This window comes from Phyllobates terribilis, unplaced genomic scaffold (assembly GCF_046119375.1).
Source record: "Phyllobates terribilis strain yellow unplaced genomic scaffold, ASM4611937v1 Scaffold_9__5_contigs__length_417890890, whole genome shotgun sequence".
Classification (NCBI taxonomy): domain Eukaryota; kingdom Metazoa; phylum Chordata; class Amphibia; order Anura; family Dendrobatidae; genus Phyllobates; species Phyllobates terribilis.
In genome coordinates this window covers 411,677,450-411,745,052 of record NW_027362769.1, presented here as the reverse complement: position 1 = coordinate 411,745,052, position 67,603 = coordinate 411,677,450, and the positions used below count along the sequence as shown (strand labels likewise).

Here is a 67,603-nt window from a genome sequence, read left to right as displayed (position 1 = left end):
TCACGAATGTCAATGAGGTCCTGACACGTAAATAGATGCAAAAAAAGAAAATCTGACCTGCACCTCCTAACAAAAAGAAGCAAGTGTGAACAGGTGCCAGCTGCTGCCGGATAAGCACAGCAGAGCGCGACCGCCCCCTGTGCGCACCAGGACGTGTGCACCGACTGTAGGAACTGCAATCCTGCCATGAGGCACCGCAGCACACACCGCTGGCCAATCAGACGCCGGCACGGCCCATCCCGGGTGGCACATGGCAGAGACGTCATGCACCACCGGCCAATCAGAGGCCAGCACGGCCCATCCCGGGTGGCACATGGCAGAGACGTCATACACCACTGGCCAATCAGAGGCCGGCATGGCCCATCCCGGGTGGCACATGGCAGAGACGTCATACAACGCCGGCTAATCAGAGGCCGGCATGGCCCATCCTGGGTGGCACATGGCAGAGACGTCATGCATCGCCCGTCGCTTTCAAGGTGAAGTCAGCTGCCGTCCTCTGCGCCAGCAATACAAGAAGGCGCTGCGTGTCATGGGAGTGGGGAAAGGTAAAAATAGCTTTGGTTTTAAATGTGTTGGAAAAGAGCAACAGGACAGGGGACGTTAACACGGAAACGGGCCAGGGACGGGGACGTTACTATGGGAAGGGGCCCGGGATGGGAATGTTACTATGGAAAGGGGCCCAGGACAGGTGACATTACCACAGGAAGGGGCCCAAGACGAGGGACGTTAACACAGGAAGGGGCCCAGGATGGGGATGTTATTACAGGAAGGGGCCCGAGACGGGGGACATTACCACAGGAAGGGGCCCAGGACGGGGATGTTACTACAGGAAGGGGCCCGGTACAGGGGAAATTACCACAGGAAGGGGCCCGGAACGGGAATGTTAACACTGAAAGGGGCCCAGGACAGTGACATTACTACAGGAAGGGGTCCAGGAAGGGGGACGTTACCACGGGAAGGGGCCCGGGATGGAAGACGTTACTACGGGAAGAGTCCTGAGATGGGGGATGTTACCACGGGAAGGGGCCCGAGACGGGGGACGTTACCACAGAAAGAGGCTCGGGACGTAGGACATTACCGCAGGAAGGGGCCTGAGGGCATTACCATGGGAAGAGGCCTGGGACAGGGGACATTACCAAAGCAAGGGGCTCAGGACGGTGAAGGGGGACGTTACCGCGGGAGGGGGCCTGGGACGGGGACATTACTATGGGAAGGGGCCTGGGATGGGGGACATTACCACAGGAAGGGGCCCAGCATGTAGGACATTACCGCGGGAAGGGGCATGGGACGGGGGACTTTAGCACAGCAAAGGGCCCAGGATGGTTACGGCGAGAAGGGGTACAGGAAGGGGGACTTTACCGCGGGAGGGGGCCCTGGAAGGGTATGTTACAATGGGAAGGGGCCCGACATGGGGGACATTACCACAGGAAGAGGCACGGGATAGGGACGTTACTACGGGAAGGGGCCTGGGATGGGGGACATCACCACATGAAGGGGTCCGGGATGGGGGACGTTACCATAGGAAGGGGCCCGGTACGCAGGACGTTACCGCGGGAAGGAGCCTGGGATGGGGGACGTTCATGCGGGAAGGGGTCTAGGACGCAGGACATAATACAGGAAGGGGCTCAGGACACAGGACATTATTACTGGATGGGGGACATTATATCAAGAAGGGGCACATTATTAATAGAAGGGGCCTATGATCAGGAAAATTATTTCATGGGGGGGTGGTGAATACATATGTCTTTATAGAATCTAGAATGTGATAAGGGTCCATACATCTGACTAACATGGAGGTGGGAGCCCAGATCCAAATCTTGCTCCGGGGTCCATTGCACTCTAGTTCCATCACTGCTAAGAATCTTCATTATAGAAGGCTGATCTATATGGCGGGAACTCAGATATTTCATATAGTCGGTGTTTATATATTGTATATAATGGTGCACAACACGGCTGCTACAAAGATAGATGATAGATAGATGAATGATACATAGATAATAGATAGATGATAGATAATAGATAGATAGATGATAGATAGATAGATGATAGATAGATAGATAATAGATAGATACATAGATAGATACATAGATAGATACATAGATAGATACATACAGTTATATGAAAAAGTTTGGGCACCCCTATTAATCTTAAGCTTAATGTTTTATAAAAATTGGTGTTTTTGCAACAGCTATTTCAGTTTGATATATGTAATAACTGTTGGACACAGTAATGTTTCTGCCTTGAAATGAGGTTTATTGTACTAACAGAAAATGTGCAATCTGCAGTCAAACAAAATTTGACAGGTGCATAAGTATGGGCACCCTTATCATTTTCTTGTTTTAAATACTCCTACCTACTTTTTACTGACTTACTAAAGCACTTTTTTTGGTTTTGTAACCTCATTGAGCTTTGAACTTCATAGCCAGGTGTATGCAATCATGAGAAAAGCTACTTAAAGTGGCCACTTGCAAGTTGTTCTCCTGTTTGAATCTCCTCTGAAGAGTGGCATCATGAGCTCCTCAAAACAACTGTCAAATGATCTGAAAACAAAGATTATTCAACATAGTTGTTCAGGGGAAGGATACAAAAAGCTGTCTCAGAGATTTAACCTGTCAGTTTCCACTGTGAGGAACATAGTAAGGAAATGGAAGAGCACAGGGACAGTTCTTGTTAAGGCCAGAAGTGGCAGGTGAAGAAAAACATCAGAAAGGCAGAGAAGAAGAATGGTGAGATCAATCAAGGACAATCCTCAGACCATCTCCAGAGAGCTGCAGTATCAACTTGCTGCAGATGGTGTCACTGTGCATCGGTCAACTATACAACGCACTTTGCACAAGGAGAAGCTGTATGGGAGAGTGATGCGAAAGAAGCCGTTTCTGCAAGCACGCCACAAACAGAGTCGGCTGAGGTATGCAAAAGCACATTTGGAGAAGCCAATTTCTTTTTGGAAGAAGGTCCTGTGGACTGATGAAACCAAGATTGAGTTGTTTGGTCATGCAAAAAGGCGTTATGCATGGCGGCAAAAAAACACAGCATTCCAAGAAAAACACTTGCTACCCACAGTAAAATTTGGTGGAGGTTCCATCATGTTTTGTGGCTGTGTGGCCAATGCCGGCACCGGGAATCTTGCTAAAGTTGAGGGATGCATGGATTCCACTCAGTATCAGCAGATTCTTGACAATAATGTTCAAGAATCAGTGATAAAGTTGAAGTTACGCAGGGGATGGATCTTTCAGCAAGACAATGATCCAAAACACCGCTCCAAATCTACTCAGGCATTCATGCAGAGGAACAATTACAATGTTCTGGAATGGCCATCCCTGTCCCCAGACCTGAATATCATTGAACATCTGTGGGATCATTTGAAGAGGGCTGTCCATGCTCGGCGACCATCAAACTTAACTGAACTGGAATTGTTTTGTAAAGAGGAATGGTCAAAAATACCTTCATCCAGGATCCAGGAACTCATTAAAAGCTACAGGAAGCGACTAGAGGCTGTTATTTTTGCAAAAGGAGGATCTACTAAATATTAATGTCACTTTTCTGGTGAGGTGCCCATACTTATGCACCTGTCAAATTTTGTTTGAAAGCAGATTGCACATTTTCTGTTAGTACAATAAACCTCATTTCAAGGCAGAAACATTACTGTGTCCAACAGTTATTACATAGATCAAACTGAAATAGCTGCTGCAAAAACACCAATTTTTATAAAACATTAAGCTTAAGATTAATAGGGGTGCCCAAAGTTTTTCATATAACTGTAGATAGATACATAGATAGATGATAGATAGATAGATGATAGATAGATAGATAGATAATAGATAGATGATAGATAGATATATAATAGATAGATGATAGATAGATAATAGATAGATGATAGATAATAGATGATAGATAGCTGATAGATAATAGATAGATACATAGATAGATGATAGATAGATAGATAATAGATAGATGATAGATAGATAAATAGATAGATGATAGATAGATGATAGATAATAGATAGATGATAGATAATAGATAGATGATAGATAGATAGATAATAGATAGATGATAGATAGATAATAGATAGATGATAGATAATAGATGATAGATAATAGATGATAGATAATAGATAGATACATAGATAGATGATAGATGATAGATAAATAGATAGATGATAGATAGATGATAGATAATAGATAGATGATAGATAGATAGATGATAGATAGATGATAGATAGATAATAGATGATAGATAGATAATAGATAGATGATAGATAATAGATAGATAGATGATAGATAGATAATAGATAGATGATAGATAGATAATAGATAGATAGATGATAGATAATAGATAGATGATAGATAGATGATAGATAATAGATAGATGATAGATAGATGATAGATACATAGATAGATGATAGATAGATGATAGATAGATAATAGATAGATAGATGATAGATAGATAATAGATAGATGATAGATAGATGATAGATAATAGATAGATGATAGATAGATGATAGATACATAGATAGATGATAGATAATAGATAGATGATAGATAATAGATAGATGATAGATAGATAATAGATAGATGATAGATAGATGATAGATAATAGATGATAGATAATAGATAGATAGATAATAGATAGATGATAGATAATAGATAGATGATAGATAATAGATAGATGATCGATAGATGATAGATAGATGATCGATAGATAATAGATGATAGATAGATAGATAATAGATAATAGATAGATAATAGATAGATAATAGATGATAGATAATAGATAGATAATAGATAGATGATAGATAGATAATAGATGATAGATAGATAGATAATAGATGATAGATAATAGATAGATAATAGATAGATAATAGATGATAGATAATAGATAGATAATAGATAGATGATAGATAATAGATAGATGATCGATAGATAATAGATGATAGATAATAGATGATAGATAATAGATAGATGATAGATAATAGATGATAGATAATAGATGATAGATAGGTGATAGATAATAGATAATAGATAGATGATAGATAGATGATAGATAATAGATAGATAATAGATAGATGATAGATAGATGATAGATAGATGATAGATAGATGATAGATGAATGATAGATAGATGATAGATAGATGATAGATGATCGATAGATAATAGATAGATAATAGATAGATAATAGATAGATAATAGATAGATGATAGATAGATAGATGATAGATAGATGATAGATAGATGATAGATAGATGATAGATGATCGATAGATAATAGATAGATAATAGATAGATGATAGATAGATGATAGATAGATAGATGATAGATAGATGATAGATAGATGATAGATGATAGATAATAGATAGATGATAGATAATAGCTAGTATAATACAGATGCCGGAGCTTGGTCGGTTGCACTTGGTTCCGTTTCTCGGGATTTCCTAACGGCTTCTTACTTCATTATTTCTTCAGGACTCGGAGGAGGAAACAGATGACAGAAGTTCACACAATGTTGTCACCTTGTTATCTGCGGCGCACAGCGGTCAGTAATGAGCCCCCCGCTGGATGGGTCCGCTGCTCTCACCAATAGGACTTGTATCCGACAACACACACTGGAAGTGCGCTACCCTCCCTCCGATATGACCAGCGCAATCCCACCATGCATTTTATTGAATTGTGACAACTAAGTATGGAGTCCTGGACGTGGTAGTATAAGGTCTATGGACTGTGTTATCACAGGTTGGAGCCTCGGTCTTGGTAGTATACGGTCCGTGTGGTCCCAGTATGGAGCTCTGGTCTTGGTAGTATACGGTCTGTGTAGACCCAGTATGGAGCTCTGGTCTCGGTAGTATACGGTCTGTGTAGTCCCAGTATGGAGCTCTGGTCTTGGTAGTATACGGTCTGTGTAGTCCCAGTATGGAGCTCTGGTCTTGGTAGTATACGGTCCGTGTAGTCCCAGTATGGAGCTCTGCTCTTGGTAGTATACGGTCCGTGTAGTCCCAGTATACAGCTCTGGTCTTGGTAGTATACGGTCTGTGTGATCCCAGTATGGAGCTCTGCTCTTGGTAGTATACGGTCTGTGTAGTCCCAGTATGGAGCTCTGGTCTCGGTAGTATACGGTCTGTGTGGTCCCAGTATGGAGCTCTGGTCTTGGTAGAATACGGTCCGTGTTGTCCCAGTATGGAGCTCTGGTCTCGGTAGTATACGGTCCGTGTAGTCCCAGTATGGAGCTCTGGTCTTGGTAGTATACGGTCTGTGTGGTCCCAGTATGGAGCTCTGCTCTTGGTAGTATACGGTCCGTGTAGTCCCAGTATACAGCTCTGGTCTTGGTAGTATACGGTCTGTGTAGTCCCAGTATGGAGCTCTGGTCTCGGTAGTATACGGTCTGTGTAGTCCCAGTATGGAGCTCTGGTCTCGGTAGTATACGGTCTGTGTGGTCCCAGTATGGAGCTCTGGTCTCGGTAGAATACGGTCCGTGTTGTCCCAGTATGGAGCTCTGGTCTCGGTAGTATACGGTCCGTGTAGTCCCAGTATGGAGCTCTGGTCTTGGTAGTATACGGTCTGTGTGGTCCCAGTATGGAGCTCAGGTCTCGGTAGCATACGGTCCGTGTTGTCCTAGTATGGAGCTCTGGTCTCAGTAGCATACAGTCTGTGTGGTCCCAGTATGGAGCTCTGGTCTCAGTAGCATACAGTCTGTGTGGTCCCAGTATGGAGCTCTGGTCTCGGTAGCATACGGTCTGTGTGGTCCCAGTATGGAGCTCTGGTCTCGGTAGTATACGGTCTGTGTAGTCCCAGTATGGAGCTCTGGTCTTGGTAGTATACAGTCTGTGTAGTCCCAGTATGGAGCTCTGGTCTTGGTAGTATACGGTCTGTGTAGTCCCAGTATGGAGCTCTGGTCTTGGTAGTATACAGTCCGTGTAGTCCCAGTATGGAGCTCTGGTCTTGGTAGTATACGGTCTGTGTAGTCCCAGTATGGAGCTCTGGTCTTGGTAGTATACGGTCTGTGTGGTCCCAGTATGGAGCTCAGGTCTCGGTAGCATACGGTCCGTGTTGTCCTAGTATGGAGCTCTGGTCTCAGTAGCATACAGTCTGTGTGGTCCCAGTATGGAGCTCTGGTCTCGGTAGCATACGGTCTGTGTAGTCCCAGTATGGAGCTCTGGTCTCGGTAGTATACGGTCTGTGTAGTCCCAGTATGGAGCTCTGGTCTTGGTAGTATACGGTCCGTGTAGTCCCAGTATGGAGCTCTGGTCTTGGTAGTATACGGTCTGTGTAGTCCCAGTATGGAGCTCTGGTCTTGGTAGTATACAGTCCGTGTAGTCCCAGTATGGAGCTCTGGTCTCGGTAGTATACGGTCTGTGTAGTCCCAGTATGGAGCTCTGGTCTTGGTAGTATACGGTCTGTGTAGTCCCAGTATGGAGCTCTGGTCTCGGTAGTATACAGTCTGTGTAGTCCAAGTATGGAGCACTGCTTTTGGTAGTATACGGTCTGTGTAGTCCCAGTATGGAGCTCTGGTCATGGTAGTATACGGTCTGTGTAGTCCCAGTATGGAGCTCTGGTCTTGGTAGTATACGGTCTGTGTGGTCCCAGTATGGAGCTCTGGTCATGGTAGTATACGGTCTGTGTGGTCCCAGTATGGAGCTCTGGTCTCGGTAGTATACGGTCTGTGTAGTCCCAGTATGGAGCTCTGGTCTCGGTAGTATACGGCCAGTGTAGTCCCAGTATGGAGCTCTGGTCTCGGTAGTATACGGTCTGTGTAGTCCCAGTATGGAGCTCTGGTCACGGTAGTATACGGTCTGTGTGGTCCCAGTATAGAGCTCTGGTCTTGGTAGTATACAGTCTGTGTGGTCCCAGTATGGAGCTCTGGTCTTGGTAGTATACGGTCTGTGTGGTCCCAGTATGGAGCTCTGGTCTCGGTAGTATACGGTCTGTGTAGTCCCAGTATGGAGCTCTGGTCTCGGTAGTATACGGTCCGTGTAGTCCCAGTATGGAGCACTGCTCTTGGTAGTATACGGCCCGTGTAGTCCCAGTATGGAGCACTGCTCTTGGTAGTATACGGCCCGTGTAGTCCCAGTATGGAGCACTGCTCTTGGTAGTATACGGCCCGTGTAGTCCCAGTATGGAGCACTGCTCTTGGTAGTATACAGTCTGTGTACGCTGTAGTCCCAGTATGAAATATAAATGGGCAGAGCAGACCATCGTGGTCCAGACGTGTTTGGTGACGTCTCATTCAGGACTGGTCACATCTACATGGAGAGTTCTCTATGGACCACAGTATCTCCATAGGGTCTGGACTCCCCCCATCTCGCTGCCCACCCGGGACATCCCACAGCCTCATAGTAGGATAATGGGGACGAGCGTGAGAGAAACTAGAAGCTTTATATTTAGGAAGATCTGAGACAGCACAATGTAGTGAGAGGAGGCTGGTCAGGCGGGCAGTCAGAGCGTGATCTGCAGGCAGGAGCCCAGGGCCGACACATCCGGGAGAGGCGCAGAGATGCCCGCCACGCTGCGACCACCCGACACATGGAACATCTGCAGCTGAACTCCGGCGACAGCAAGAACGTCTGCAATAGAAGAGAAGAGGGTGAGGAGGGAAACCAGGAGCAGGCGGGGCCCAGAGCCGAAGTCCCACCAGGGCCCAGAGCCGAAGTCCCACCAGGGCCCAGAGCCGAAATCCCACCAGGGCCCAGAGCCGAAATCCCACCAGGGCCCAGAGCCAAAGTCCCACCAGGGCCGACGTCAGCTGGAGGTTGTATGTTCTCCCCGGGCTTCCTCACACAATCCAGAGACCGACTGAGGTGTAGACCGTGTAATGACTCTATATAATAGATCCCTCTGCGTGTAATGACTCTATATAATAGATCCCTCTGCGTGTAATGACTCTATATAATAGATCCCTCTGCGTGTAATGACTCTATATAATAGATCCCTCTGCGTGTAATGACTCTATATAATAGATCCCTCTGCGTGTAATGACTCTATATAATAGATCCCTCTGCGTGTAATGACTCTATATAATAGATCCCTCTGCGTGTAATGACTCTATATAATAGATCCCGCTGCGTGTAATGACTCTATATAATAGATCCCGCTGCGTGTAATGACTCTATATAATAGATCCCTCTGCGTGTAATGACTCTATATAATAGATCCCTCTGTGTGTAATGACTCTATATAATAGATCCCTGTGTGTAATGACTCTATATAATAGATCCCTCTGTGTGTAATGACTCTATATAATAGATCCCTCTGTGTGTAATGACTCTATATAATAGATCCCTCTGTGTGTAATGACTCTATATAATAGATCCCTCTGCGTGTAATGACTCTATATAATAGATCCCTCTGCGTGTAATGACTCTATATAATAGATCCCTCTGCGTGTAATGACTCTATATAATAGATCCCTCTGCGTGTAATGACTCTATATAATAGATCCCGCTGCGTGTAATGACTCTATATAATAGATCCCTCTGCGTGTAATGACTCTATATAATAGATCCCTCTGCGTGTAATGACTCTATATAATAGATCCCTCTGCGTGTAATGACTCTATATAATAGATCCCTCTGTGTGTAATGACTCTATATAATAGATCCCTCTGCGTGTAATGACTCTATATAATAGATCCCTCTGCGTGTAATGACTCTATATAATAGATCCCTCTGTGTATAATGACTCTATATAATAGATCCCTGTGTGTAATGACTCTATATAATAGATCCCTCTGTGTGTAATGACTCTATATAATAGAGATAGACTGATCACAGCCAAACACTCTGAGAATATTCGACTTATAAGTTGGCGCACCAGTTACCATACTGACGATCTTCCAGAACTGCTGGTGGAGACAGTCAGTATGACGAGGGGATAGGCCAGGTGGCACACATGCCGGGGGGCTACTCACCTAGAAGGTTTGGGAGCTTCGTCTCGCCCGTCCACACCAGCAGTGTTCCATCCAGTGACACCGGACTTCTGAAGCGAGAAGATCCCACCTGAATCAGGCAGGGGGTCTGACCTGCCAGCCCCCCCACTAAACGCAGTCCTGCTCCCGACACTTCCAAAGTCGGGTCTGCCGAGTCCTCGGAATATCGAGAAGTCACCTGAAAGAGAATGGAGGGGGATGATGGCGGCTGAGCGGCCATGGGGGGGGGGGGGGGGGGCATCGAGGTTATTCTGGAGTCTGGGCCAGATATCCTGAGAAGACGATGCCACCCGACCCAACAACCTGACGATGCCACCCGACCCAAAAACCTGACGATGGCACCCGACCCAACAACCTGACGATGGCACCCGACCCAACAACCTGACGATGGCACCCGACCCAACAACCTGACGATGGCACCCGACCCAACAACCTGACGATGGCACCCGACCCAACAACCTGACGATGCCACCCGACCCAACAACCTGACGATGGTGCCCTACAGTGAGACATCACCTGGATTCCGACTTCTTTGGCGAAGAGACAGGCGTTCACCAGATTAACTTTCTTGTCTGGGTGTTGGAGAAGTCCGATTGCAACGGCCGAGCAGAGGAATGAGCCAGAGTTCTTCAGAGCGCCCCCTAGTGGTAGAAGAAGTGGGATAAGCTGAGCGACTGATTGTCCAGTTCCCAGAGATCTCTGGATGACAGATCTGATGACAGCGAGCCTCAATCCCTCCCTCCGCGCCTTCTGTGGTCTATTCAGCAGATACGAGGCGAGGTCTGGCCACCATGGAGGCCACTCACCTGTAGTGATCACCTGGATCTCTCCTCGGACCTCTGGTGACAGGGAGCGAAGAAGACGACCCAGCGCTTCCCCCAACCTCAGCCAGGGTTTGGTCTCTGGGGAGAAGGCCTTAGTGAGGGCCGGGGCGTTCACCTGAGAAGACACAAACATGTCAGTATTAACTGAGGGTCACTCCTCCGATGTGCCGGTACCCCCCCCATTCCCGATGTGCCAGTACACCCCCCCATTCCCGATGTGCCAGTACCGCCCCATCTCCAATGTACCAGTACCCCCCCACCTCCGATGTGCTTTTAACTCTCACCCCCGATGTGCCAGTACCCCCCACCTCTGATGTGCTAGTACCCCCCCATCCCCGATGTGCCAGTATAGCCCCATCTCCAATGTACCAGTACCCCCCCACCTCCGATGTGCTATTAACTCTCACCCCCGATGTGCCAGTACCCCCCTCACCCCCAATGTACAAGTACCCCCCACCTCCGATGTGCCAGTACCCCCCCATTCCTGATGTGCAAGCACCCCCACAACCCCAATGTGCCAGTATCGCCCCATCTCCATTGTGCCAGTAACCCCCCCAACCCCAATGTGCCAGTAACCCCCCCTCACCCCTGTTGTGCCAGTAACCCCCCCACTTCTAATGTGCCAGTACCCCCCCACCCTCACCCCTGATGTGCCAGTAACCCCCTACACCCGATGTGCCAGTAACCCCCCACCTCCGATGTGCCAGTACCCCCCCCATTCCCGATGTGCCAGTACCCTCTCCCACCTCCGATGTCCAGTAACCCTCCCTCCCTTACCCCTGATGTGCCAGTACCCCCCCACCCTTGATGTGCCAGTACCCCTCCACCTCCGATGTGCCAGTACTCCCCCACCTCCGATGTGCCAGTACCCCCCCGGGCACACACAGGCACTCGCCTGCTTGCACTAGGTATGATCAGATGCACACTGTTCGCAGCCTCGGACTGAGGAGAATCATTATTACCAGAGAGGAGAAAAAGCAGAAGACAATTAGCTCATCACTGCCGAAATAATGAGCAAGAGGTCAGGTCCATCAGAGGAGGCCAAAAATATCAAGGCAGGAGGCGAAGCACTTCCTCTTACTAAAGTCTACAGGAAACGTCGCGGCCCCTCCTAAACTGGAATGACAGACGCTACAGTGCGCCCCACAGGTCCCCCCCCACCCAGACGCTACAGTCCGCCACACAGGTCCCCCCCGCGGATGCTACAGTCCTCCACACAGGTCCCGCCCGCGAACGCTACAGTCCGCAACACAGGTCCCCCCCCCCCACGGACGCTACAGTCCGCCACACAGGTCCCCCCCGCGAACGCTACAGTCCGCAACACAGGTCCCCCCCCCACGGACGCTACAGTCCGCCACACAGGTCCCCCCCGTGGACGCTACAGTCCGCCACACAGGTCCCCCCTTCGGATGCTACAGTCCGCCACACAGGTCCCCCCTTCGGACGCTACAGTCCGCCACACAGGTCCCCCCTTCGGATGCTACAGTCCGCCAAACAGGTCCCCCCTTCGGACGCTACAGTGCGCCCCACAGGTCCCCCCCGCGGACGCTACAGTCCGCCACACAGGTACCCCCCGCGGACGCTACAGTCCGCCACACAGGTCCCCCCAGCGGACGCTACAGTCCGCCCCACAGGTGCCCCGCCCACACAGACGATACAGTCCGCCCCACAGGTCCCCCCCACCTGGACGCTACAGTCCGCCCCACAGGTCCACCCCCACCTGGACGCTACAGTCCGCCCCACAGGTCCCCCCCACCTGGACGCTACAGTCCGCCCCACAGGTCCCCCCCCCCGCAGACGCTACAGTCCGCCCCACAGGTCCCCCCCGCGGAAACTACAGTCCGCCCCACAGGTCCCCCCCCGCGGACGCTACAGTCCGCCCCACAGGTCCCCCCCGCGGACGCTACAGTCCGCCACACAGGTCCCCCCCCGCGGACGCTACAGTCCGCCACACTGGTTCCCCCCGCGGACGCTACAGTCCGCCCCACAGCTTCCCCCCCCCCCCCCCGAGGACGCTACAGTCCGCCCCACAGCTCCCCCCCGCGGACGCTACACTCCGCCACACAGGTTCCCCCCGCGGACGCTACAGTCCGCCCCACAGCTCCCCCCCCGCAGACGCTACAGTCCGCCCCACAGCTCCCCCCCCGCGGAAGCTACAGTCCGCCACACAGGTCCCCCCCGCGGACGCTACAGTCCGCAAAACAGGTCCCCCCCGCGGACAATACAGTCCGCCACACAGGTCACCGCCGCGGACGCTACAGTCCGCCCCACAGGTGCCCCGCCCACACAGACGCTACAGTGCGCCCCACAGGTCCCCCCCACCCGGACGCTACAGTCCGCCACACAGGTCCCCCCCCGCGGATGCTACAGTCCTCCACACAGGTCCCCCCCGCGAACGCTACAGTCCGCAACACAGGTCCCCCCCCCCCCCCCCACGGACGCTACAGTCCGCCACACAGGTCCCCCCCGTGGACGCTACAGTCCGCCACACAGGTCCCCCCCGCGAACGCTACAGTCCGCAACACAGGTCCCCCCCACGGACGCTACAATCCGCCACACAGGTCCCCCCCCCACGGACGCTACAGTCTGCCACACAGGTCCCCCCCGTGGACGCTACAGTCCGCCACACAGGTCCCCCCTTCGGACGCTACAGTCCGCCACACAGGTCCCCCCTTCGGACGCTACAGTCCGCCAAACAGGTCCCCCCTTCGGATGCTACAGTCCGCCAAACAGGTCCCCCCTTCGGACGCTACAGTCCGTCAAACAGGTACCCCCCGCGGACGCTACAGTCCGTCAAACAGGTACCCCCCGCGGACGCTACAGTCCGCCACACAGGTCCCCCCAGCGGACGCTACAGTCCGCCCCACAGGTGCCCCGCCCACACAGACGATACAGTCCGCCCCACAGGTCCCCCCACGGACGCTACAGTCCGCCCCACAGGTCCCCCCCACCTGGACGCTACAGTCCGCCCCACAGGTCCCCCCCACCTGGACGCTACAGTCCGCCCCACAGGTCCCCCCCACCTGGACGCTACAGTCCGCCCCACAGGTCCCCCCCCACCTGGACGCTACAGTCCGCCCCACAGGTCCCCCCCACCTGGACGCTACAGTCCGCCCCACAGGTCCCCCCCACCTGGACGCTACAGTCCGCCCCACAGGTCCCCCCCACCTGGACGCTACAGTCCGCCCCACAGGTCCCCCCCACCTGGACGCTACAGTCCGCCCCACAGCTCCCCCCCCGCAGACGCTACAGTCCGCCCCACAGCTCCCACCCCGCAGACGCTACAGTCCGCCCCACAGGTCCCCCCCCCCCACGGACGCTACAGTCCGCCACACAGGTCCCCCCCGCGGACGCTACAGTCCGCCACACAGGTCCCCCCCGCGGACGCTACAGTCCGCCACACAGGTCCCCCCGCGGATGGTACAGTCCGCCACACTGGTTCCCCCCGCGGACGCTACAGTCCGCCACACTGGTTCCCCCCGCGGACGCTACAGTCTGCCCCACAGGTCCTCCCCACCCGGACGCTACAGTCCGCCCCACAACTCCCCCCCCCCCCCCCCCCCCCGAGGACGCTACAGTCCGCCCCACAGGTCCCCCCACCCGGACGCTACAGTCCGCCACACAGGTCCCACCCGAGGACGCTACAGTCCGCCACACAGGTCCCACCCGAGGACGCTACAGTCCGCCACACAGGTCCCACCCGAGGACGCTACGGTCCGCCACACAGGTCCCACCCGAGGACGCTACGGTCCGCCACACAAGTCCCACCCGAGGACGCTACAGTCCGCCACACAAGTCCCACCCGAGGACGCTACAGTCCGCCACACAGGTCCCCCCCGAGGACGCTACAGTCCGCCACACAGGTCCCCCCCGAGGACGCTACAGTCCGCCACACAGGTCCCACCCGAGGACGCTACAGTCCGCCACACAAGTCCCACCCGAGGACGCTACAGTCCGCCACACAAGTCCCACCCGAGGACGCTACAGTCCGCCACACAAGTCCCCCCCGAGGACGCTACAGTCCGCCACACAGGTCCCCCCCGAGGACGCTACAGTCCGTCACACAGGTCCCCCCCGAGGACGCTACAGTCCGCCACACAGGTCCCTCCCCGAGGACGCTACAGTCCGCCACACAGGTCCCTCCCCGCGGACCTTGCAGTCCGCCACACAGGTCCCCCCCGCGGACGCTACAGTCTGCCACACAGGTTCCCCCCGCGGAAGCTACAGTCTGCCACACAGGTTCCCCCCGCGGAAGCTACAGTCTGCCACACAGGTTCCCCCCGCGGAAGCTACAGTCTGCCACACAGGTTCCCCCCGCGGAAGCTACAGTCTGCCACACAGGTTCCCCCCGCGGAAGCTACAGTCCGCCACACAGGTCCCCCCCGCGGACGCTACAGTCCGCCACACAGGTCCCCACCGCGGACGCTACAGTCCGCCACACAGGTCCCCCCCGCGGACAATACAGTCCGCCACACAGGTGCCCCGCCCACACAGACGATACAGTCCGCCACACAGGTCCCCCCACGGACGCTACAGTCCGCCCCACAGGTACCCCCCACCCGGACGCTACAGTCCGCACCACAAGTTTCAACCCACAGACGCTACAGTCCGCCACACAGGCCCCCCCACGGACGCAAGAATCTGCTCTACAGGCATCACACTCCTTCTTATCTTATTGGGGGGCTAGCGCTGGGGTCACACAAGTCAGTGACCACCTGTGGGATTTCCTGTAAGAGACCTCAGAAGATCTGATAACAAAAACAAAAGGCTGAAATGTGAGATTCTGGGGTCTGCTGCAGCTTCTTGTGGGGGGATACAAAAGTCTCATTGTGTGGCCGCCCACATGTGATCACAAGCAGGGGGATGGAGGGGACGTCCAGAGTCCGGGGGGCGCAGCTCATCTACAGCTGCTCGATGCTACAAAAAGTGTGGATCCTCCACAGTCAGAGGCTGAGCCGTAACATTGTTACTACCTACAGGGGGCACTAGAGACCCCGCTCTCTCCTCTGTGAGGAGGGATCTGCAGGACTGATACTGCCTATAGGGGGCACTAGAGACCCCGCTCTCTCCTCTGTGAGGGGGATCTGCAGGACTGATACTGCCTATAGGGGGCACTAGAGACCCAGCTCTCTCCTCTGTGAGGGGGATCTGCAGGACTGATACTGCCTATAGGGGGCACTAGAGACCCCGCTCTCTCCTCTGTGAGGGAGATCTGCAGGACTGATACTGCCTATAGGGGGCACTAGAGACCCCGCTCTCTCCTCTGTGAGGGGGATCTGCAGGACTGATACTGTCTATAGGGGGCACTAGAGACCCCGCTCTCTCCTCTGTGAGGAGGATCTGCAGGACTGATACTGCCTATAGGGGGCACTAGAGACCCCGCTCTCTCCTCTGTGAGGGGGATCTGCAGGACTGATACTGCCTATAGGGGGCACTAGAGACCCCGCTCTCTCCTCTGTGAGGGGGATCTGCAGGACTGATACTGTCTATAGGGGGCACTAGAGACCCCGCTCTCTCCTCTGTGAGGGGGATCTGCAGGACTGATACTGACTATAGGGGGCACTAGAGACCCCGCTCTCTCCTCTGTGAGGAGGGATCTGCAGGACCGATACTGCCTATAGGGGGGACTAGAGACCCCGCTCTCTCCTCTGTGAGGGGGATCTGCAGGACTGATACTGTCTATAGGGGGCACTAGAGACCCCGCTCTCTCCTCTGTGAGGAGGATCTGCAGGACTGATACTGCCTATAGGGGGCACTAGAGACCCCGCTCTCTCCTCTGTGAGGGGGATCTGCAGGACTGATACTGTCTATAGGGGGCACTAGAGACCCCGCTCTCTCCTCTGTGAGGGGGATCTGCAGGACTGATACTGTCTATAGGGGGCACTAGAGACCCCGCTCTCTCCTGTGTGAGGGGATCTGCAGGACTAATACTACCTATAGGGGGCACTAGAGACACCGCTCTCTCCTCTGTGAGGGGGATCTGCAGGACTTATACTGCCTATAGGGGGCACTAGAGACCCCGCTCTCTCCTCTGTGAGGGGGGGGATCTGCAGGACTGATACTGCCTATAGGGGGCACTAGAGACCCCGCTCTCTCCTCTGTGAGGGGGGGATCTGCAGGACTGATACTGCCTATAGGGGGCACTAGAGACCCCGCTCTCTCCTCTGTGAGGGGATCTGCAGGACTGACACTGTCTATAGGGGGCACTAGAGACCCCGCTCTCTCCTCTGTGAGGGGGGGCTGCAGGACTGATACTGTCTATAGGGGGCACTAGAGACCCCGCTCTCTCCCCTGTAAGGAGGGATCTGCAGGACTGATACTGACTATAGGGGGCACTAGAGACCCCGCTCTCTCCTCTGTGAGGAGGATCTGCAGGACTGATACTGTCTATAGGGGGCACTAGAGACCCCGCTCTCTCCTCTGTGAGGTGGATCTGCAGGACTGATACTGTCTATAGGGGGCACTAGAGACCCCGCTCTCTCCTCTGTGAGGTGGATCTGCAGGACTGATACTGCCTATAGGGGGCACTAGAGACCCCGCTCTCTCCTCTGTGAGGAGGGATCTGCAGGACTGATACTTTCTATAGGGGGCACTAGAGACCCCGCTCTCTCCTCTGTGAGGAGGATCTGCAGGACTGATACTCTCTATAGGGGGCACTAGAGACCCCGCTCTCTCCTCTGTGAGGGGGGATCTGCAGGACTGATACTGTCTATAGGGGGCACTAGAGACCCCGCTCTCTCCTCTGTGAGGGGGATCTGCAGGACTGATACTGCCTATAGGGGGCACTAGAGACCCCGCTCTCTCCTCTGTGAGGAGAATCTGCAGGACTGATACTTTCTATAGGGGGCACTAGAGACCCCGCTCTCTCCTCTGTGAGGAGGATCTGCAGGACTGATACTTTCTATAGGGGGCACTAGAGACCCCGCTCTCTCCTCTGTGAGGAGGATCTGCAGGACTGATACTCTCTATAGGGGGCACTAGAGACCCCGCTCTCTCCTCTGTGAGGGGGGATCTGCAGGACTGATACTGTCTATAGGGGGCACTAGAGACCCCGCTCTCTCCTCTGTGAGGGGGATCTGCAGGACTGATACTTTCTATAGGGGGCACTAGAGACCCCGCTCTCTCCTCTGTGAGGGGGATCTGCAGGACTGATACTGCCTATAGGGGGCACTAGAGACCCCGCTCTCTCCTCTGTGAGGGGGATCTGCAGGACTGTTAATGTCTATAGGGGGCACTAGAGACCCCGCTCTCTCCTCTGTGAGGAGGATCTGCAGGACTGATACTGTCTATAGGGGGCACTAGAGACCCCGCTCTCTCCTCTGTTATGGGGATCTGCAGGACTGATACTTTCTATAGGGGGCACTAGAGACCCCGCTCTCTCCTCTGTGAGGGGGATCTGCAGGACTGATACTTTCTATAGGGGGCACTAGAGACCCCACTCTCTCCTCTGTGAGGGGGATCTGCAGGACTGATACTTTCTATAGGGGGCACTAGAGACCCCGCTCTCTCCTCTGTGAGGGGGGGGATCTGCAGGACTGATACTGCCTATAGGGGGCACTAGAGACCCCGCTCTCTCCTCTGTGAGGGGGGGATCTGCAGGACTGATACTGCCTATAGGGGGCACTAGAGACCCCGCTCTCTCCTCTGTGAGGGGATCTGCAGGACTGACACTGTCTATAGGGGGCACTAGAGACCCCGCTCTCTCCTCTGTGAGGGGGGGCTGCAGGACTGATACTGTCTATAGGGGGCACTAGAGACCCCGCTCTCTCCCCTGTAAGGAGGGATCTGCAGGACTGATACTGACTATAGGGGGCACTAGAGACCCCGCTCTCTCCTCTGTGAGGAGGATCTGCAGGACTGATACTGTCTATAGGGGGCACTAGAGACCCCGCTCTCTCCTCTGTGAGGTGGATCTGCAGGACTGATACTGTCTATAGGGGGCACTAGAGACCCCGCTCTCTCCTCTGTGAGGTGGATCTGCAGGACTGATACTGCCTATAGGGGGCACTAGAGACCCCGCTCTCTCCTCTGTGAGGAGGGATCTGCAGGACTGATACTTTCTATAGGGGGCACTAGAGACCCCGCTCTCTCCTCTGTGAGGAGGATCTGCAGGACTGATACTCTCTATAGGGGGCACTAGAGACCCCGCTCTCTCCTCTGTGAGGGGGGATCTGCAGGACTGATACTGTCTATAGGGGGCACTAGAGACCCCGCTCTCTCCTCTGTGAGGGGGATCTGCAGGACTGATACTGCCTATAGGGGGCACTAGAGACCCCGCTCTCTCCTCTGTGAGGAGAATCTGCAGGACTGATACTTTCTATAGGGGGCACTAGAGACCCCGCTCTCTCCTCTGTGAGGAGGATCTGCAGGACTGATACTTTCTATAGGGGGCACTAGAGACCCCGCTCTCTCCTCTGTGAGGAGGATCTGCAGGACTGATACTCTCTATAGGGGGCACTAGAGACCCCGCTCTCTCCTCTGTGAGGGGGGATCTGCAGGACTGATACTGTCTATAGGGGGCACTAGAGACCCCGCTCTCTCCTCTGTGAGGGGGATCTGCAGGACTGATACTTTCTATAGGGGGCACTAGAGACCCCGCTCTCTCCTCTGTGAGGGGGATCTGCAGGACTGATACTGCCTATAGGGGGCACTAGAGACCCCGCTCTCTCCTCTGTGAGGGGGATCTGCAGGACTGTTAATGTCTATAGGGGGCACTAGAGACCCCGCTCTCTCCTCTGTGAGGAGGATCTGCAGGACTGATACTGTCTATAGGGGGCACTAGAGACCCCGCTCTCTCCTCTGTTATGGGGATCTGCAGGACTGATACTTTCTATAGGGGGCACTAGAGACCCCGCTCTCTCCTCTGTGAGGGGGATCTGCAGGACTGATACTTTCTATAGGGGGCACTAGAGACCCCACTCTCTCCTCTGTGAGGGGGATCTGCAGGACTGATACTTTCTATAGGGGGCACTAGAGACCCCGCTCTCTCCTCTGTGAGGGGGATCTGCAGGACTGATACTGTCTATAGGGGGCACTAGAGACCCCGCTCTCTCCTCTGTGAGGGGGATCTGCAGGAGTGATACTTTCTATAGGGGGCACTAGAGACCCCACTCTCTCCTCTGTGAGGGGGATCTGCAGGACTGATACTGTCTATAGGGGGCACTAGAGACCCCGCTCTCTCCTCTGTGAGGGGGATCTGCAGGAGTGATACTTTCTATAGGGGGCACTAGAGACCCCACTCTCTCCTCTGTGAGGGGGATCTGCAGGACTGATACTGCCTATAGGGGGCACTAGAGACCCCGCTATCTCCTCTGTGAGGGGGATCTGCAGGACTGATACTGCCTATAGGGGGCACTAGAGACCTCGCTCTCTCCTCTGTGAGGGGGTTCTGCAGGACTGATACCGTCTATAGGGGGCACTAGAGACCCCGCTCTCTCCTCTGTGAGGGGGATCTGCAGGACTGATACTGTCTATAGGGGGCACTAGAGACCCCGCTCTCTCCTCTGTGAGGGGGATCTGCAGGACTGATACTGTCTATAGGGGGCACTAGAGACCCCGCTCTCTCCTCTGTGAGGAGGATCTGCAGGACTGATACTGCCTATAGGGGGCACTAGAGACCCCCCTCTCTCCTCTGTGAGGGGGATCTGCAGGACTGATACTGCCTATAGGGGGCACTAGAGACCCCGCTCTCTCCTCTGTGAGGGGGATCTGCAGGACTGATACTGCCTATAGGGGGCACTAGAGACCCCGCTATCTCCTCTGTGAGGGGGTTCTGCAGGACTGATACTGTCTATAGGGGGCACTAGAGACCCCGCTCTCTCCTCTGTGAGGGGGATCTGCAGGACTGATACTGTCTATAGGGGGCACTAGAGACCCCGCTCTCTCCTCTGTGAGGGGGATCTGCAGGACTGATACGGTCTATAGGGGGCACTAGAGACCCCGTTCTCTCCTCTGTGAGGGGGATCTGCAGGACTGATTCTGTCTATAGGGGGCACTAGAGACCCCGCTCTCTCCTCTGTGAGGGGGATCTGCAGGACTGATACTGCCTATAGGGGGCACTAGAGACCCCGCTCTCTCCTCTGTGAGGGGGATCTGCAGGACTGATACTACCTATAGTGGGCACTAGAGACCCCGCTCTCTCCTCTGTGAGGGGATCTGCAGGACTGATACTGCCTATAGGGGGCACTAGAGACCCCCACTCTTTCCTCTATGAGGGGGATCTGCAGGACTGATATTGGTTACAGGGGGCACTAGAGACCCCGTTCTCTCCTCTGTGAGGGGGATTTGCAGGACTGATACTTTCTATAGGGGGCACTAGAGACCCCGCTCTCTCCTCTGTGAGGGGATCTGCAGGACTGATACTGTCTATAGGGGGCACTAGAGACCCCGCTCTCTCCTCTGTGAGGGGATCTGCAGGACTGATACTGCCTATAGGGGGCACTAGAGACCCCGCTCTCTCCTCTGTGAGGGGGATCTGCTGGACTGATACTGCCTATAGGGGGCACTAGAGACCCCCACTCTTTCCTCTATGAGGGGGGATCTGCAGGACTGATATTGGTTACAGGGGGCACTAGAGACCCCGCTCTTTCCTCTGTGAGGGGGGGATCTGCAGGACTGATACTGTCTATAGGGGGCACTAGAGACCCCGCTCTCTCCTCTGTGAGGGGGATCTGCAGGACTGATACTGTCTATAGGGGGCACTAGAGACCCCGCTCTCTCCTCTGTGAGGGGGATCTGCAGGACTGATACTGTCTATAGGGGGCACTAGAGACCCCGCTCTCTCCTCTCTGAGGGGGGGGATCTGCAGGACTGATACTGTCTATAGGGGCACTAGAGACCCCGCTCTCTCTCCTCTCTGAGGGGGGGATCTGCAGGACTGATACTGCCTATAGGGGGCACTAGAGACCCCGCTCTGTCCTCTGTGAGGGGGGATCTGCAGGACTGATACTGCCTATAGGGGGCACTAGAGACCCCGCTCTCTCCTCTGTGAGGGGGGATCTGCAGGACTGACACTGTCTATAGGGGGCACTAGAGACCCCGCTCTCTCCTCTGTGAGGGGGATCTGCAGGACTGATACTGTCTATAGGGGGCACTAGAGACCCCGCTCTCTCCTCTGTGAGGGGGATCTGCAGGACTGATACTGTCTATAGGGGGCACTAGAGGCCCCGCTCTCTCCTCTATGAGGGGGATCTGCAGGACTGATACTGTCTATAGGGGGCACTAGAGACCCCGCTCTCTCCTCTGTGAGGGGATCTGCAGGACTGATACCATCTATAGGGGGCACTAGAGACCCCGCTCTCTCCTCTGTGAGGGGATCTGCAGGACTGATACTGCCTATAGGGGGCACTAGAGACCCCGCTCTCTCCTCTGTGAGGAGAATCTGCAGGACTGATACTACCTATAGGGGGCACTAGAGACCCCGCTATGTCTTCTGTGAGGGGGGATCTGCAGGACTGATACTGTCTATAGGGGGCACTAGAGACCCCGCCATGTCTTCTGTGAGGGGGGATCTGCAGGACTGATACTGTCTATAGGGGGCACTAGAGACCCCGCTCTCTCCTCTGTGAGGGGGGATCCGCAGGACTGATACTGTCTGTAGGGGGCACTAGAGACCCCGCTATGTCTTCTGTGAGGGGGGATCTGCAGGACTGATACTGTCTATAGGGGGCACTAGAGACCCCGCCATGTCTTCTGTGAGGGGGGATCTGCAGGACTGATACTGTCTATAGGGGGCACTAGAGACCCCGCTCTCTCCTCTGTGAGGGGGGATCCGCAGGACTGATACTGTCTGTAGGGGGCACTAGAGACCCCGCTCTGTCCTCTGTGAGGGGATCTGCAGGACTGATACTGCCTATAGGGGGCACTAGAGAAACCGCTCTCTTTCACTGTGAGGGGGATCTGCAGGACTGATACTGTCTATAGGGGGCACTAGAGACCCCGCTCTCTCCTCTGTGAGGGGGATTTGCAGGACTGATACTGCCCATAGGGGGCACGAGACCCCGCTCTCTCCTCTGTGAGGGGATCTGCAGGACTGATACTTTCTATAGGGGGCACTAGAGACCCCGCTCTCTCCTCTGTGAGGGGGATCTGCAGGACTGATACTGTCTATAGGGGGCACTAGAGGCCCCGCTCTCTCCTCTGTGAGGAGGATCTGCAGGACTGATACTACCTATAGGGGGCACTAGAGACCCCGCTCTCTCCTCTGTGAGGTGGATCTGCAGGACTGATACTGTCTATAGGGGGCACTAGAGACCCCGCTCTCTCCTCTGTGAGGGGGATCTGCAGGACTGATACTGTCTATAGGGGGCACTAGAGACCCCGCTCTCCTCTGTGAGGAGAATCTGCAGGACTGATACTACCTATAGGGGGCACTAGAGACCCCGCTATGTCTTCTGTGAGGGGGGATCTGCAGGACTGATACTGTCTATAGGGGGCACTAGAGACCCCGCCATGTCTTCTGTGAGGGGGGATCTGCAGGACTGATACTGTCTATAGGGGGCACTAGAGACCCCGCTCTCTCCTCTGTGAGGGGGGATCCGCAGGACTGATACTGTCTGTAGGGGGCACTAGAGACCCCGCTCTGTCCTCTGTGAGGGGATCTGCAGGACTGATACTGCCTATAGGGGGCACTAGAGACCCCGCTCTGTCCTCTGTGAGGGGATCTGCAGGACTGATACTGTCTATAGGGGGCACTAGAGACCCCGCTCTCTCCTCTGTGAGGGGGGATCCGCAGGACTGATACTGTCTGTAGGGGGCACTAGAGACCCCGCTCTGTCCTCTGTGAGGGGATCTGCAGGACTGACACTGTCTATAGGGGGCACTAGAGACCCCGCTCTCTCCTCTGTGAGGGGGATTTGCAGGACTGATACTGCCCATAGGGGGCACGAGACCCCGCTCTCTCCTCTGTGAGGGGGGCTCTGTAGGACTAATACTGTCTATAGGGGGCACTAGAGACCCCGCTATGTCTTCTGTGAGGGGGGATCTGCAGGACTGATACTGTCTATAGGGCGCACTAGAGACCCCGCTCTCTCCTCTGTGAGGGGGGATCCGCAGGACTGATACTGTCTATAGGGGGCACTAGAGACCCCGCCATGTCTTCTGTGAGGGGGGATCTGCAGGACTGATACTGCCTATAGGGGGCACGAGACCCCGCTCTCTCCTCTGTGAGGGGGGCTCTGTAGGACTAATACTGTCTATAGGGGGCACTAGAGACCCCGTTCTCTCCTCTGTGAAGGGATCTGCAGGACTGATACTACCTATAGGGGGCACTAGAGACCCCGCTGTGAGGGGGATCTGCCGGCTCAGTCCGGTGACCTTAGATTCAGCAGGGGGGCTGCGTACCTCCTGCTCTGCCCTCTGCTGGTCATGTTGAGATCGCACATGCAGGACAGATTCTTTGTGTTATTTCCTCACTGATTGTATAACTGGATGAGCGAGAAATCCCGGGACCCCAGATACTCACGGCCCCCACAAGAGCGCGCTCCTTCACCAGGTCCACAATCTGTGCAGCAATCTCCTCTCCGCAGCGGTTCTGCGCCTCGTGTGTGCTGGCCCCAAGGTGGGGGAGGCTGATCACTAGTGGGTGGTCTACAAGGGCCCGATCCCGAGGAGGCTCCTGAAAGAGGGGCAGCAATGTCATATACGCCGACATCAGGGGCGCCTCAGCCGACCGGCATCAGGGGCGCCTCGGCCGACCGGCATCAGGGGCGCCTCGGCCGACCGGCATCAGGGGCGCCTCGGCCGACCGGCATCAGGGGCGCCTCGGCTCTCCCTGATGTCAGGCGTCCTGGTTGTCAGACTTATGTCAAGGTGTCACTCTTCTCACTGACCTCGGTGAAGACGTCCAGCCCGGCGCCCCCACAGCGCCCGCTCTCCAGGGCGCGCAGTAACGCCGCCTCATCGATGATTCCCCCTCGGGCGCAGTTAATGACCTGGACCCCGCGCCGACACATGGAGAACGCGGCGTCATTAATGAGACCTGGAGAAACAGAGAAGACAACTGTAGAGCGCTGTGCATACCTCCCACCTTTCTCTGCAGTCTTTTGGAGTCTGTCTCTCCAACCTCTTGCTGCAGTCTTTTGGGGTCTGTCTCTCCCACCTTTCTCTGCAGTCTTTTGGGGTCTGTCTCTCCCACCTTTCTCTGCAGTCTTTTGGGGTCTGTCTCTCCAACCTCTTGCTGCAGTCTTTTGGGGTCTGTCTCTCCCACCTTACGCTGCAGTCTTTTGGGGTCTGTCTATCCCACCTTACGCTGCAGTCTTTTGGGGTCTCTCTCCTGCTTTCCCTGCTGTCTTTTGGGGTCTGTCTCTCCAGCTTTGCCCCCTCGCTCTCGCTCAGTGATTGGATGGAGGAGACATCTGTGATCAGTGATTTTCGCGTCTTGTCACAGATTCTCTGGGATTTGGGTCTGCACTGTGACTGCGCCGTTCACACACAGGAATCTGCTCTGATCTAAACCCTCATTGTAGCTCTGCAGGATGTTTAGTGTCGTTGTCCTGCTGGAAGGTGAACCTACGCCCCGGTCTCAAGGCTCCTGCAGACTCTAACAGGTTTTCCTCCAGGATTGCCTTGTATTTAGCTCCATCCATCTTCCCATCACCTCTGACCAGCTTCCCTGCCCCTGCTGAAGAAAAGCCTCCCCACAGCAGGATGCTGCCTCCACCATGTGTGACGGTGGGGATGGTGTTTTCAGGGTAATGTGCAGTGTTCGTTTTCCCCCACACATGGGGTTAAATACAAAACGCTAAGAGTTCTTCTTTGATGTCATTGACCAGAATCTCTTCTTCCACATGCTCGCTGGATCTTATGGCTTTCAAAAATGACTATCTTCTTCCTGCTCTTCCATAAAAGGCGAAATTTGTGGAGTATATGACTAATAGTTGTCCTATGGACAGATTCTCCCTCCTGAGCTGTGGATCTCTGCAGCTCCAGCATGGGTCTCTTCACTGCTTCTCTCATTAGTGCTTTCCTTCGCTTGAGATGTCAGGTTAGATGGTGGCCAAGTGTCGGTAGGTTTGCAGTTGTGCCATACTCCTTTCATTTCTGGATGATGGATTGATGCTCCATGAGATGTTCAGAGGTTGAGCTATTTTCTATAACCTAACCCTGCTTTACTCTTCACAGCTTTATCCCTGACCTGTCTGGTGGGCTCCTTGGCTTTCAGCTTTATCCTTGACCTATCTGGTGGGCTCCTTGGTTTTCATGATGCTGTTTGACCACTAATGTTCTCACACAAACCTCTGCGGTCTTCACAGAACAGATGTAGTTATACTGTGAAGAATCACACCCAGGAGGACGCAATGTGCTCATTATGGGACTTCTGGGGACGATTGATCACTCGGGATTTTATTTAGGGAAATCAGACTACAGGGGGCTGAATACTAATGCACAGAACAATGTTCAGATATATTTTTTTACAATAAACAGAAAACCTTGTATCATTTCCTTCACAAGTCACTAATCCTTGTAACTTTGTGTTTAATCACATAAAATACATCTCAGTTTGTGGCTGGAATGACAAAAATGTGGAAAAGTTCACGGGGTATGAAGACATTTTCAAGGCAGTGCATATACCTGTGGTGGAGGGCAGTAGAGGAGTGTGCACAGTGATGTAGTCGCACTGTCCCCAGATTTCTTCTAGAGGAAACTGTTGAACCCCAAACTCCGCTGTGACTTCTGGGGGGATTATGGGATCGTATCCAATAGTCTGCGGAAGAAAGAAGAAAATAAGGGACAGGAAGAAGGAACCGGAGACAAAACCGAGAAGGCAGGGGGAGACAAAACCGGGAAGGCAGGGGGAGACAAAACCGGGAAGGCAGGGGGAGACAAAACCGGGAAGGCAGGGGGAGACAAAACCGGGAAGGCAGGGGGAGACAAAACCGGGAAGGCAGACGGGAGGGACTGATGATGAGGTCCGAGAGCATTGCTTGCAGGCGGTATGGAATAAGCAGGGACTGGCAAAACCTTAGGTGGGGAGACATGGAAGTGACTTCAAAGGGTGGCTCCTCCGATTTGAAGACGCCGTGGAGCTCGGGGCCGTGGAGCTCGGGGAGGCGGAGCACAGGGCCATGGAGCTCGGGGCCGTGGAGCTCGGGGCCGTGGAGCTCGGGGCCGTGGAGCTCGGGGCGGCGGAGCACAGGGCCGTGGAGCTCGGGGCGGCAGAGCACGGAGGCGCCATCAGACAGTTACGCACCTTCATCTGGAATGACTGCATCCTTGTTGCCACTTCTTTCCCGATCCGTCCGAGCCCCAGGATTCCCAGCGTCTTCCCGTGCAACTCGGAGCCCATGTACTGGGGATGGGGACAGAAGATGGTTAGTGCGGGTTCTTACTGGTTTCGCTCACCCTCGTGTGTCTGCCTGGTGACCCCCCACCACTACACTATTTTCTGACCCTTCAGCTCCTCCTCACCCTCATTACCCAGAACGCTCCTGAAACCTTGTGGTCCGTACCTTCTTCCGGTCCCATTTCCCCTGCTTCATTGATGATGCGGCCTGAGGAACCTGCCTGAAAACAGACGATAAGTGAAGACCCGATCACACCACTAATCCCAGCATAAGTAAGTACACCCACCTGGAGAGGCTGAGGATGAGGCCGCACGTCAGCTCCGCCGCACTGAGGCTGTTTCCGGTGGGTGTGCTGCACAGAGAGAGGGGGACAAATGATTGTCACACAGCAGACGAGTGGTCAGACCCCAACAGATGAGCCCCCCTAATGAAGGAGCACCGGAGAAGAGCGGCCGGCGCGGGGGGGGGGGGGGGGGGGAGAGATGTAGAAGAGACGCGTCTAGAGTGCTGCACCCATAATGTGCTGGCCGAAACTAACCGTAACACATCAAAAGTAAGAAAAGTGAGTAAAGCTCTGGAGTATAATACAGGATGTAACTCAGGATCAGTAATGTAATGTATGTACATAGTGAGTGCACCAGCAGAATAGTGAGTGCAGCTCTGGAGTATAATACAGGATGTAACTCAGGATCAGTAATGTAATGTATGTACACAGTGACTGCACCAGCAGAATAGTGAGTGCAGCTCTGGAGTATAATACAGGATGTAACTCAGGATCAGTAATGTAATGTATGTACACAGAGACTGCACCAGCAGAATAGTGAGTGCAGCTCTGGAGTATAATACAGGATATAACTCAGGATCAGTAATGTAATATATGTACACAGTGACTGCACCAGCAGAATAGTGAGTGCAGCTCTGGAGTATAATACAGGAGGTAACTCAGGATCAGTAATGTAATGTATGTACACAGTGACTGCACCAGCAGAATAGTGAGTGCAGCTCTGGAGTATAATACAGGAGGTAACTCAGGATCAGTAATGTAATGTATGTACACAGTGACTGCACCAGCAGAATAGTGAGTGCAGCTCTGGAGGATAATACAGGATGTAACTCAGGATCAGTAATGTAATGTATGTACACAGTGACTGCACCAGCAGAATAGTGAGTGCAGCTCTGGAGTATAATACAGGATGTAACTCAGGATCAGTAATGTAATGTATGTACACAGTGACTGTACCAGCAGAATAGTGAGTGCAGCTCTGGAGTATAATACAGGATGTAACTCAGGATCAGTAATGTAATGTATGTACACAGTGACTGCACCAGCAGAATAGTGAGTGCAGCTCTGGAGTATAATACAGGATGTAACTCAGGATCAGTAATGTAATGTATGTACACAGTGACTGCACCAGTAGAATAGTGAGTGCAGCTCTGGAGTATAATACAGGATGTAACTCAGGATCAGTAATGTAATGTATGTACACAGTGACTGCACCAGCAGAATAGTGAGTGCAGCTCTGGAGTATAATACAGGATGTAACTCAGGATCAGTAATGTAATGTATGTACACAGTGACTGCACCAGCAGAATAGTGAGTGCAGCTCTGGAGTATAATACAGGATGTAACTCAGGATCAGTAATGTAATGTATGTACACAGTGACTGCACCAGCAGAATAGTGAGTGCAGCTCTGGAGTATAATACAGGAGGTAACTCAGGATCAGTAATGTAATGTATGTACACAGTGACTGCACCAGCAGAATAGTGAGTGCAGCTCTGGGGTATAATACAGGACGTAACTCAGGATCAGTAATGTAATGTATGTACACAGTGACTGCACCAGCAGAATAGTGAGTGCAGCTCTGGAGTATAATACAGGAGGTAACTCAGGATCAGTAATGTAATGTATGTACACAGTGACTGCACCAGCAGAATAGTGAGTGCAGCTCTGGAGTATAATACAGGAGGTAACTCAGGATCAGTAATGTAATGTATGTACACAGTGACTGCACCAGTAGAATAGCGAGTGCAGCTCTGGAGTATAATACAGGATGTAACTCAGGATCAGTAATGTAATGTATGTACACAGTGACTGCACCAGCAGAATAGTGAGTGCAGCTCTGGAGAATAATACAGGATTAGTACAGGGGTCAGCGCCTTCTACGACAACCTCTCATCGGTTTGACATCATACATGAGGCTCTTACTTCATTACAATGATCCCGTTCATGGTCGCAGCTTCCACATCCACATTGTCCACTCCCGTCCCTGCTCGTCCCACCACCTTCAGTCTTCTTCCTGTAGTCAGAACTTCTGCGGAGACCTTGGTGGCTGAACGGACAATAAGCCCATCATAGTCCTGTGGGGTCAGAGAGATCGCAGTCAATGAGAAGCAGCAGGGAATGACGGGCCCCTCATCATTCATATACAGTATGTATGCCTGCAACTCACTACTGCACTCACTGGAAGTGCCAACTACTCATAGAGGCAGCGGAGCCAGGCTAGCCGCTCCACGATCTCCAGCCGTCTCCAGGCAGCGGGGCCAGGCTAGCCGCTCCACGTGCTCCAGCCCCCTCCAGGCAGCGGGGCCAGGCCAGCCGCTCCACGTGCTCCAGCCCCCTCCAGGCAGCGGGGCCAGGCCAGCCGCTCCACGTGCTCCAGCCCCCTCCAGGCAGCGGGGCCAGGCCAGCCGCTCCACGTGCTCCAGCCGTCTCCAGGCAGAGGGGCCAGGCCAGCCGCTCCACGTGCTCCAGCCGTCTCCAGGCAGAGGGGCCAGGCCAGCCGCTCCACGTGCTCCAGCCGTCTCCAGGCAGCGGGGCCAGGCCAGCCGCTCCACGTGCTCCAGCCGTCTCCAGGCAGCGGGACCAGGCCAGCCGCTCCACGTGCTCCAGCCGTCTCCAGGCAGCGGGGCCAGGCCAGCCGCTCCACGTGCTCCAGCCCCCTCCAGGCAGCGGGGCCAGGCCAGCCGCTCCACGTGCTCCAGCCGTCTCCAGGCAGCGGGACCAGGCCAGCCGCTCCACGTGCTCCAGCCGTCTCCAGGCAGCGGGGCCAGGCCAGCCGCTCCACGTGCTCCAGCCCCCTCCAGGCAGCGGGGCCAGGCCAGCCGCTCCACGTGCTCCAGCCCCCTCCAGGCAGCGGGGCCAGGCCAGCCGCTCCACGATCTCCAGCCGTCTCCAGGCAGCGGGGCCAGGCCAGCCGCTCCACGTGCTCCAGCCCCCTCCAGGCAGCGGGGCCAGGCCAGCCGCTCCACGTGCTCCAGCCCCCTCCAGGCAGCGGGGCCAGGCCAGCCGCTCCACGTGCTCCAGCCGTCTCCAGGCAGAGGGGCCAGGCCAGCCGCTCCACGTGCTCCAGCCGTCTCCAGGCAGAGGGGCCAGGCCAGCCGCTCCACGTGCTCCAGCCGTCTCCAGGCAGAGGGGCCAGGCCAGCCGCTCCACGTGCTCCAGCCGTCTCCAGGCAGAGGGGCCAGGCCAGCCGCTCCACGTGCTCCAGCCGTCTCCAGGCAGCGGGGCCAGGCCAGCCGCTCCACGTGCTCCAGCCCCCTCCAGGCAGCGGGGCCAGGCCAGCCGCTCCACGTGCTCCAGCCCCCTCCAGGCAGCGGGGCCAGGCCAGCCGCTCCACGTGCTCCAGCCCCCTCCAGGCAGCGGGGCCAGGCCAGCCGCTCCACGTGCTCCAGCCCCCTCCAGGCAGCGGGGCCAGGCCAGCCGCTCCACGTGCTCCAGCCCCCTCCAGGCAGCGGGGCCAGGCCAGCCGCTCCACGTGCTCCAGCCCCCTCCAGGCAGCGGGGCCAGGCCAGCCGCTCCACGTGCTCCAGCCCCCTCCAGGCAGCGGGGCCAGGCCAGCCGCTCCACGTGCTCCAGCCCCCTCCAGGCAGCGGGGCCAGGCCAGCCGCTCCACGTGCTCCAGCCCCCTCCAGGCAGCGGGGCCAGGCCAGCCGCTCCACGTGCTCCAGCCCCCTCCAGGCAGCGGGGCCAGGCCAGCCGCTCCACGTGCTCCAGCCCCCTCCAGGCAGCGGGGCCAGGCCAGCCGCTCCACGTGCTCCAGCCCCCTCCAGGCAGCGGGGCCAGGCCAGCCGCTCCACGTGCTCCAGCCCCCTCCAGGCAGCGGGGCCAGGCCAGCCGCTCCACGTGCTCCAGCCCCCTCCAGGCAGCGGGGCCAGGCCAGCCGCTCCACGTGCTCCAGCCCCCTCCAGGCAGCGGGGCCAGGCCAGCCGCTCCACGTGCTCCAGCCGTCTCCAGGCAGCGGGGCCAGGCCAGCCGCTCCACGTGCTCCAGCCGTCTCCAGGCAGCGGGGCCAGGCCAGCCGCTCCACGTGCTCCAGCCGTCTCCAGGCAGCGGGGCCAGGCCAGCCGCTCCACGTGCTCCAGCCGTCTCCAGGCAGCGGGGCCAGGCCAGCCGCTCCACGTGCTCCAGCCGTCTCCAGGCAGCGGGGCCAGGCTAGCCGCTCCACGTGCTCCAGCCGTCTCCAGGCAGCGGGGCCAGGCTAGCCGCTCCACGTGCTCCAGCCGTCTCCAGGCAGCGGGGCCAGGCTAGCCGCTCCACGTGCTGCAGCCGTCTCTGTCTAAGGCTATGTGCCCACGATGCAGAAATGAAGCAGAAATTTTCCGCAGCGTTTCTGCATGTCCTTGGCAGTAAAAAAGCCTGCGGAATTTACACGCGTTTTTTTAAGCATTTTTGAAGCGTTTTTACTCGCGGATTTGCCATGTGTTTTTCCAGTGCATTGTGTCAGCAAATCCACATGCGGAAACGCACAAAGAATGGTCATGCTGCGTTTATTTCCGCACCTAAAATCCATGCCGAAAAAATCCTGACCATGTGCACAGAACTAGGAAAATGTGATAGGAAGTCCTAGGATAAGACGGGCAACGTCTCTGCTGCATTTCCCCATGGAAAAAATGCACAAAAATGCACCAAATCCGCATCGTGTGCACACAGCCTAAATGTACCCCAAAAGTTTCCACGTTCCCAATTGTTACTATGCTCAGAGACGTGGTCTCTATCCGCAGACAAGAATATTACTTCTGCTTCACTTCAGATTTCTTACTGGGCCATTATAGGTGGGAGTTTAGGGCTGAGACCACCAGTGTCTCCAATCTCTAGAAAAAGGGATCTGATAAACGGAGCGGCTTCCGCTATGCCGGTCCGTGGTGCACACTCCAGAGATGCCAGGTGATTGCAGATGGAGCCATATAGTCTCAAGATACTGAGCGTGAAGGAGTCTTCCATAGTCTTCCTCACCACGAAAGCTTTAGGACATAAAAGTTGAGATGATCTGCAGCTTCGTCCGGTCAACCATCAGATGTTTCATGACTTGAAGACCAGGGTGGAAGCCACAGGACAATCAGAAGCTCAAACACCACAAGAACATCGTTCATCATGATGGACACAATGGAAAGTGTTCAGGAGGAAAGTCCCAAGGACGGGATTCTCCTCTCAGTCATGAAGCACAACCGTCTCTAGAACAAATTAGATAATTGGTGCAAAGTGAAAGGTTACTGTGTCCTGTACACCGGTGTAACGGGCAGCACGGTGGCTCAGTGGTTAGCACTGCAGCGCTGGGGTCCTGGGTTCAAATCCCACCAAGGACAACATCAGCAAGGAGTTTATATGTTCTCCCCGTGTTTCGTGGGTTTCCTCCGGGTTCTCCGGTTTCCTCTCCACAGACTGATAGGGGATGTGGATTGTGAGCCCCAATGGGGACAGTGATATTATCTGTACAGCGCAGCTGAATTAATGGTGCTATATAAGGGAGTAAAATAAATAAATATCTGTATATATACTTAGCACAGTACAACTAGTAGTGGGCGGTGAGCGGCTATACACGACAGAAATGTTACTCCTCCCGGGGGACACCTGGGTCCACCCTCCTACTCCTCCTCCCGGGGGACACCTGGGTCCACCCTCCTACTCCTCCTCCTCCTCCTCCTCCTGGTGGACACCTCGGTCCACCCTCCTCCTCCTCCTGGTGGACACCTCGGCCCACCATCCCTCTCCTTCTCCTCCTGGGGGACACCTCGGCCCACCCTCCTTCTCCCTCTGGAGTACACCTCGGCCCACCCTCCTTCTCCTCCTGGTGGACACCTCGGCCCACCCTCCTTCTCCTCCTGGTGGACACCTCGGCCCACCCTCCTTCTCCTCCTGGTGGACACCTCGGCCCACCCTCCTTCTCCTCCTGGTGGACACCTCGGCCCACCCTCCTTCTCCTCCTGGTGGACACCTCGGCCCACCCTCCTTCTCCTCCTGGTGGACACCTCGGCCCACCCTCCTTCTCCTCCTGGTGGACACCTCGGCCCACCCTCCTTCTCCTCCTGGTGGACACCTCGGCCCACCCTCCTTCTCCTCCTGGTGGACACCTCGGCCCACCCTCCTTCTCCTCCTGGTGGACACCTCGGTCCACCCTCCTTCTCCTCCTGGTGGACACCTCGGCCCACCCTCCTTCTCCCTCTGGAGTACACCTCGGCCCACCCCCCTTCTCCTCCTGGTGGACACCTCGGCCCACCCTCCTTCTCCTCCTGGTGGATACCTCGGCCCACCCTCCTCCTCCTGGTGGACACCTCGGTCCACCCTCCTCCTCCTCCTCAGCTCCTCCTCCTCTCGTGACACTTTTAGCTTTTGTTGCATCAGACTTTGCAATGAATGAGGTTTTCCATCAGCTGAACCTGTGACATGTGCAGAGCATTGCACCTCACACAGCATAACGGACAATACACTTCTTGGTGTGGATTAATAACTGGGCCACACTTCTGCAGATTATCACTCCTGAGCAGTCTGATACTGAGCTGTGTGCACAGAAATCATCAGCACAGTTCAGTTTCCTCCCTGCAGAGTATTGCATTACAAACTATATCATACAAGCTACAAAGCAATTTCTCTGCAGAACATCTCACTAGGTAGTCATGCATTGTGGAGGGGGGATGCATATGCCTTGCAGAGAGTTGGGTCTACTTACTGTCAGCAGAGCATTGCTCCACTTTTGCTATGGCAGCTGACAATTACACTGCACGCTCGTGGTGCAGGGCATTGCTCCTTTCTTAGTACTGTGCAGACTGTCGCTGCTCTGCTGAGGTTTTCCAATGAAGGCCTTGCTGTATTCCGCAGAGCATTGCATTGTACTAGCCTGCAGAGCATTGCTCTTTAGCACCAGCAGCACTTCTCTCTGCAGCCCCCCTGCTGCACAGCCCCCCACCACCAGATCACTGCTCTCCTACCTTTATCTGGGCGAGCAGATCTTGGGGGCTCAGTCCGGGGCTTTCTGTCACTTCTATGCCCCCCTGAGACCGCAGAATCTCAGCACAAGCCGGAGCCAGGCTGTCACTGATGAGGACCCGTCTGATATCCGACAGAGCCATGCTCTCTGCTCTGCTGAGGTCTCTGCTCTGCAGCGGGCTGTGCTCTGCTGAGGTCTCTGCTCTGCAGCGGGCTGTGCTCTGCTGAGGTCTCTGCTCTGCAGCGGGCTGTGCTCTGCTGAGGTCTCTGCTCTGCAGCGGGCTGTGCTCTGCTGAGGTCTCTGCTCTGCAGTCTCCTGTGCTGACAATGCGGCTATGACTCCAATCACATCCAACTCATTCCCTCACATTTTCTGAATCAATGAATTCAAATCTCCTCCCTCTCTCCTCACAGTCCCTCCTCCATCCTCCTTCTCTCCTCACAGTCCCTCCTCCATCCTCCTTCTCTCCTCACAGTCCCTCCTCCATCCTCCTTCTCTCCTCACAGTCCCTCCTCCATCCTCCTTCTCTCCTCACAGTCCCTCCTCCATCCTCCTTCTCTCCTCACAGTCCCTCCTCCATCCTCCCTCTCTCCTCACAGTCCCTCCTCCATCCTCCTTCTCTCCTCACAGTCCCTCCTCCATCCTCCCTCTCTCCTCACAGTCCCTCCTCCATCCTCCTTCTCTCCTCTCAGTCCCTCCACCATCCTCCCTCTCTCCTCACAGTCCCTCCTCCATCCTCCCTCTCTCCTCACAGTCCCTCCTCCATCCTCCTTCTCTCCTCACAGTCCCTCCTCCATCCTCCTTCTCTCCTCACAGTCCCTCCTCCATCCTCCTTCTCTCCTCACAGTCCCTCCTCCATCCTCCTTCTCTCCTCACAGTCCCTCCTCCATCCTCCCTCTCTCCTCACAGTCCCTCCTCCATCCTCCTTCTCTCCTCTCAGTCCCTCCGCCATCCTCCCTCTCTCCTCACAGTCCCTCCTCCATCCTCCCTCTCTCCTCTCAGTCCCTCCGCCATCCTCCCTCTCTCCTCACAGTCCCTCCTCCATCCTCCCTCTCTCCTCACAGTCCCTCCTCCATCCTCCCTCTCTCCTCACAGTCCCTCCTCCATCCTCCCTCTCTCCTCACAGTCCCTCCTCCATCCTCCCTCTCTCCTCTCAGTCCCTTCTCCATCCTCCCTCTCTCCTCTCAGTCCCTCCTCCATCCTCCCTCTCTCCTCACAGTCCCTCTTCCATCCTCCCTCTCTCCTCACAGTCCCTCCTCCATCCTCCTTCTCTCCTCACAGTCCCTCCTCCATCCTCCTTCTCTCCTCACAGTCCCTCCTCCATCCTCCCTCTCTCCTCACAGTCCCTCCTCCATCCTCCTTCTCTCCTCACAGTCCCTCCTCCATCCTCCCTCTCTCCTCACAGTCCCTCCTCCATCCTCCTTCTCTCCTCTCAGTCCCTCCGCCATCCTCCCTCTCTCCTCACAGTCCCTCCTCCATCCTCCCTCTCTCCTCACAGTCCCTCCTCCATCCTCCCTCTCTCCTCACAGTCCCTCCGCCATCCTCCCTCTCTCCTCACAGTCCCTCCTCCATCCTCCCTCTCTCCTCACAGTCCCTCCTCCATCCTCCCTCTCTCCTCACAGTCCCTCCTCCATCCTCCCTCTCTCCTCTCAGTCCCTTCTCCATCCTCCCTCTCTCCTCTCAGTCCCTCCTCCATCCTCCCTCTCTCCTCACAGTCCCTCTTCCATCCTCCCTCTCTCCTCACAGTCCCTCTTCCATCCTCCCTCTCTCCTCACAGTCCCTCCTCTATCCTCCCTCTCTCCTCACAGTCCCTCCTCCATCCTCCCTCTCTACTGACAGTCCCTCCTCCATCCTCCCTCTCTCCTCACAGTCCCTCCTCCATCATCCCTTTCTCCTCATAGTCCCTCCTCCATTCTCCCTCTCTCCTCAGTCTCTCCTCCATCCTCCCTCTCTCCTCTCAGTCCCTCCTCCATCCTCCCTCTCTCCTCAGTCTCTCCTCCATCCTCCCTCTCTCCTCTCAGTCCCTCCTCCATCCTCCCTCTCTCCTCAGTCTCTCCTCCATCCTCCCTCTCTCCTCACAGTCCCTCCTCCATCCTCCCTCTCTCCTCACAGTCCCTCCTCCATCCTCCCTCTCTCCTCACAGTACCTCCTCCATCCTCCCTCTCTCCTCACAGTCCCTCCTTTGTCCTCCCTCTCTCCTCTCAGTCTCTCCTCCATCCTCCCTCTCTCCTCACAGTCCCTCCTCCATCCTCCCTCTCTCCTCAGAATACCTCCCTCCATCCTCCCTCTCTCCACACATTCCCTCCTCCATCCTCCGTCTCTCCTCAGAATACCTCCCTCCACCCTCCCTCTCTCCTCACAGTCCCTCTTCCATTCTCCCTCTCTCCTCAGAATACCTCCCTCCATCCTCCCTCTCCCATCACAGTCCCTCCTCCATTCTCCCTATCTCCTCAGAATACCTCCCTCCATCCTCCCTCTCCAATCACATGACTCCAATCACATCCCAACTCAATCCCTCACATTTTCTGAATCAGTGAATTGAAATCTCCTCCCTCTCTCCTCTCAGCCCTTCCCTCCATCCTTCCACTCACCTCACAGTCCCTCCTCCATCCTCCCTCTCTCCTCACAGTCCCTCCTCCATCCTCCCTCTCTCCTCGCAGTCCCTCCTCCATCCTCCCTCTCTCCTCTCAGTCCCTCCTCCATCCTCCTTTTCTCCTCACAGTCCCTCCTCCATCCTCCCTCTCTCCTCAGTCTCTCCTCCATCCTCCCTCTCTCCTCACAGTCCCTCCTCCATCCTCCTTCTCTCCTCAGAGTCCCTCCTCCATCCTCCCTCTCTCCTCAGTCTCTCCTCCATCCTTCATCTCTCCTCACAGTCCCTCCTCCATCCTCCTTCTCTCCTCAGTCCCTCCTCCATCCTCCCTCTCTCCTCACAGTCCATCCTCCCTCTCTCCTCTCAGTCCCTCCTCCATCCTCCCTCTCTCCTCACAGTCCCTCCTCCTCACAGTTTCTCCGCCATCCTCCCTCTCTCCTCTCAGTCCCTCCGCCTTCCTCTCTCTCTCCTCTGAGTCCCTCCGCCATCCTCCCTCTCTTCTCTCAGTCCCTCCGCCATCCTCTCTCTCTCTCCTCTCAGTCCCTCCTCCATCCTCTCTCTCTCCTCTCAGTCCTTCCTCCATCCTCCCTCTCTCCTCAGAATACCTCCCTCCATCCTTCCTCTCTCCTCACAGTCCCTCTTCTGACGCGCCCCCTGGGCCTGCGCTGTGGTGCAAGGTTGCGCACGCGGGGAATACCCGGAGCCGGATCTGTTGGGGGTAGTAGTCCTTGTGGCGGTGACCCGGTCCGTGCCCAGGGTGTCAAACTAAATGGCAGTCTTTAGCAGTAGATGTTAGAGTGTTCGACTACGCCACCCGTTGAATGCGGCTATGAAGCCGCCGCTGCAGGGCAGACCGCTGGGGCCGGTGGTACGGATGTGCAGCGTGGATGGTATAACCCCCAACGGGAGGGGTATGGCCTCAGGGCAGCCGACGTGAATGATGGGGTTAGCAGAGTTGCACGCAGGCACCAGGAACCACTCAGAGACGGTGCGGTGTAGTTCAGGGTCTTTACTGGTGGCAAAAGTAGACCCTCCCGGAGTACTGGCTAGCGATCGTGGCCTGGTCAGTCTGTGAGCAGATAGGATCTCCCCTGGCCAGGCGGAGTTGTAGGCCTCCCCAACTAATTGTACTCTTCTGGCTACCTTGCTAGAGGCGGGTAAAAGTAGCCCACGTCCCTGAGTGTACCGTGTGGTGCTCACCCGTATGGCCGGTGACTCGGGGCCTTCTGGTAGCTTCCGCTCCACGACGGCGGTGCTGGTCCCTTGCGTGTGACCGTGCCTTCAGGTTTCTTGGCCAGAGGACCTGAAATCCCCTGCCGGTCGGTTTCTGCTGCTGGGTAAGGATTAGTCCCCACAGCCTCGGACTCCGGGTCCGGTGAGAACTCTTCAATCAGGGCGAGCTCTACAGCTTCCAGCCCCTGACTCCTTTTAGCACTGCTCCCACTGAGCTCCTGATCTTTCTCTCCTATAGCTGCTCCTCTCCAGACCAGACTATATCTCTGTCTGGGACTCTTCTTCTCCTCTTTCTCTCTTCTCTCTAATCCTGCCTCAGCCCCAGTTTTATATAGGGGAAGTTCTTCCCCTCCCAGGACTGGGCAGGAGGTGTGGCATGCATAGGATTCCTGGCCAGGAGACCTCCCACCTGCTCTCAGACGTAATATTGCTATCACTGTGGAAACCAGACCCCTGGGGTGCCACATTCCCCCCTAGTGAAATTTAGTACTCCGGGACTAAACATATTTTTGTAAACATAACAAGTATAAACAGAAACAGCATAATAAAGAAAAACACATTAGGATGGTCACGGGGTGTCCGCAACCGGGTGCAGTTTTTGAAGAAAACAAGGGTGTCCATTCCACCAAAGAACAGGGAGCCGTAACCAGGTAGGGGTCTGTCCTGCCCCGAGTCCTTAACAGTCTTTAGTCCATTCCTGGGTTACGCTCCAAACATATGTACAAAGGATTCCAGATAATCCCTAAACGACACCTATAAAATAACTAAAAATACACAATTATTTACAGGCAACAATAAACAGGTAAATAGAAATAAAGCAGTCTAAACACTTAGATCCTCCAACGTACGGGCAACTGGCCTCTAGTGGCTCTAGTGGACCTACGGAGCTGACTGACTGGTCCTGAGCTACGGGGTGTAGGAGCTGTCAAAGATAAACTGGGCAGCTGTCTACGGGCTCTTTGGCTCACTAGGGGTACGGCAGGCTCACTATAAGCAGAGGGTTGATCCTCCTGGTCTGCTTGTGTGGGGTCTTCTGCCTCCTGGACCGGCTGCTCTTCCAGCTCTACCTGTTTCTCCGTACGTACTTGAGATGCTGGTTGGAGGAAGGTGAGGACGGGTACCACAACAGCGCCATTGACTTGAGTCCAAGACCGAGGGAAGTCTCCGAGCACAGTACTGACCATATCTTCCCTTTCCTCTGCGGGTCGAGGGTCTTCCTGTTCTTCTTCAGGGTTCCGTAGCTGTTCGGGACACTTCTTCAGGTGATCTCGGGATACAATGGCTGTGGTTTCTCCTCCATCCTTACTGATTGTGCAGACTTTCGGGTTCTCATGGCTTGAGGGCAGTACGGTGTACGGGTCCTTCTCCCACTGGTCGTCCAACTTGTGGAGCCGTCTCTTCCTCTTCAAGACCTGCTCTCCAGGTACCAGGGGAACAGCGGGAGCATACTGGTTGTAAGTCTTCTCCTGTCTTTCTCTAGCTTGACAGAGACTTCGCTCCACGCTCTCCTGTACTTTCCGGTACTGCTGCTGCCTCTCTGTGTCCCAGTCTGCTTCTGGTGAAGTGTCCTCGGGTGTCAGGACTCCCATATCCAGGTCAACAGGCAGCTTACCAGGTCTTGCTCTCATTAGGTAAGCCGGGGTACAGTTGGTAGAACCTACAGGGATGTGGTTGTATAGGTCCACCAGATCAGGCAGTTTCTCAGGCCACAGACCACGTTCTTCCAGGGGCAATGTTTTCAAAAGGTCTATCACCACCTGGTTCATTTTCTCGCAGAGTCCATTGGTTTGTGGATGATAGGGTGTTGTTCTTATCTTCCGGCAGCCATACAGAGTGCAGAACTCCTGGAAGACCTCCGCTTCAAAGGCAGGTCCCTGGTCCATCAGCACCTGCTCTGGGTATCCGTGTGGACGGCAGAAGTGCTGCTGGAAGGCTCTAGCTGCTGTTTGAGCCGTTAAGTCCTTGACGGGGACGACAACCAAGAACCGGGAGTAGTGATCCACGATGGTTAACGCATAGACGTAGCCACTTCTGCTGGGGGTCAGTTTTACATGATCCAAGGCTACCAGTTCCAACGGCTGCTTGGTGACGATGGACTGCAGGGGAGTCTTCTGGCTAGCACGGTCCTTCCTTCTTAGGTTGCATGGGCCGCAGTCTCTGCACCACCTCTCGATGGTTCCTCTCATGCCTACCCAATGGAACCGCCCGCGCAGCAGGAACTCCAGCTTCTTCCATCCGAAGTGCCCAGCTCCGTTGTGGTATGCCTCCAGTACCATAGCCGCGTCTCTTCTTGGCACCACTACTTGCCAGATCAGTTCATGCGTCCGGGAGTTAATGTCACACTGTCACAGAATACTGGAGGTAGGGGGCCTAAGCTGACCCTAAGCTGGGGCCCTGACTAATCCCTCATCCTGGAGGTACTGTTAAAGGTACAGAGGTCCAGGCCGCCAGCGTAACCCCTACCTCCTGAGGATCCCTGCACCACAGTAATCTAGTCCTGAGAAGGACCCCGATCACAACAATTGGGAACCAGCGATAATATGCCCACACACAGTATTTAGACGAACGAGACAGTACAAGGGAAAAACCAAAACCACCTTGCATACAACTTCAACAAAACTACAACAGAGGGAACACCAACGGGAAAGGAGATAAATGATAAAGCGAGGAAAGGGAAATAACACTTTCAAATACACTTATCTCAGCAACTCCAAACACCACGATCCGCTCTGTAAGTCTGAATGAAAAGCTTTCACCGACACCTCACAAACAGACCTGCAGGAATATAAAGGAGTCTCACTAACGAAGCATTGATTGCAGCTGGGCGAGGCTGGACCTCAGCTAGCCCAGAGAGAGAGAGAATTAACTCCTTCACTGCCGAGAAAACACAAAGCACCAACAAGTCAGCTGCGAGAAGTCAGGCTGTGTACTCGTGACGATCTTCGTGGCAACACACCCGTGACAGTACCCCCCCTTCTACGAGGGGCCTCCGGACCCTCAGGGCCAGGTTTATCCGGGTGAGTCGTGTGGAAGGCCCGAACTAATCGGTCTGCGTTAATATCCGACGCAGGAACCCACATCCTCTCCTCAGGACCATACCCCTTCCAATGAACCAAGTACTGAAGGGACCGGCGATTAAAGCGTGAACCAATGACCCTCGATACCTGGAACTCCAAGTTACCATTGACAACCACAGGAGGGGGAGGTAAAGGTGATGGTACCACCGGCGCCACATACCTCTTAAGCAATGATCTGTGAAACACGTTGTGAATTTTAAACGTAGGGGGGAGGTCAAGACGGAATGCCACCGGATTAATAACAGAACTGATTCTGTACGGCCCGATGAACCTGGGACCCAGTTTCCAGGAGGGAACCTTAAGTTTAATATTCCTGGTAGACAACCATACCTGATCGTTCACACTTAGGTCCGGACCAGACACTCTCCTCCTATCAGCCATACGTTTGTATCGGTTCCCCATAGTATTCAGATTCTTCAGCACCCCTCTCCATACTGAAGCGAGAGATGAGGAAAATCGTTCCTCCTCCGGAACCCCCGAAGAGCCCCCCCTACTGAAAGTACAAAACTGGGGGTGAAAACCATATGCCCCAAAAAACGGGGACTTACCAGTGGACTCGCTTCGCCTATTATTGAGAGCAAACTCTGCCAGAGGTAGGAAAGAAGCCCAGTCCTCCTGGTTCTCTGACACAAAACACCGAAGATATGTCTCCAAGCTCTGGTTCATACGTTCCGTCTGACCATTGGTCTGAGGATGAAAAGCCGACGAGAATGACAAATGCATCCCCCGCCGTGCACAAAACGCCTTCCAGAACTTGGACACAAACTGAGACCCCCGATCAGACACCACCTCGGAGGGTACCCCGTGAAGCCTCACAATCTCCCCAATGAACACCTGCGCAAGAGTTTTAGCATTAGGGAGAGCCGGAAGAGCGATAAAATGTGCCATCTTGCTGAACCTGTCCACTACAACGAGTATGACCGTTTTACCCGAAGACGGAGGGAGGTCCGTAATAAAGTCCATAGACAGATGAGTCCAAGGACGCTCCGGGATCTTCAAAGGTAAGAGGGCCCCAGACGGACGGGTATGTGAGGTCTTAGAGCGCGCACAAACCCCACAGGACGCGACAAAAGTTACCACCTCTTTATGTAAGTTAGGCCACCAAAACCGACGCGAGAGGAGATCCACAGTTGCTTTACTCCCCGGGTGTCCTGCAAAAACTGAGTTATGGTGTGCCTCGATCACCTTTTGTCGCAACTGATCTGGAACGAACAGTCTCCCCGGAGGTCCAACAGGGGCGTCCCCCTGAGCCTCCAATATCTCCTCCTCCAGCTCAGAGCATACTGCCGAAACCACCACCCCCTCCTGAAGAACAGGAATCGGGTCGTCCGTATTCCCGGCCCCAGGGAAACTACGAGATAAGGCATCCGCCTTTACATTTTTAGACCCAGGACGATATGTAACGACGAAATTAAACCTGGTAAAAAACAATGACCACCTAGCTTGTCTGGGATTCAGACGTTTAGCGGACTCCAGATATAGCAGGTTCTTGTGATCGGTGATGACGGTGACCGGATGAACTGCCCCCTCCAAAAAATGGCGCCACTCCTCAAAAGCTAACTTAATGGCCAGGAGTTCCCTATTGCCGACATCGTAATTCCTCTCAGCGGACGACAATTTTTTAGAGAAAAAGGCGCACGGATGCCACTTACCAGGGGACGAACCCTGTGACAATACTGCTCCCACCCCTACCTCGGAAGCGTCTACCTCTACAAAGAATGGCTGAGACGCATCAGGTTGAATGAGTATGGGTGCCGAGGCAAAACATTTTTTCAAGGAGGAGAATGCTTGACAAGCCTTGTCAGACCACCTAGAAAAATCCGTCCCCTTTTTAGTCATGTCTGTGAGAGGCTTAACCACGGACGAGAAATTACGAATGAACTTCCGGTAATAGTTAGCAAACCCCAGGAAACGTTGTAGTGCCTTAAGATTCTCCGGCCGATCCCACTCAAGAACTGCCCGCACTTTCCCAGGGTCCATACGAAAACCGGACGCAGAAACCAGGAAGCCTAAAAACTGGAGTTCCTGTACGGCGAACACACACTTTTCCCACTTGGCATACAGTTTATTATCCCGCAAGATCTGTAACACCTGTCTAACATGCTCCTGATGAGACACCAGATCCGGCGAGTAAATTAAGATATCATCCAGATATATGACAACAAACTGTCCCACCAGGTGGCGAAAAATATCATTAACAAAGTGTTGAAACACCGCCGGGGCATTAGTCAGACCGAATGGCATGACAAGGTTCTCATAATGCCCCTCCGGAGTGTTAAAAGCCGTCTTCCACTCATCCCCCTCCTTCATCCTAATCAAATTGTACGCCCCCCTGAGATCCAACTTAGAGAACCATTTGGCGCCCACGATCTGATTAAAGAGATCGGGAATAAGTGGGAGCGGATACGGATCTCGGACCGTAATCCGATTAAGTTCACGGAAATCCAGGCAAGGGCGTAGGCCTCCATCTTTCTTCTTAACAAAGAAGAACCCCGCGGCCACCGGTGAAGATGAAGGTCTAATATGCCCCTTAGCCAGACTTTCAGAAATATAATCCTTCATGGCCTGCCTCTCAGGACCAGAAAGGTTATACAACCTAGCTTTAGGTAACTTGGCCTCAGGGAGCAGTTTTACAGAACAGTCATACTCGCGATGAGGAGGTAGTTCCTGACACCCATTCTCCGAGAATACATCCTCAAAGTCTGCCAGAAATGGAGGTAAGACCCAAGGAGTAACCGCACCGATGACCGTGTTCATGCAGTTTTTATTACAGAATTTACTCCATTGGCTTATCTCTCTGGTTTGCCAATTAATAACAGGGTTATGCTTAGCTAACCAAGGAAGGCCCAACACTATAGGAGTGGGAAGACCCTCCAACACGTAGCAAGACAACAGTTCTTTATGTATTGCCCCCACTTGAAGTTTTACGCCATGCACAGCTTGCAAAAAACTTCCCTGACCGAGAGGCCTGGCATCGATCGAGAATATGGGGATGGGTTTAGCCAACTCACTCAATCGCATACCTTGAACCCAGGCAAACCGAGCATCAACCAGATTAGCCCCGGCCCCACTATCCAGAAGAACAGATATCCTCTCAGTTCTCGTACCCACCACCACCTCCGCCGCTACGAGAAACTGAGACGAACCTAGGGACGAAATACCTACTCCCAGATTGCCGTCCACCACACAACCTGGGATCAACAGTTTTTTCGACGACTCTTTACTCAGCAAGGGGCGGGATGGACACCCCCCAATAAAATGTCCCTTTTTCCCGCAGAGGAAACACCTTCCTGTCTTATGGCGCACCACCGGTCCCCTTCCCCGAAATGATGTCCCTCCTAATTGCATAGGCTCCTCTGGACTGACCAGGGGAACCACCATATGAGGGGACCTTGTAAGAGGTGGAGACATTACAGGGGGTAGAGTTATCCCGCACCTCTCCCGAAGCCGTCTGTCAACGCGAATAGCAAGGGCCATAGCGGCTTCCAGTGACGCGGGAGAGTCATACTGTGCCAACACATCCTGTAATTTGTCGGATAAACCATGACAAAACTGGCTCCTAAGAGCCGGGTCATTCCACTGGGTGTCCGTGGCCCACCTACGGAACTCCGAACAGAATTCCTCCGCCGGACGATCTCCCTGCTGAATCCTACGTAACTTAGACTCAGCAAGGGAGATCCGATCTGGGTCATCATATACGAGTCCCAAAGCAGCGAAAAACCTATCCACTGACTGGAGAACTGGGGAGCTAGGGGGAAGAGAGAACGCCCAAGATTGTGGGTCCCCTTGTAGGAGCGAGATGACAATTCCCACCCTTTGTTCTTCACTGCCCGATGACCGAGGCCGCAGCCGAAAGTACAATTTGCATGCCTCCCGGAAAACAAAAAACTTGTCCCGCCCCCCAGTGAACCTGTCAGGGAGAGCTACTTTAGGTTCTGGTCCGGCTTGCTCCAGAGGATGCAAAACCTTGGACCTAACGTCCGCCAGCCCCATGGACAAACTCTGCAACTGCTGAGCTAGACCGGCTACTGGATCCATGGTAGCTGGAGAAAAACTAAGTTGGTCGGTGAAAATGTCACACTGTCACAGAATACTGGAGGTAGGGGGCCTAAGCTGACCCTAAGCTGGGGCCCTGACTAATCCCTCATCCTGGAGGTACTGTTAAAGGTACAGAGGTCCAGGCCGCCAGCGTAACCCCTACCTCCTGAGGATCCCTGCACCACAGTAATCTAGTCCTGAGAAGGACCCCGATCACAACAATTGGGAACCAGCGATAATATGCCCACACACAGTATTTAGACGAACGAGACAGTACAAGGGAAAAACCAAAACCACCTTGCATACAACTTCAACAAAACTACAACAGAGGGAACACCAACGGGAAAGGAGATAAATGATAAAGCGAGGAAAGGGAAATAACACTTTCAAATACACTTATCTCAGCAACTCCAAACACCACGATCCGCTCTGTAAGTCTGAATGAAAAGCTTTCACCGACACCTCACAAACAGACCTGCAGGAATATAAAGGAGTCTCACTAACGAAGCATTGATTGCAGCTGGGCGAGGCTGGACCTCAGCTAGCCCAGAGAGAGAGAGAATTAACTCCTTCACTGCCGAGAAAACACAAAGCACCAACAAGTCAGCTGCGAGAAGTCAGGCTGTGTACTCGTGACGATCTTCGTGGCAACACACCCGTGACAGTTAACCATTCTGCGGCACAACTTCCCCTTGTAAAGGAACAGTCGACTCTTCTCAGCCCACAGTTGCTTGGTCTCCTCCGGAGCGTCTGGGTCAAGGCGGGCATCTGGCTGAGTCAGCATCTCCTTCACCAGTCGGACGGCGGGGTCACTGTCTTGCGTTTCCGCCCAGTTGTAATGAGGTAAGGGGTTGAACGTAGCGGATTGCTTACCCCTTACACGGTGGGAATACTGGATAGTCCCATGACGGTGGAACGCGGGGAGTTCAACTTCTTCCAATTCCTCTGGATCTTCCCCTACGTCCGGTAGGTTTGGCATTCTGGACAAGGCATCCGCGTTGGTATTGGAGCGTCCTGCCCGGTATTTGATCGTAAATTCATAGTTGGACAGACGGGCCATCCATCTCTGCTCCAGGGCACCGAGTCTTGCAGTGTCCAGATGTGTCAACGGGTTGTTATCCGTGTACACGGTGAACCGGGAAGAGGCAAGGTAGTGCCTAAAGCGTTCGGTGACTGCCCACACCACTGCCAGGAACTCTAGCTTGAATGAGCTGTAATTCTCAGGGTTTCTTTCGGTGGGTCGCAGTTTTCGGCTGGCGTAAGCAATTACCCGTTCTTTCCCCTGCTGGATCTGGGACAGTACGGCTCCTAGCCCGATGTTACTTGCGTCGGTGTAGAGGATAAAGGGCTGGCTGTAATCAGGGTACGCCAGGATTTCATCCCCCGTGAGGGCCATCTTCAGCTGGCGGAAGGACTCTTCTTCCAGCTTCTCCCATTTGAAGGGTGGCTTCTGGTTCTTGGCCTTCCTGGACTGGCCTATCAGGAGGTCCTGCATAGGAGCTGCCTTTTTGGTGAAACCGGGAATGAATCTTCGGTAGTAGCCTACCAACCCGAGGAACTGCCGCACTTCCTTTACGCTGGAGGGTCTTGGCCATTCCTTAATCGCGGTGATCTTATCAGGGTCGGGAGCCACTCCGTCAGCACTCACCACGTGTCCCAGGTACTGCACCTTTGGTTTCAGGAGGTGACACTTGGAGGGTTTCACCTTTAGGCCGTAGTTTGCCAGGGCTTCGAACACTTCTGCCAGGTGTTTCAGGTGGTCCTCGTAGGTTTTGGAGTAGACGATGACATCGTCCAGGTATAACAGGACCGTCTCGAAGTTTCGGTGTCCCAGACAGCATTCCATCAATCGTTGGAAGGTTCCTGGTGCGTTGCAGAGTCCGAACGGCATGCAGGTAAACTCGCTAAGTCCCATCGGGGTGGTGAATGCAGTCTTCTCCCGGTCCGCCTCTGCTACAGGAACCTGCCAGTACCCGCTAGTGAGATCCAAAGTGGAGAAGAAGTTAGCAGATTTTAAAGCAGCCAAAGACTCCTCTATCCTTGGTAAGGGGTACGCATCTTTGTGTGTGATATGGTTGATTTTCCGGTAATCTACACACATTCTCATGGTGTTGTCCTTCTTTTTAACCAAGACTAGTGGAGCTGCCCAGGGGCTACAGCTATCCCTGATTACCCCAGCCTCCTTCATGTCTCTAAGCATCCCCTTGGCGTGTTGGTAGTGTGCAGGGGGTACGGGTCGGTATCTTTCCTTTATGGGAGGATGGTCTCCCGTGGGGATGTGGTGTTCTACCCCCTTTACTCGCCCGAAGTCTAACGGGTGTTTACTAAACACTCTCTCGTACTCTTGAACCACCCGATAGACTCCCTGTTTCTGGTGTGAGGGAGTGGAGTCAGTACCCAAATGTAGTTGCTGACACCAGTCCTCCATTGGTTTCTTAGAGCCGTTACCTTCCTCTAGGTGAGATGGAGGCAAGGGTTCCACTGACTGTACAGAATTTTGGTCGATGGTATACAATTTGGCTAGCGTGGCATACCGGGGCAGGTATACTTCCCTCTTCCCGATATTTATTATGCGAACGGGCACCCTCCCATAGCGTACATCAACCACCTCCCGTGCCGTCAAAATGGTGGGCCTACTGTCTGAGTAGACTGGTTCTACCATTGCCTGGTAATCTCTACCTCTCAGACCAATAGCTGCCCGGCACCAAATCATCATTTCACTTTTCGGGGGCATGGCAATAGGGAAAGGGTCACACATTCTCACGCTACCAATCTCACCACCGGAGAGTTCCACCTGTTGCCGCCGCATCAGTGCCCGGATCTCTTTTTGGAGCACTCGCTGCTGGCCGGAGCTGGCGTTCTTGGCAACCTGCTGTAAAATGAAAATCACCTCTGCAAGACAATTTTCAATCACATTAGTTCCTAGAGTTATCTTTGGGTGACTCTCGCGCTTGTCAATGTCTACAATGATCAGTCCCTGTGCTGCCAGTTCGACTCTACCGATTTTAATGGTCATCTCTTTAAATCCGATCTGTGGCACGGGCTGACCATTGCTGGCAATGATACTCAAGTCGTCGTCAGGGTAGCGGGTTATATCCGAGTCATTCCAGTACTGCTTGAAGAGCACGTACGGGATGGTGGTGACCTGTGACCCGGTGTCAAGTAGGGCACTCATAGGAATGCCATCCAGTACCACAGGCAAGACTGGACGTCCTCCCACGTATTTGTCACGCCAGTTCGATGGGCCTGGTGATCTTATTCCTAGGGGTTGGCCCTCTACCCCAGGTTGTGCCAGTTTAAAGGACAGTACCTTGCCATATGTCCGGGTTGATTGCAGCGGCGGCAGATGGGTTGTCCGTCCTCGTTGTATCGGTCGCTGGGTCTTCCTCTGGCCGGTGGGGTCCTCCTTGGTCGACGCCACGGGATGTCCTCCGGTCCGGATGCCAGCTGGATCTTCCCTGGAGCAGAAACCTGTAAAGACTGCACAGTTCGGGTTAGCGCAGCAACGCTTTTAGCTAGCTCTTGGACCTGATGGTGCAGGTCTGGAGCCGGGTCATTGTTCAAAGCCTGCGCGTCAGCTCCCACAGGCCCTGCCGACAAGGGCGCCGCCTCCTGGTGGTAAGCGGTAGTAGGGCGCCTGTGGGTCACCACGCCACCCGGTGCCGGTTCTCGGAGCACCCGGATGGCTCTGTCCTTGAACTGTGCAAAGTCCAGATGAGGATCCTGTAAGGCCATTGCCCGCAACTGGGTTCGGTGGGCATTGCAATATAGTCCCTCTATAAATTGTTCGGTCAACAGCCTGTCTTCGTTTCCCACGCCGTCAGGGTCGGTCTGCTTAATGGCTCTCAGGGCCTCTTGTAGGTTTAGTGCATAGTCCCTTATATTCTCATGTGCTCGCTGTTTGCACCCGTAGAATCTAAGCTTAATCTCGGCTGAGGTGCGGGTATCAAAGGTGTCCTTCAGCCAGGTTAATATCCCTGCGACAGTCCTCCTCCCAGGTGGCCAGGACTTTACCTCCCTTTGGGCTGCCCCGGTTAGTTGGGCCACCAGGATGCTCACTTTTTGCTCTTCTGTGAGGGGGTACACCTGGAAGAGGCTATCCAGCTTTTCTCTAAAGTCATTCAGGGTATGTGACTCCCCTGAGTACTGGGGTAGCCAGGCTGCCCCCGGGATATAGGGCATGGTGAAAGGCATGACCGCCGCAGCGGCGGCGCTGGCGGTGGCTGTGGCAGTGAAGCTCTCCTCCGTATCTGACATCCTCCTCCCCCCTAGTGGACCGTGGCCTACCTTGCGATGATCCTCTTCCGTAGGCCGCGGTTCCGCAGTGGATCGTCAGGGTTGAGGACCTTCCGTCGCGCTCCTGTGACGTCGGCGTCTGCTGGGCTCCTTCCAGGACCTTACGCAACGTCCGGACGTGAGGCGGAGCTTCAGTTCTCGCGCGCTTTCGGAGTCCACGCCCCTCTTCTTCCCACGCGGCGTCTTCAAGATGGCGTCCAACGGCGGGAAAACTCCACGGATGGCGGGAAGAAGGCAGAAGATGGCGCCGGATGGCGGGAAAACTTCACGGATGGCGGGAAGAAGGCAGAAGATGGCGCCGGATGGCGGGAATCTTCACCACAGGTAAGTTTAAAAGTCTCTTTTTCAGGCACGCATTACCCGGTGGTTGCGGGCACGTAATCTTGCCGACTACGCCAAAGTTGACGCGCCCCCTGGGCCTGCGCTGTGGTGCAGCGTTGCGCACGCGGGGAATACCCGGAGCCGGATCTGTTGGGGGTAGTAGTCCTCGTGGCGGTGACCCGGTCCGTGCCCAGGGTGTCAAACTAAATGGCAGTCTTTAGCAGTAGATGTTAGAGTGTTCGACTACGCCACCCGTTGAATGCGGCTATGAAGCCGCCGCTGCAGGGCAGACCGCTGGGGCCGGTGGTACGGATGTGCAGCGTGGATGGTATAACCCCCAACGGGAGGGGTATGGCCTCAGGGCAGCCGACGTGAATGATGGGGTTAGCAGAGTTGCACGCAGGCACCAGGAACCACTGAGACGGTGCGGTGTAGTTCAGGGTCTTTACTGGTGGCAAAGGTAGACCCTCCCGGAGTACTGGCTAGCGATCGGGGCCTGGTCAGTCTGTGAGCAGATAGGATCTCCCCTGGCCAGGCGGAGTTGTAGGCCTCCCCAACTAATTGTACTCTTCTGGCTACCTTGCTAGAGGCGGGTAAAAGTAGCCCACGTCCCTGAGTGTACCGTGTGGTGCTCACCCGTATGGCCGGTGACTCGGGGCCTTCTGGTAGCTTCCGCTCCACGACGGCGGTGCTGGTCCCTTGCGTGTGACCGTGCCTTCGGGTTTCTTGGCCAGAGGACCTGAAATCCCCTGCCGGTCGGTTTCTGCTGCTGGGTAAGGATTAGTCCCCACAGCCTCGGACTCCGGGTCCGGTGAGAACTCTTCAATCAGGGCGAGCTCTACAGCTTCCAGCCCCTGACTCCTTTTAGCACTGCTCCCACTGAGCTCCTGATCTTTCTCTCCTATAGCTGCTCCTCTCCAGACCAGACTATGTCTCTGTCTGGGACTCTTCTTCTCCTCTTTCTCTCTTCTCTCTAACCCTGCCTCAGCCCCAGTTTTATATAGGGGAAGTTCTTCCCCTCCCAGGACTGGGCAGGAGGTGTGGCATGCATAGGATTCCTGGCCAGGAGACCTCCCACCTGCTCTCAGAGTAATATTGCTATCACTGTGGAAACCAGACCCCTGGGGTGCCACACTTCCATCCTCCCTCTCTCCTCACAGTCCCTCCTCCATCCTCCCTCTCTTCTCACAGTCCCTCCTCCATCCTCCCTCTCTTCTCACAGTCCCTCCTCCATCCTCCCTCTCTCCTCACAGTCCCTCCTCCATCCTCCTTCTCTCCTCACAGTCCCTCCTCCATCCTCCCTCTCTCCTCACATTCCCTCCTCCATCCTCCCTCTCTCCTCACAGTCCCTCCTCCATCCTCCCTCTCTCCTCAGAATACCTCCCTCCATCCTCCCTCTCTCCTCACAGTCCCTCTTCCATCCTCCCTCTCTCCTCACAGTCTCTCCTCCATCCTCCCTCTCCCCTCACAGTCCCTCCTCCATCCTCCCTCTCTCCTCTCAGTCCCTCCTCCTTCCTCCCTCTCTCCTCACAGTCCCTCCTCCATCCTCCTTCTCTCCTCACAGTCCCTCCTCCATCCTCCCTTTCTCCTCAGTCTCTCCTCCATCCTCCTTCTCTCTTCACAGTACCTCCTCCATCCTCCCTCTCTCATCAGTCTCTCCTCCATCCTCCCTCTCTCCTCACAGTCCCTACTCCATCCTCCCTCTCTCCTCACAGCTCCTCCTCCATCCTCCTTCTATCCTCACAGTCCCTCCTCCATCCTCCCTCTCTCCTCACAGTCCCTCCTCCATCCTCCCTCTCTCCTCACAGTCCCTCCTCCATCCTCCCTCTCTCCTCACAGTCCCTCCTCCATCCTCCCTCTCTCCTCACAGTCTCTCCTCCATCCTCCCTCTCCCCTCACAGTCCCTCCTCCATCCTCCCTCTCTCCTCTCAGTCCCTCCTCCATCCTCCCTCTCTCCTCACAGTCCCTCCTCCATCCTCCCTCTCTCCTCACAGTCCCTCCTCCATCCTCCCTCTCTCCTCAGAATACCTCCCTCCATCCTCCCTCTCTCCTCACAGTCCCTCTTCCATCCTCCCTCTCTCCTCACAGTCTCTCCTCCATCCTCCCTCTCCCCTCACAGTCCCTCCTCCATCCTCCCTCTGTCCTCTCAGTCCCTCCTCCATCCTCCCTCTCTACTCACAGTCCCTCCTCCATCCTCCTTCTCTCCTCACAGTCCCTCCTCCATCCTCTCTTTCTCCTCAGTCTCTCCTCCATCCTCCTTCTCTCTTCACAGTACCTCCTCCATCCTCCCTCTCTCATCAGTCTCTCCTCCATCCTCCCTCTCTCCTCACAGTCCCTACTCCATCCTCCCTCTCTCCTCACAGTTCCTCCTCCATCCTCCTTCTATCCTCACAGTCCCTCCTCCATCCTCGCTCTCTCCTCACAGTCCCTCCTCCATCCTCCCTCTCTCCTCACAGTCCCTCCTCCATCCCCCCTCTCTCCTCACAGTCCCTCCTCCATCCTCCCTCTCTCCTCACAGTCTCTCCTCCATCCTCCCTCTCCCCTCACAGTCCCTCCTCCATCCTCCCTCTCTCCTCTCAGTCCCTCCTCCATCCTCCCTCTCTCCTCACAGTCCCTCCTCCATCCTCCTCTCCTCACAGTCCCTCCTCCATCCTCCCTCTCTCCTCTGTCTCTCCTCCATCCTCCCTCTCTCCTCACAGTCCCTCCTCCATCCTCCTTCTCTCCTCACAGTCCCTCCTCCATCCTCCCTCTCTCATCAGTATCTCCTCCATCCTCTCTCTCTCCTCACAGTCCCTCCTCCATCCTACTTCTCTCCTCATAGTACCTCCTCCATCCGCCCTCTCTCCTCACAGTCGCTCCTCCATCCTCTCTCCTCACAGTCCCTCCTCCATCCTCCCTCTCTCCTCACAGTCCGTCCTCCATACTCCTTCTACCCTCACAGTCCCTACTCCATCCTCCCTCTCTCCTCAGTCTCTCCTCCATCCTCCCTCTCTCCTCACAATCCCTCCTCCATCCTCCTTCTATCCTCACAGTCCCTCCTCCATCCTCCCTCTCTCCTCACAGTCCCTCCTCCATCCTCTCTCTCTCCTCACAGTCCCTCCTCCATCCTTCTTCTCTCCTCACAGTCCCTCCTCCATCCTCCCTCTCTCCTCAGTCTCTCCTCCATCCTTCCTCTCTCCTCACAGTCCCTCCTCCATCCTCCTTCTCTCCTCAGTCCCTCCTCCATCCTCCCTCTCTCCTCACAGTCCCTACTCCATCCTCCCTCTCTCCTCACAGTTCCTCCTCCATCCTCCTTCTATCCTCACAGTCCCTTCTCCATCCTCCCTCTCTCCTCACAGTCCCTCCTCCATCCTCCCTCTCTCCTCACAGTCCCTCCTCCATCCTCCCTCTCTCCTCACAGTCCCTCCTCCATCCTCCCTCTCTCCTCACAGTCTCTCCTCCATTCTCCCTCTCCCCTCACAGTCCCTCCTCCATCCTCCCTCTCTCCTCTCAGTCCCTCCTCCATCCTCCCTCTCTCCTCACAGTCCCTCCTCCATCCTCCTTCTCTCCTCATAGTCCCTCCTCCATCCTCCCTCTCTCCTCTGTCTCTCCTCCATCCTCCCTCTCTCCTCACAGTCCCTCCTCCATCCTCCTTCTCTCCTCACAGTCCCTCCTCCATCCTCCCTCTCTCATCAGTATCTCCTCCATCCTCCCTCTCTCCTCACAGTCCCTCCTCCATCCTCCTTCTCTCCTCATAGTACCTCCTCCATCCGCCCTCTCTCCTCACAGTCGCTCCTCCATCCTCTCTCCTCACAGTCCCTCCTCCATCCTCCCTCTCTCCTCACAGTCCGTCCTCCATACTCCTTCTCCCCTCACAGTCCCTACTCCATCCTCCCTCTCTCCTCAGTCTCTCCTCCATCTTCCCTCTCTCCTCACAGTCCCTCCTCCATCCTCCTTCTATCCTCTCAGTCCCTCCTCCATCCTCCCTCTCTCCTCACAGTCCCTCCTCCATCCTCTCTCTCTCCTCACAGTCCCTCCTCCATCCTCCTTCTCTCCTCACAGTCCCTCCTCCATCCTCCTTCTATCCTCACAATCCCTCCTCCATCCTCCCTCTCTCCTCAGTCTCTCCTCCATCCTCCCTCTCTCCTCACAGTCCCTCCTCCATCCTTCTTCTCTCCTCACAGTCCCTCCTCCATCCTCACTCTCTCCTCAGTCTCTCCTCCATCCTTCCTCTCTCCTCACAGTCCCTCCTCCATCCTCCTTCTCTCCTCAGTCCCTCCTCCATCCTCCCTCTCCCCTCACAGTCCCTCCTCCATCCTCCCTCTCTCCTCTCAGTCCCTCCTCCATCCTCTTTCTATCCTCACAGTCCCTCCTCCATCCTCCCTCTCTCCTCACAGTCCCTCCTCCATCCTCCCTCTCTCCTCACAGTCCCTCCTCCATCCTCCCTCTCTCTTCACAGTCCCTCCTCCATCCTCCCTCTCTCATCAGTCTCTCCTCCATCCTCCCTCTCTCCTCACAGTCCCTCCTTCATCCTCCTTCTCTCCTCACAGTACCTCCTCCATCCTCCCTCTCTCCTCACAGTCCCTCCTCCATCCTCCCTCTCTCATCAGTCTCTCCTCCATCCTCCCTCTCTCCTCTCAGTCCCTCCTCCATCCTCCCTCTCTCCTCACAGTCCCTCCTCCATCCTCCCTCTCTCCTCACAGTTGCTCCGCCATCCTCCCTCTCTCCTCTCAGTCCCTCTGCCTTCCTCCCTCTCTCCTCTCAGTCCCTCCGCCATTCTCCCTCTCTTCTCTCAGTCCCTCCGCCATCCTCTCTCTCTCTCCTCTCAGTGCCTCCTCCATCCTCTCTCTCTCCTCTCAGTCCCTCCTCCATCCTCCCTCTCTCCTCAGAATACCTCCCTCCATCCTCCCTCTCTCCTCACAGTCCCTCTTCCATCCTCTCTCTCTCCTCACAGTCCCTCCTCCATCCTCCCTCTCTTCTCACAGTCCCTCCTCCATCCTCCCTCTCTCCTCACAGTCCCTCCTCCATCCTCCTTCTCTCCTCACAGTCCCTCCTCCATCCTCCCTCTCTCCTCACATTCCCTCCTCCATCCTCCCTCTCTCCTCACAGTCCCTCCTCCATCCTCCCTCTCTCCTTAGAATACCTCCCTCCATCCTCCCTCTCTCCTCACAGTCCCTCTTCCATCCTCCCTCTCTCCTCACAGTCCCTCCTCCATCCTCCCTCTCTCCTCACAGTCCCTCCTCCATCCTCCCTCTCTCCTCACAGTCTCTCTTCCATCCTCCCTCTCCCCTCACAGTCCCTCCTCCATCCTCCCTCTCTCCTCTCAGTCCCTCCTCCATCCTCCCTCTCTCCTCACAGTCCCTCCTCCATCCTCCTTCTCTCCTCACAGTCCCTCCTCCATCCTCCCTTTCTCCTCAGTCTCTCCTCCATCCTCCTTCTCTCTTCACAGTACCTCCTCCATCCTCCTTCTCTCCTCACAATCCCTCCTCCATCCTCCCTCTCTCATCAGTCCCTCCTCCATCCTCCCTCTCTCCTCACAGTCCCTCCTCCATCCTCCCTCTCTCCTCACAGTCTCTCCTCCATCCTCCCTCTCCCCTCACAGTCCCTCCTCCATCCTCCCTCTCTCCTCACAGTCCCTCCTCCATCCTCCCTCTCTCCTCAGTCTCTCCTCCATCCTTCCTCTCTCCTCACAGTCCCTCCTCCATCCTCCTTCTCTCCTCAGTCCCTCCTCCATCCTCCCTCTCTCCTCACAGTCCCTACTCCATCCTCCCTCTCTCCTCACAGTTCCTCCTCCATCCTCCTTCTATCCTCACAGTCCCTTCTCCATCCTCCCTCTCTCCTCACAGTCCCTCCTCCATCCTCCCTCTCTCCTCACAGTCCCTCCTCCATCCTCCTTCTCTCCTCACAGTCCCTCCTCCATCCTCCCTCTCTCCTCACAGTCTCTCCTCCATCCTCCCTCTCCCCTCACAGTCCCTCCTCCATCCTCCCTCTCTCCTCTCAGTCCCTCCTCCATCCTCCCTCTCTCCTCACAGTCCCTCCTCCATCCTCCTTCTCTCCTCACAGTCCCTCCTCCATCCTCCCTCTCTCCTCTGTCTCTCCTCCATCCTCCCTCTCTCCTCACAGTCCCTCCTCCATCCTCCTTCTCTCCTCACAGTCCCTCCTCCATCCTCCCTCTCTCATCAGTATCTCCTCCATCCTCCCTCTCTCCTCACAGTCCCTGCTCCATCCTCCTTCTCTCCTCATAGTAGCTCCTCCATCCGCCCTCTCTCCTCACAGTCGCTCCTCCATCCTCTCTCCTCACAGTCCCTCCTCCATCCTCCCTCTCTCCTCACAGTCCGTCCTCCATACTCCTTCTCCCCTCACAGTCCCTACTCCATCCTCCCTCTCTCCTCAGTCTCTCCTCCATCCTCCCTCTCTCCTCACAGTCCCTCCTCCATCCTCCTTCTATCCTCACAGTCCCTCCTCCATCCTCCCTCTCTCCTCACAGTCCCTCCTCCATCCTCTCTCTCTCCTCACAGTCCCTCCTCCATCCTCCTTCTCTCCTCACAGTCCCTCCTCCATCCTCCTTCTATCCTCACAGTCCCTCCTCCATCCTCCCTCTCTCCTCAGTCTCTCCTCCATCCTCCCTCTCTCCTCACAGTCCCTCCTCCATCCTTCTTCTCTCCTCACAGTCCCTCCTCCATCCTCCCTCTCTCCTCAGTCTCTCCTCCATCCTTCCTCTCTCCTCACAGTCCCTCCTCCATCCTCCTTCTCTCCTCAGTCCCTCCTCCATCCTCCCTCTCTCCTCACAGTCCCTCCTCCATCCTCCCTCTCTCCTCTCAGTCCCTCCTCCATCCTCCCTCTCTCCTCACAGTCCCTCCTCCATCCTCCCTCTCTCCTCACAGTCCCTCCTCCATCCTCCCTCTCTCCTCACAGTCCCTCCTCCATCCTCCCTCTCTCTTCACAGTCCCTCCTCCATCCTCCCTCTCTCATCAGTCTCTCCTCCATCCTCCCTCTCTCCTCACAGTCCCTCCTCCATCCTCCTTCTCTCCTCACAGTACCTCCTCCATCCTCCCTCTCTCCTCACAGTCCCTCCTCCATCCTCCCTCTCTCATCAGTCTCTCCTCCATCCTCCCTCTCTCCTCTCAGTCCCTCCTCCATCCTCCCTCTCTCCTCACAGTCCCTCCTCCATCCTCCCTCTCTCCTCACAGTCGCTCCGCCATCCTCCCTCTCTCCTCTCAGTCCCTCTGCCTTCCTCCCTCTCTCCTCTCAGTCCCTCCGCCATTCTCCCTCTCTTCTCCCAGTCCCTCCGCCATCCTCTCTCTCTCTCCTCTCAGTGCCTCCTCCATCCTCTCTCTCTCCTCTCAGTCCCTCCTCCATCCTCCCTCTCTCCTCAGAATACCTCCCTCCATCCTCCCTCTCTCCTCACAGTCCCTCTTCCATCCTCCCTCTCTCCTCACAGTCCCTCCTCCATCCTCCCTCTCTTCTCACAGTCCCTCCTCCATCCTCCCTCTCTCCTCACAGTCCCTCCTCCATCCTCCTTCTCTCCTCACAGTCCCTCCTCCATCCTCCCTCTCTCCTCACATTCCCTCCTCCATCCTCCCTCTCTCCTCACAGTCCCTCCTCCATCCTCCCTCTCTCCTTAGAATACCTCCCTCCATCCTCCCTCTCTCCTCACAGTCCCTCTTCCATCCTCCCTCTCTCCTCACAGTCCCTCCTCCATCCTCCCTCTCTCCTCACAGTCCCTCCTCCATCCTCCCTCTCTCCTCACAGTCTCTCCTCCATCCTCCCTCTCCCCTCACAGTCCCTCCTCCATCCTCCCTCTCTCCTCTCAGTCCCTCCTCCATCCTCCCTCTATCCTCACAGTCCCTCCTCCATCCTCCTTCTCTCCTCACAGTCCCTCCTCCATCCTCCCTTTCTCCTCAGTCTCTCCTCCATCCTCCTTCTCTCTTCACAGTACCTCCTCCATCCTCCTTCTCTCCTCAAAATCCCTCCTCCATCCTCCCTCTCTCATCAGTCTCTCCTCCATCCTCCCTCTCTCCTCACAGTCCCTCCTCCATCCTCCTTCTCTCCTCACAGTCCCTCCTCCATCCTCCTTCTCTCCTCACAGTACCTCCTCCATCCTCCCTCTCTCCTCACAGTCCCTCCTCCATCCTCTCTCCTTACAGTCCCTCCTCCATCCTCCCTCTCTCCTCACAGTCCGTCCTCCATACTCCTTCTCCCCTCACAGTCCCTACTCCATCCTCCCTCTCTCCTCAGTCTCTCCTCCATCCTCCCTCTCTCCTCACAGTCCCTCCTCCATCCTCCTTCTATCCTCACAGTCCCTCCTCCATCCTCCCTCTCTCCTCACAGTCCCTCCTCCATCCTCCCTCTCTCCTCACAGTCCCTCCTCCATCCTCCCTCTCTCCTCACAGTCCCTCCTCCATCCTCCCTCTCTCATCAGTCTCTCCTCCATCCTCCCTCTCTCCTCACAGTCCCTCCTCCATCCTCCTTCTCTCCTCACAGTACCTCCTCCATCCTCCCTCTCTCCTCACAGTCCCTCCTCCATCCTCCCTCTCTCATCAGTCTCTCCTCCATCCTCCCTCTCTCCTCACAGTCCCTCCTCCATCCTCCTTCCCTCCTCACAGTCCCTCCTCCATCCTCCTTCCCTCCTCACAGTCCCTCCTCCATCCTCCTTCTCTCCTCACAGTACCTCCTCCATCCTCCCTCTCTCCTCAGAATACCTCCCTCCATCCTCCCTCTCTCCTCAGAATACCTCCCTCCATCCTCCCTCTCTCCTCACAGTCCCTCTTCCATCCTCCCTCTCTCCTCACCGTCCCTCCTCCATCCTCCCTCTCTTCTCACAGTCCCTCCTCCATCCACCCTCTCTTCTCACAGTCCCTCCTCCATCCTCCCTCTCTCCTCACAGTCCCTCCTCCATCCTCCTTCTCTCCTCACAGTCCCTCCTCCATCCTCCCTCTCTCCTCACAGTCCCTCCTCCATCCTCCCTCTCTCCTCACAGTCCCTCCTCCATCCTCCCTCTCTCCTCAGAATACCTCCCTCCATCCTCCCTCTCTCCTCACAGTCCCTCTTCCATCCTCCCTCTCTCCTCACAGTCCCTCCTCCATCCTCCCTCTCTCCTCACAGTCCCTCCTCCATCCTCCCTCTCTCCTCACAGTCTCTCCTCCATCCTCCCTCTCCCCTCACAGTCCCTCCTCCATCCTCCCTCTCTCCTCTCAGTCCCTCCCCCATCCTCCCTCTCTCCTCACAGTCCCTCCTCCATCCTCCTTCTCTCCTCACAGTCCCTCCTCCATCCTCCATCCTCCCTTTCTCCTCAGTCTCTCCTCCATCCTCCTTCTCTCTTCACAGTACCTCCTCCATCCTCCTTCTCTCCTCACAGTCCCTCCTCCATCCTCCCTCTCTCATCAGTCTCTCCTCCATCCTCCCTCTCTCCTCACAGTCCCTCCTCCATCCTCCTTCTCTCCTCACAGTACCTCCTCCATCCTCCCTCTCTCCTCACAGTCCCTCCTCCATCCTCTCTCCTCACAGTCCCTCCTCCATCCTCCCTCTCTCCTCACAGTCCGTACTCCATACTCCTTCTCCCCTCACAGTCCCTCCTCCATCCTCCCTCTCTCCTCAGTCTCTCCTCCATCCTCTCTCTCTCCTCTCAGTCCCTCCTCCATCCTCCTTCTATCCTCACAGTCCATCCTCCCTCTCTCATCACAGTCCCTCCTCCATCCTCCCTCTCTCCTCACAGTCCCTCCTCCATCCTCCCTCTCTCCTCACAGTCCCTCATCCATCCTCCCTCTCTCCTCACAGTCTCTCCTCCATCCTCCCTCTCCCCTCACAGTCCCTCCTCCATCCTCCCTCTCTCCTCTCAGTCCCTCCTCCATCCTCCCTCTCTCCTCACAGTCCCTCCTCAATCCTCCTTCTCTCCTCACAGTCCCTCCTCCATCCTCCCTCTCTCCTCAGTCTCTCCTCCATCCTCCCTCTCTCCTCACAGTCCGTCCTCCATCCTCCTTCTCTCCTCACAGTCCCTCCTCCATCCTACCTCTCTCCTCTGTCTCTCCTCCATCCTCCCTCTCTCCTCACAGTCCCTCCTCCATCCTCCTTCTCTCCTCACAGTCCCTCCTCCATCCTCCCTCTCTCATCAGTCTCTCCTCCATCCTCCTTCTCTCCTCACAGTCCCTCCTCCATCCTCCCTCTCTCATCAGTCCCTCCTCCATCCTCCCTCTCTCATCAGTCTCTCCTAAAGCCTCCCTCTCTCCTCACAGTCCCTCCTCCATCCTCCTTCTCTCCTCACAGTACCTCCTCCATCCTCCCTCTCTCCTCAGAATACCTCCCTCCATCCTCCCTCTCTCCTCAGAATACCTCCCTCCATCCTCCCTCTCTCCTCACAGTCCCTCTTCCATCCTCCCTCTCTCCTCAACGTCCCTCCTCCATCCTCCCTCTCTTCTCACAGTCCCTCCTCCGTCCACCCTCTCTTCTCACAGTCCCTCCTCCATCCTCCCTCTCTCCTCACAGTCCCTCCTCCATCCTCCTTCTCTCCTCACAGTCCCTCCTCCATCCTCCCTCTCTCCTCACATTCCCTCCTCCATCCTCCCTCTCTCCTCACAGTCCCTCCTCCATCCTCCCTCTCTCCTCAGAATACCTCCCTCCATCCTCCCTCTCTCCTCACAGTCCCTCTTCCATCCTCCCTCTCTCCTCACAGTCCCTCCTCCATCCTCCCTCTCTCCTCACAGTCCCTCCTCCATCCTCCCTCTCTCCTCACAGTCTCTCCTCCATCCTCCCTCTCCCCTCACAGTTCCTCCTCCATCCTCCCTCTCTCCTCTCAGTCCCTCCTCCATCCTCCCTCTCTCCTCACAGTCCCTCCTCCATCCTCCTTCTCTCCTCACAGTCCCTCCTCCATCCTCCCTTTCTCCTCAGTCTCTCCTCCATCCTCCTTCTCTCTTCACAGTACCTCCTCCATCCTCCTTCTCTCCTCACAGTCCCTCCTCCATCCTCCCTCTCTCATCAGACTCTCCTCCATCCTCCCTCTCTCCTCACAGTTCCTCCTCCATCCTCCTTCTCTCCTCACAGTACCTCCTCCATCCTCCCTCTCTCCTCACAGTCCCTCCTCCATCCTGTCTCCTCACAGTCCCTCCTCCATCCTCCCTCTCTCCTCACAGTCCGTCCTCCATACTCCTTCTCCCCTCACAGTCCCTCCTCCATCCTCCCTCTCTCCTCAGTCTCTCCTCCATCCTCTCTCTCTCCGCTCAGTCCCTCCTCCATCCTCCTTCTATCCTCACAGTCCATCCTCCCTCTCTCCTCACAGTCCCTCCTCCATCCTCCCTCTCTCCTCACAGTCACTCCTCCATCCTCCCTCTCTCCTCACAGTCCCTCCTCCATCCTCCCTCTCTTCTCACAGTCTCCCCTCCATCCTCCCTCTCCCCTCACAGTCCCTCCTCCATCCTCCCTCTCTCCTCTCAGTCCCTCCTCCATCCTCCCTCTCTCCTCACAGTCCCTCCTCCATCCTCCTTCTCTCCTCACAGTCCCTCCTCCATCCTCCCTCTCTCCTGTCTCTCCTCCATCCTCCCTCCCTCCTCACAGTCCCTCCTCCATCCTCCCTCTCTCATCAGTCTCTCCTCCATCCTCCATCTCTCCTCACAGTCCCTCCTCCATCCTCCTTCTCTCCTCATAGTACCTCCTCCATCCTCCCTCTCTCCTCACAATCCCTCCTCCATCCTCTCTCCTCACAGTCCCTCCTCCATCCTCTCTCCTCACAGTCCCTCCTCCATCCTCCCTCTCTCCTCACAGTCCCTCCTCCATACTCCTTCTCCCCTCACCGTCCCTACTCCATCCTCCCTCTCTCCTCAGTCTCTCCTCCATCCTCCCTCTCTCCTCACAGTCCCTCCTCCATCCTCCTTCTATCCTCACAGTCCCTCCTCCATCCTCCCTCTCTCCTCACAGTCCCTCCTCCATCCTCCCTCTCTCCTCACAGTCCCTCCTCCATCCTCCTTCTCTCCTCACAGTCCCTCCTCCATCCTCCTTCTATCCTCACAGTCCCTCCTCCATCCTCCCTCTCTCCTCAGTCTCTCCTCCATCCTCCCTCTCTCCTCACAGTCCCTCCTTCATCCTTCTCTCCTCACAGTCCCTCCTCCATCCTCCCTCTCTCCTCAGTCTCTCCTCCATCCTTCCTCTCTCCTCACAGTCCCTCCTCCATCCTCCTTCTCTCCTCAGTCCCTCCTCCAACCTCCCTCTCTCCTCACAGTCCCTCCTCCATCCTCCCTCTCTCCTCTCAGTCCCTCCTCCATCCTCCCTCTCTCCTCACAGTCCCTCCTCCATCCTCCCTCTCTCCTCACAGTCGCTCCGCCATCCTCCCTCTCTCCTCTCAGTTCCTCCGCCTTCCTCTCTCTCTCCTCTCAGTCCCTCCGCCATCCTCCCTCTCTTCTCTCAGTCCCTCCGCTATCCTCTCTCTCTCTCCTCTCAGTCCCTCCTCCATCCTACCTCTCCCCTCAGAATACCTCCCTCCATCCTCCCTCTCTCCTCACAGTCCCTCTTCCATCCTCCCTCTCTCCTCACAGTCCCTCCTCCATCCTCCCTCTCGTCTCACAGTCCCTCCTCCATCCTCCCTCTCTCCTCACAGTCCCTCCTCCATCCTCCTTCTCTCCTCACAGTCCCTCCTCCATCCTCCCTCTCTCCTGACATTCCCTCCTCCATCCTCCCTCTCTCCTCACAGTCCATCCTCCATCCTCCCTCTCTCCTTAGAATACCTCGCTCCATCCTCCCTCTCTCCTCACAGTCCCTCTTCCATCCTCCCACTCTCCTCACAGTCCCTCCTCCATCCTCCCTCTCTCCTCACAGTCCCTCCTCCATCCTCCCTCTCTCCTCACAGTCCCTCCTCCATCCTCTCTCTCTCCTCACAGTCTCTCCTCCATCCTCCCTCTCCCCTCACAGTCCCTCCTCCATTCTCAGTCCCTCCTCCATCCTCCCTCTCTCCTCACAGTCCCTCCTCCATTCTTCTTCTCTCCTCTCAGTCCCTCCTCCATCCTCCCTTTCTCCTCAGTCTCTCCTCCATCCTCCTTCTCTCTTCACAGTACCTCCTCCATCCTCCTTCTCTCCTCACAGTCCCTCCTCCATCCTCCCTCTCTCATCAGTCTCTCCTCCATCCTCTCTCTCTCCTCACAGTCCTTCCTCCATCCTCCTTCTCTCCTCACAGTACCTCCTCCATCCTCCCTCTCTCCTCCAGTCCCTCCTCCATCCTCTCTCCTCACAGTCCCTCCTCCATCCTCCCTCTCTCCTCACAGTCATTCCTCCATACTCCTTCTCCCCTCACAATCCCTACTCCATCCTCCCTCTCTCCTCAGTCTCTCCTCCATCCTCCTTCTATCCTCACAGTCCCTCCTCCATCCTCCCTCTCTCCTCACAGTCCCTGCTCCATCCTCCCTCTCTCCTCACAGTCCCTCCTCCATCCTCCCTCTCTCCTCACAGTCCCTCCTCCATCCTCCCTCTCTCATCAGTCTCTCCTCCATCCTCCTTCTCTCCTCACAGTCCCTCCTCCATCCTCCTTCTCTCCTCACAGTCCCTCCTCCATCCTCCTTCTCTCCTCACAGTCCCTCCTCCATCCTCCCTCTCTCCTCAGTCTCTCCTCCATCCTCCCTCTCTCCTCACAGTCCCTCCTCCATCCTCCTTCTCTCCTCACAGTACCTCCTCCATCCTCCCTCTCTCCTCACAGTCCCTCCTCCATCCTCCCTCTCTCATCAGTCTCTCCTCCATCCTCCCTCTCTCCTCACAGTCCCTCCTCCATCCTCCTTCTCTCCTCACAGTACCTCCTCCATCCTCCCTCTCTCCTCACAGTCCCTCCTCCATCCTCACTCCTCACAGTCCCGCCTCCATCCTCCCTCTCTCCTCACGGTCCCTCCTCCATCCTCCTTCTCTCCTCACAGTCCCTCCTCCATCCTCCTATCCTCAAAGTCCCTCCTCCATCCTCCCTCTCTCCTCAGTCTCTCCTCCATCCTCCCTCTCTCCTCACAGTCCCTCCTCCATCCTCCTTCTCTCCTCACAGTCCCTCCTCCATCCTCCCTCTCTCCTCAGTCTCTCCTCCATCCTCCCTCTCTCCTCACAGTCCCTCCTCCATCCTCCTTCTCTCCTCACAGTCCCTCCTCCATGCTCCCTCTCTCATCAGTCTCTCCTCCATCCTTCCTCTCTGCTCAGAGTCCCTACTCCATCCTCCTTCTCTCCACACAGTCCCTCCTCCATCCTCCCTCTCTCCTCACAGTCCCTCCTCCATCCTCCCTCTCTCATCAGTCTCTCCTCCATCCTCCCTCTCTCCTCACAGTCCCTCCTCCATCCTCCTTCTCTCCTCACAGTCCCTCCTCCATCCTCCCTCTCTAATCAGTCTCTCCTCCATCCTTCCTCTCTCCTCACAGTCCCTCCTCCATCCTCCTTCTCTCCTCACAGTCCCTCCTCCATCCTCTCTCCTCACAGTCCCTCCTCCATCCTCCCTCTCTCCTCACAGTCCGTTCTCCATACTCCTTCTCCCCTCACAGTCCCTACTCCATCCTCCCTCTCTCCTCAGTCTCTCCTCCAACCTCCATCTCTCCTCACAGTCCCTCCTCCATCCTCCTTCTATCCTCACAGTCCCTCCTCCATCCTCCCTCTCTCCTCACAGTCCCTCTTCCATCCTCCCTCTCTCCACACAGTCCCTCCTCCATCCTCCCTCTCTCCTCACAGTCCCTCCTCCATCCTCCCTCTCTCCTCACAGTCTCTCCTCCATCCTCCCTCTCCCCTCACAGTCCCTCCTCCATTCTCAGTCCCTCTCTCCTCTGTCTCTCCTCCATCACAGTCCCTCCTCCATCCTCCTTCTCTCCTCACAGTCCCTCCTCCATCCTCCCTCTCTCATCAGTCTCTCCTCCATCCTCCCTCTCTCCTCACAGTCCCTCCTCCATCCTCCTTCTCTCCTCATAGTACCTCCTCCATCCTCCCTCTCTCCTCACAGTCCCTCCTCCATCCTCTCTCCTCACAGTCCCTCCTCCATCCTCCCTCTCTCCTCACAGTCCGTCCTCCATACTCCTTCTCCCCTCACAGTCCCTACTCCATCCTCCTTCTCTCCTCAGTCTGTCCTCCATCCTCCCTCTCTCCTCACAGTCCCTCCTCCATCCTCCTTCTATCCTCACAGTCCCTCCTCCTTCCTCCCTCTCTCCTCTCAGTCCCTCCTCCATCCTCCCTCTCTCCTCACAGTCCCTCCTCCACCCTCCTTCTCTCCTCACAGTCCCTCCTCCATCCTCATTCTATCCTCACAGTCCTTCCTCCATCCTCCCTCTCTCCTCAGTCTCTCCTCCATCCTCCCTCTCTCCTCACAGTCCCTCCTCCATCCTCCCTCTCTCCTCACAGTCCCTCCTCCATCCTTCTTCTCTCCTCACAGTCCCTCCTCCATCCTCCCTCTCTCATCAGTCTCTCCTCCATCCTCCCCCTCTCCTCACAGTCCCTCCTCCATCCTCCTCTCCTCACAGTACCTCCTCCATCCTCCCACTCTCCACACAGTCCCTCCTCCATCCTCTCTCCTCACAGTCCCTCCTCCATCCTCCCTCTCTCCTCACAGTCCATCCTCCATACTCCTTCTCCCCTCACAGTCCCTCCTCCATCCTCCCTCTCTCCTCAGTCTCTCCTCCATCCTCCCTCTCTCCTCACAGTCCCTCCTCCATCCTCCTTCTCTCCTCACAGTCCCTCCTCCATCCTCCCTCTCTCCTCACAGTCCCTCCTCCTTCCTCCCTCTCTCCTCTCAGTCCCTCGTCCATCCTCCCTCTCTCCTCACAGTCCCTCCTCCATCCTCAGTCTCTCCTCACAGTCCTTCATCCAACCTCCCTCTCTCCTCACAGTCTCCTCATCCTCCTTCTCTCCTCACAGTCTCTCCTCCATCCACCCTATCTCCTCACAGTCCCTCCTCCATCTTCCCTCTCTCCTCACAGTCCCTCCGCCAACATTCCTCTCTCCTCACAGTCCCTCCTCCATCCTCCCTCTCTCCTCACAGTCTCTCCTCCATCCTCTCTCTCTCCTCACAGTCCCTCCACCATCCTCCCTCTCTCCTCTCATTCCCTCCTCCATCCTCCGTCACTCCCTCCGCCATCCTTCCTCTCTCCTCACAGTCCCTCTTCCATCCTCCCTCTCTCCTCTCAGTCCCTCCGCCATCCTCCCTCTCTCCTCACAGTCCCTCCTCCATCCTCCCTCTCTACTCACAGTCCTTCCTTCATCCCCCCTCTCTCCCCTCAGTCCCTCCGCCATCTTCCCTCTCTCCTCTCAGTCGCTCCGCCATCCTCTCTCTCTCCTCTCAGTCTCTCCGCCATCCTCCCTCTCTGCTCTCAGTCCCTCCGCCATCCTCTCTCTCTCCTCTCAGTCCCTCCTCCACCCTCCATGTCTCCTCTCAGTCCCTCCATCCTCCCTCTCTCCTCTCAGTCCCTCCGCCATCCTCCCTCTCTCCTCTCAGTCCGTCCTCCATCCTCCCTCTCTCCTCTCAGTCCCTCCTCCATCCTCCCTCTCTCTTCACAGTCTCTCCTCCATCCTCCCTCTCTCCTCTCAGTCCCTCCGCCATCCTCTCTCTCTCCTCTCAGTCCCAACTCCATCCTCTTTCTCTCCTCATAGTACCTCCTCCATCCTCCCTTTCTCCTCACAGTCCCTCCTCCATCCTCTCTCCTCACAGTCCCTCCTCTATCCTCCCTCTCTCCTCACAGTCCCTCCTCCATCCTCCCTCTCTCCTCACAGTCCGTCCTCCATACTCCTTCTCCCCTCACAGTCCCTACTCCAACCTCCCTCTCTCCTCAGTCTCTCCTCCATCCTCCCTCTCTCCTCACAGTCCCTCCTCCATCCTCCTTCTATCCTCACAGTCCCTCCTCCTTCCTCCCTCTCTCCTCAGTCCCTCCTCCATCCTCCCTCTCTCCTCACAGTCCCTCCTCCATCCTCCTTCTCTCCTCACAGTCCCTCCTCCATCCTCCTTCTATCCTCACAGTCCCTCCTCCATCCTCCCTCTCTCCTCAGTCTCTCCTCCATCCTCCCTCTCTCCTCACAGTCCCTCCTCCATCCTCCTTATCTCCTCACAGTCCCTCCTACATCCTCCCTCTCTCCTCAGTCTCTCCTCCATCCTCCCTCTCTCCTCACAGTCCCTCCTCCATCCTCCTTCTCTCGTCACAGTCCCTCCTCCATCCTCCCTCTCTCATCAGTCTCTCCTCCATCCTCCCTCTCTCCTCACAGTCCCTCCTCCATCCTCCTTCTCTCCTCACATTACCTCCTCCATCCTCCCTCTCTCCTCACAGTCCCTCCTCCATCCTCTCTCCTCACAGTCCATCCTCCATCCTCCCTCTCTCCTCACAGTCCATCCTCCATACTCCTTCCCCCCTCAAAGTCCCTCCTCCATCCTCCCCCTCTCCTCACAATCCCTCCTCCATCCTCCCTCTCTCCTCACAGTCCCTTCCTCTATCCTCCCTCTCTCCTCAGAATACCTCCCTCCATCCTCCCTCTCTCCTCACATTCTCTCCTCCATCCTCCCTCTCTCCTCACAGTACCTCCTCCATCCTCCCTCTCTCCTCAGAATACCTCCCTCCATCCTCCCTCTCTCCTCACAGTCCATCTTCCATCCTCCCTCTCTCCTCACAGTCCCTCCTCCATCCTCCCTCTCTCCTCACAGTCCCTCCTTTGTCCTCCCTCTCTCCTCACAGTCCCTCCTCCATCCTCCCTCTCTCCTCACAGTCCCTCCTCCATCCTCCCTCTCTCCTCACAATTCCTCCTCCATCCTCCCTCTCTCCTCACAATCCCTCCTCCATCCTCCCTCTCTCCTCACAGTCCCTCCTCTATCCTCCCTCTCTCCTCAGAATACCTCCCTCCATCCTCCCTCTCTCCTCACATTCTCTCCTCCATC

At 55.6% G+C, this 67,603-nt stretch overlaps 1 protein-coding gene across 1 annotated transcript; it reads right to left on the bottom strand.

Annotated features, from left to right (window-relative positions):
• Window positions 1-8,345: 8,345 nt before the first annotated feature.
• PHGDH (phosphoglycerate dehydrogenase) lies at window positions 8,346-34,655 on the bottom strand. The gene is made up of 12 exons (XM_073646085.1): window positions 34,226-34,655; window positions 29,229-29,380; window positions 27,307-27,372; window positions 27,186-27,240; window positions 26,927-27,025; window positions 26,308-26,440; window positions 24,567-24,715; window positions 24,200-24,352; window positions 10,720-10,852; window positions 10,430-10,554; window positions 9,896-10,091; window positions 8,346-8,552 (listed from the first exon to the last, which is right to left on the bottom strand). The coding sequence occupies exons 1-12, from the start codon at window positions 34,364-34,366 to the stop codon at window positions 8,425-8,427; spliced, it is 1,530 nt and encodes a 509-aa protein (XP_073502186.1). The 5' UTR covers window positions 34,367-34,655; the 3' UTR covers window positions 8,346-8,424.
• Between the last annotated feature and the right edge of the window lie 32,948 nt (window positions 34,656-67,603).

Coding starts and splice junctions, on each gene's coding strand:
- PHGDH (XM_073646085.1), bottom strand. CDS start 34,366: ATGGCTCTGTCGGATATCAGACGGGTCCTCATCAGTGACAGCCTGGCT. Junction 29,381..34,225: donor ATCTGCTCGCCCAGATAAAG/GTAGGAGAGCAG, acceptor CTGACCCCACAG/GACTATGATGGGCTTATTGT. Junction 10,853..24,199: donor AGCGCGCTCTTGTGGGGGCC/GTGAGTATCTGG, acceptor GTGTCTTCTCAG/GTGAACGCCCCGGCCCTCAC.